General features: G+C 43.2%; 1 protein-coding gene across 3 annotated transcripts; it reads left to right on the top strand.

Annotated features, from left to right (window-relative positions):
* The first annotated feature begins 5,951 nt into the window (after positions 1–5,951).
* Positions 5,952–18,481, top strand: LOC146515838 (carbohydrate sulfotransferase 1). Of its 3 annotated transcripts, none has more exons than XM_085167057.1 (3): positions 5,952–6,553; positions 14,243–14,423; positions 15,239–18,481. In XM_085167057.1, the coding sequence occupies exons 1-3, from the start codon at positions 6,368–6,370 to the stop codon at positions 16,363–16,365; spliced, it is 1,494 nt and encodes a 497-aa protein (XP_085023183.1). In that variant the 5' UTR covers positions 5,952–6,367; the 3' UTR covers positions 16,366–18,481. The 3 variants fall into 3 exon arrangements, with proteins under 3 accessions (XP_085023183.1, XP_085023185.1, XP_085023184.1); XM_085167059.1 differs by lacking the exon at positions 5,952–6,553 and adding an exon at positions 8,789–11,423; XM_085167058.1 differs by lacking the exon at positions 5,952–6,553 and adding an exon at positions 8,789–13,731.
* Positions 18,482–55,133: the final 36,652 nt, after the last annotated feature.

The raw sequence follows: 55,133 nt of genomic DNA, 5'->3' as shown, positions 1-55,133 counted from the left end.
ACTTCCTCCGCCACAACTTGGTCCTTCAGGACAACTTGCAGAGCTGACTTCACTGCTCTGATTTCCCTCTCCCAGGCTCCTCCGAAATGAGGAGAGTGTGGGGGATTGAAGCAGAAGTTGATAGTCTGCTTGGCCAGTTGCTGCTTCAGGTCCGGCTCCATGTTTTCAAACGCCGTTTGGAGTTCTCTGTGCCCACCTCTGAAATTGGTCCCTCGATCAGACCACATCTCGTATGGCTTTCCTCGCCGTGCAATAAATCTGCGTAATGACATAAGGAAGGAATCGGTGTCAAGACTAGGGAGAAGATCAAGGTGCACGCATCTGGTTGTAAGACACTTGTAGATAATTCCCCAGCGTTTCTCTCTTCTACGACCTATCTTTATTGTGTATGGCCCAAAACAGTCTACGCCCGTTGACCAGAATGGCGGCTTATAGAGTCTCAGCCGTGATGAAGGTAAGTCAGCCATTTTGGGTGTAGCAGGTGAGGCACGCCATCTCCTACAGTCCACACACTGGTGCTGATGTTTCTTAATGGCTTGACGTCCTCTGAGAATCCAATAGGTGCGCCGTATTTCCGCAAACAGCCTCTCTGCACCTGGATGAAGGAGCTGGTCATCATAAGTTTTTATGATAAGCTTGGTCAGGGGATGTTCAGCTGCTAATACAATGGGATGAATACTGTCTGGATCTAAGTCGGCGGCTCGACGGAGGCGGCCTCCGACTCTGATGAGACCGGTAAGACTGTCATATTCAGGGGACAGCACGCTAAGACGGCTGTCTGAGCGAACTGGGTGACCAATCTGGAGGGCTCGGGCCTCCTCTGGGAAGCTGTCAGTCTGAGCCGAGCGAAGCAGCATAGTCTTGGTTTCTAGTTGCTCCGCTGCTGTAATAGGAGCGTCGGCCGCCCCGTGTTGGGTCTGGTATGTAGCAGCAATCAGCTCATCTAGCGTGGCATACTGTGTTGGATCCGGTAAGGTCGGGGATGCAGAAGCGTGCCCACAGAATGCCGTCTTCCTGAGCTCTGCCTCACTGCATGCCGAGAACTCTGTTGGCAACTTAGGCCAAGTGTCAGCAGTTTGTGACAGGAAGGGTGGACCATGTGACCAACGATTGGGGACAGTTAGGTCGGCGAGATGTTTCCCTCTGGTGATGTCATCAGCGGGATTGAGGTCAGAGGTCACATACCGCCACTGTTCAGGAGATGTCAGCTCCTGTATTTCACAGATTCTAGTCCCCACAAATACCTTATAGCGACAGGAACTAGACTGGCTCCACTGCAGCACCGTTGTAGAGTCTGTCCACAGATAGATCGACTGCAGGAGAATGGTGAGCTCCGTCTGGAGTAATTTGGCCAATTGAGCTCCTGTGAGTGCTGCGCAAAGCTCCAGCCGGGGCATTGACACCTGTTTGCGTGGGGCCACCCTGGAGCGAGCCATCAGGAAAGATGTGGCAATGGGCAGTTGTTGCTCGATTACTCGGAGATAAGCCACAGCCCCATATGCCTTTTCTGATGCGTCACAGAATATGTGAGCCTCGTGTGTCACATTGCTGGAGTTGTGAGGAGGAGCGTAGCAGCGGGGAATGGTGACATGCTGAAGGTGTGACAGTTCACCTTCCCACTCCAGCCAGGACTGAAGTAGATTCCCTTCGATGGGCTCATCCCATCCTCTCTCTGTGCTCCACAGGGCCTGTACAATCAGCTTGGCCCTTGTAGTATAGGGATTTATATAACCTAGGGGGTCATACTGGGTAGCTAGTACCTTGTACACGTTGCGCAGCGTGACCGTGGAGTAGGTTATAGGGCGGTGCTTATATCCCAGGACATCTGTCGGGCAGTGCCAGCTGAGTCCTAATGTTGACTCTTGTGGGTCGAGACTTTTGAAGTTCAGCCAAAGCTCGCAGCTCTCTGATCTAGCTGAATCGGGCAGGTGAGCAACTACTTCTGGCATGTTGCTCGCCCATTGACGTATCTCGAATCCTCCTTGAATGAGTAAATCTCTCATTCGGTCGATGAGCTGCTTTGCCTCTTCTGGGTTGGACAGGGACTGTAAACAGTTATCCACATAGAAGGCTGTGTGGACAGAGTCACAGATGTCCTTGTGGGTGTCTTCATACTCCCTTGCATGTCTCTGTAGGGCGAAAATAGCACAACAGGGGCTACATGTCGTTCCGAAGGGCAAAACTCTCCACTCATATACATCTGGGGGCCGGTCAGTTTCACAATCCCTCCACAGAAACCGTAGCAGAGGACAATCCTCTGGGAACAGCCGAATCTGGTGAAACATGGCTTTGATATCTCCACTCACGGCTACAGGGTGTTGGCGGAAGCGGAGTAATACCCCCAGCAGAGTGGGCCCCAAGGGAGGTCCTGGTAAGAGGTAGTGGTTCAGGACAGCCCCCTGAAACTCAAATGAACAGTTGAAGACCACCCTAGCCTTATTATTGTGATGTACCATGTGGTGGGGTACATACCATGACTCAGAAGAGCTATGTGTCTCATCTGGGCTCAGCTTAACAACATAACCAGAATCTAGTAACCTGTGGATCTCCTGGCTGTATGTGAGGGTCAGATCAGGATTCTTGGCCAGCTTACGTTCGGTAGATCTGAGAAGACCTTTTACTGCTTCAGGAGAGACACACATCCGTGGAAAGTCCCTTCTTCTCAGCAGCGGAGTGGCGTATCTCTCGACCCCGTCTACTGGGACTCTGATGGTCTTTGTTTCCAACATAGCTACCGCCTCTCTGTCCTCCTTTGACCGTGTGACCTCCTTCTCTGTCCTGTAGGGGGGAGCATCTAGTTGCCACAAACGCTTCACATCTTGATGCAGGGCCTCTGCAGGAGAAAGGCACATGTTCAGGCACTGCAGGTCCCCCTCAGATGTAGGCATACTACTGGCCGGCCCCTGGATGGCCCATCCGAGCTTGGTGCAGATGGCTACTGGCCCTTTGGACGACCCCCGAAGGACGGGACGGATAGGGGTGATGAGATGAGCATTATCTGAGCCAATCAGCACCAAAGGTTGGACCTGGTTAAATCCCTCTATCTGGACCTTTTGTAAGTGAAGATACTTCTTCTTTAGCTGTTCAGCTGGACATGACTGAGTAGCTAGGCTGAGTTGTTGGGCTGTGAAGGCATGTGTTACTTTGTATCTCACTTTGGGCTTAGCCCTTGGTGACACCTGAAATGAGACAAAGCCTCCCTTCATCTGGATTACATCTCGACGGATAGTTCTCAGTGAGAGTGTTGCTTCCTCCTGTTTCAAACCTAGAGATTTAACTGCCGCAGGAAGCACAACAGTCTTCTCTGAGCCGTCATCGAGCACAGCAAATGTATCCAGTGATTTGCCCCCATGATGTAGTTGGATTGGTACTACCTTAAGCATAACACGACCTGAGTGACTTGAATAGTCTAGGTAGACCATACTAGTACTCACAGTTAGTATGTTAGGGTCCCGCTTCTTGGCCTCAACCAGGTCATGGAGCACCGACAAATGCTGGTCACCACAGGTGCTGCACGGCTTCTTCAGTGTACACTGCTCTGGAGAATGTTTACGGCCACAGCGCCAGCATTTGGCCTTCTCGGTAATCCAGGTAGCCATAGCTTTGAGGTCTAGCCTTTTGAATCCCTCACAGCCATTCAGATAATGCTCTGTCCCTTCGCAGTATGGACAATAAGGTTTGAACTTCTGTCTCTTCTTAGGTTGGACTGTCAGATCTGGAGCTGTAGATTCTCCCTCCTGTTTTAGCTTGGCTTGGGCTGGATTTGGACCGTAGTAGATGGAAGCAGATTTGTTGTGTGGCTTGAGCCCTGCTGAGGCTTTGAGTAGGTTCTTCTCTGGACGTGGCTTGTCCGGGGGCATTTGAGAGGCTTGTCTGGATAGCTGAAGGACTTGGGATTTCCGTTCGAGCCATTCTGAGAAGTCATACATATTGTATGTTCGGCTGCTGCCACTGCGGATGATCCCCGGGTGATACAGTACTCGATGAAGTTGTCCCTGTAATTCAGAGGGAGCTTGGTAAGCAGTCTGTCCACATGTGAACCACAATGAAGCTCACTGGCTGCTACTTCATCCATGGTACTGAGAAGCCCGACCAGGCTGGACACCGACAGGGAGAGGTCTTCAATAGCTTGAGAGTCTCCGGCTCTAATAGGGGGGCAGTTTAAGATAGTGCTAAGCTCACTTTGGACTAACTGCCTTGGCTGTCCATACCTCTGCTCTAGCGCCCTCATTGCACTAGTGTAGGGAGTGCGGTCGTGAATGTAGCGCTTGGCTACCTGTAGGGCGCTGGGATGCTCTAGATGATCTAGAAGGACCTGATACTTGTAATCTTCTCCCAGATGAGAATGTGGCCCTAAGGTGCTGTCCAGCCCTTTCTTTAATAAGGCGAAGTCACTCTCTCTCCCTGACCGGAAGATCACCAGCTTAGGCTTTGGAATGCCATATGAAGACGCCACCATCATCTCCATCAGGTTTGGTAGAGGCGTTCCTGCTGGGTAAGTTGTGGCAACCTGTGGATTATGGTGTTCAGCAGACGAAGATGATGAATAGTTACCTCCTGAGGGATAAGGAACATAGTATTTGCCAGCTGGATCGGGCAAAGCTTCAGGATGCAGTATGGTGGGCACAGGGCGATGAGCTTCTGCCCACTGTGATGGCTGAGTCACAGGCGCTGGTGGACGTGAAGGTTGCTGCAAGTACACAGGATTAGCTGGATGTCTGAATTGGAAGACAGGAGCAGCGGGATGTGACATCTGCTGCAGACTCACTGGGTCCACAGCCTGTGATAGCTGGTGCACTGAAAGATGAGCATGTTGTAGTGGCTGATCAGCTGGGGCTGCAGGATGTAATAGCTGCACCTGGCCTGGCCTGTTTATCAGGAGCTGATGTTCCGATCACTGATATGAGAAGGGTTCAGCAGTGCATCGTCCAGGTCTCCTGAGTGGTGTCGATGCAGCTACATAAGTGACAGGGTGCAGCACTGGCTGAGTGTGAAGGCTCACTTTACGAGGAGGTGAAGGAGGAGATGTTTCTACTGGCGTCGGCATGTTTGCAGGTGTTGTGGTGCCCTGCTCTGAGGGTATTACTGGCACAGTTAGTGGCTCTGTGGTATCATGTAACACCTCACTGGTAGGTTGTAGTGGTGCAACTTCTGTTATGGAGGAAATATGTTGGGGTTGTTCTAACGCTCCTGTTTCTGGGGGAAGAGGACTGCCAGGTTTAGAAGCTTGCTCCAAACGCTCCACCCGCTTTAGTAATGTCCCACGAGTTTCCTCCATAGACACTTGCAGTTGAGTCATGTGTTGGAGGACACTGCTCCAAACTGATTCCATTTTCTGCCATCTCTCATCCTCTTCATAGTCGGAGCTGCTTGAACTACTTGGAGCTCTAGATGGCTTGGGTGTCTCAGTTAGGTTGTGCTCATAGTCCACCAGATGTCCTGGAAGCTTCTTCTCCCGCGTTGGACGGGGGCTACTCGATGCACTTCTATCCTGAGGGTTTGCCATCTCATTAACTCAGCCAAGGCGACTCCGGCTCGAAGGACCACTTGTAAGATATGTTTGCACTGATTGCCGATCACGCTTCAACTGAGTCGTCCTCGGTCAGAAGGAATGGGACTCCACAGTGATGTAGTTCAAATCACTTTAATAAGGAGGTGGCAGATGACATCAACAAGATGTATAGCGTTGGTAGGGAAGCGATTGCATTACAGGATTCACATGCAGGTGAAGGGGGTGTGAGTGTGTATATGGGTGTGTGTGTGTATATGGTAAGCACGCACACAGTATTAGCCCACGCAGGAACGCAAGTAAATACGTTACTCCTCCGACACACCTCTCGTCTGTGCAGAACTGCGCTGAACACGTTCCCAACCGGAAGTGCAGATACCGAGGTGCATCATGGGTAACGTAGTCTAAAACAGTTACAGTGAACAAGCGGACTTTTAACATTATTTTTAGTTAGCACATACCTTAAACACTTAGAGCTGTAAGCTAATGATAGTTATATAAGAGCAGATGCTGCTGGTGCAATAAGCTGTACGTTTTACGTCCAATGGATGATGATCTGATTAGTCGACTAATTGCAAAAATAATCGGTGACTAGTCGACTATCAAAATAATCGTTTGTGGCAGCCGTAGTTGAAAACGTGTTTTCCGACGATGTTTGCTCTGTAGTAAAATTAGCAATATTTGACTGTCCTGTTGATCTCATTGAAATGTATACAGCCTATTTAAAATCTAAAACTTAACATTGTCCGTAGCCTGCTGTTGTTACCACTGTCCTGTTTGAAATGTAATGAGAGAAACTGGTTATTTTGCCATATGTGCCGATATTGAACCCAAGGTACTAACTAGCTAACTGACTGGATGCCCATTAACCTTATAACTCCTGTTGTGTGTGTGTGTGTGTGTGTGTGTGTGTGTGTGTGTGTGTGTGTGTGTGTGTGTGTGTGTGTGTGTGTGTGTGTGTGTGTGTACACAGATTGTCAGTCCAAAGAGGGAGAGAGGAAAGAGGGGAACATGAGGACAAAGTACGAGATCAGGAAGTACCAGGTAAGAAAACAGACAGGGAGTACTAACAGGCAAAACAGGAACTGTTAAACTGGCAAAGAAAAAGAAAGACAAACAACTCATACAATCTGGAAGTTGTGTTCTCCCTATATTAAAGCTGCTATACAGAATCTGCAAAACAAACTGGGTTGTCAGCCCTGGCACTGCATTACCATATTGAGCTTCAGTCAGAGGAAGTCACGGTTGCCAAAGACTTTATAAAGCTCAAGAGTGAGGCTGGTGCCATTCCAGATATGTTAGCATTGTACAATCGTCTGGATAATCAGATCTTCCCCAAACTGAAAACTGTTATTCAGGTTGCCCTGACAAACCCAGTTAGCAGCTGTAGCTGTGAGAGGTCTTTTAGTGTCTTGAGTCAGCTCCATACCTGGCTGAGAAGGACCATGGGTCAAAGCAGACTCCAGCACCTGGCTGTGATGTCAGTTGAGAAAGAGATGCTTGAGAGACTTGACCACCAAAATGTGATAGACAGATTTACCAACCTCAAGGTGAGGCGACATAGGTTAAAAGAAAAGAAAAAATCTGCAGAGCCATAGTAGTATCTGCAGTAAAGATCTTTTCATACATTGTATACATTGTACCAAAGGCCAAGTGTCTCAGTTTTCTAACATTTCAAGGACTCGTCTATTTTTGGAGTGTATTTTTTATGTATCTGTATTGTATTATACATACACTTTAGAAGTGAATCTCTGTCCAAAAAATGCACACAGTTTACTTTTTACTCACTATGAGCATCATTCATCATTTTTCCCCAGTAATTAAGGTTAGGATATGTTTGTTTTTTTTATTCCAATCCATTCTTCTTTGGCAGCATTTTAATAACCTTGATCAGATTTGATGGTTTTGTTACAGACTTTTCAAAAAAGTGTTTTGCTTTTCTTTCAAAAATGTGGGGATTAAATTTTGTTAAAATGTACAAAACAGTGATGTCATGTTTTGTGACGAGGACCCAGGCACAGAGAGACTTGATGAATTTAAGAAACTTGTGATTTAATAAAGAAATTTGCAGACTTGCACAGAGAGGGTAAAATTATGATGACTGATAATGGAGATGAAGACAACAGGCGATGAGGACAGGGAGGAACAGGGGTTTAAATGCACCAAGGAGGCAGTCAGACAGAACTCGGGACAACTGGAGGCATTTAAGGATGCAGGGACTGACAGAGACGGGGAAGAAGTCTCATTGTGATGAGTAAAGTTTACCTTGCCTGGATGGGCAGCTCTCTGGGTGCTCAGCACCCCCAAAGCTCTGATCCTAGAATCGCCCCTGCATTAAATCATCAAACTGTAAATTATAAATTTTAAATTGTTATTGATCCCTTTACCCCGAGTCCTAAAGTGTATATTTATTTTCTTACTCTTCTTATATTTATTGTTTGTTTACTTTCACTGCTGTAACTGGAGCCTCGTCGTCTCGTCTCTTTATATACTGGACTGTATGTAGCAGAGATGACAATAAAGTTTACTTTGACTTCAGCAGCAAGCAGGCGCACCGAGGGCTCTCGCGCTCACTTTTCTTGTATAGAATTTCGAATTTCAAATTATAAGTCTGTATCATGATGTCTGGTGTTTTCGTGTTTGTTGTTTTGTTTTTATTTTGTTTTATTTTGTGAGTTGGTTATTAGATGCTGCTCCAGCCAGCCAGAGAATCCCCCGCCGCCCCGCCCTCTCCTCCCTGTGCCGCAAGCAGCAGGCGCACCTCGCAAACGGAGGGCGCCCTTACTCCCAGCAAATGGGCGATAGAAAACCGATCGGTGCCTATATGCCGTTCCCAGTATGTCGTAAGTCAAAAATAAAGACGAGGAAGAGCGTACAAAAAACAGAGGAAGGCCGCACTGTATTTGTGGAACTTGAAAATGAATATGAAGAGCAGAATTCCCATTTTCTTTCCTGGTGTGTGAGGTTAATCAAATTCCAAAAGTCCAAGACTTAATCTAAAGATGCATGTAGCCACTGCGATGTTGAATGAAAGCCAGTCTCAAGTGGCCATTTGAGGAACTGCAGCAACATAAAAAAAAAAAAGGTAAACGGACTGTATTTGTATAGCGCTTTACTTGGCCCTAAGGACCCCAAAGCGCTTTACACTATACACAGTCATCCACACATTCACGCACACATTCACATACTGGTGATGGCAGCTACATTGTAGCCACAGCCGCCCTGGGGCGCACTGACAGAGGCTGCCGGACACTGGCGCCACCAGGTGGAGGTCTGACCACCACCAGTAGGTAACGGGTGAAGTGTCTTGCCCAAGGACACGACGACCGAGACTGTCCAAGCCGGGGCTCGAACCGGCAACCTTCCGATTACAAGACGAACGCCCAACTCTTGAGCCACGATCGCCCCAAACATAAAGGGAAAAATGCTTTTTGGGCCAGTACACATCATGTTGTGATCAACATGGAGGTCGCAGTGATGCAGACTGATGCTGACTCAACATATGACAAACCCAGCTCTCATAAATACTTACATTTCATATTAAAGACATATTTTTAAATCTGGGTTTCGTTGAGAGGTTACACGAAGGCAAGGCTTCACAAACAGTGCCCGTCTGTTAAGGCAAGGAGCCACTACAGAATGGATTTGGATGACTGGAGTAAAATATGAAGTAAACTAAGTTGAAGGTCTATAATTTAGTAAGAGGACTAAACAGAAAATAGTGTTGAGGGTAACAGACTGAGTTTTAGTAAAGTCAAATTAATTTAGAATTTATTTTCGTGACTCTTGATTAATAAAAATTGCGAGCTGTGAGAAGTAGGGCATAAACTTTTTTCTGAATTAGTGTGCCAAAAAACAAATAATTATCTTGGGAGAAATGTCCAACTTAAATGAAATAACTGTGTCCTTGCATGGTGCTGTTATTGTATTACTTTCCAAGTGGCAATAACTTGTTGCAAAGTCCTTAGATGTGGCAAGGGTGATATTAGAGAAATTCTGCTGGTGTGCCCCGTGGTGGTTGTTTACTGAAATAAATTTAGCTGTCTCTGCTAGCACGGCAGTTGGTAAAATGAAATTTCTTTTCATCTGCTTATTGCAAATACAACAATGGAGACCTGAACTGAAGGAATGTTTTTTCAGGCTCTCAGCTGAGTTGGAGTGCACAGGAATACCAGCTCTTCTCCAGAGGCAGACTTTGTAAGACCTGGGTTTACTTGTGACAGTCTGACTGACAGTTAATCTGATTGATGGATTGTGCCTTGAACAGGAAGTACAGATGTTGCTAAGCAAACCCAGATATATAAAAACACTCAGTATTTTATCATAAAGTGTTTGGAAAGTTGAATTTTCTCCACTGTTAGGAGTAACCCTGTCTCCTTAGCTCACTGTTGTCACATTAAAGATCACATCTTGAGGTAAATCACAGAGATACAGAGAAGAACGAGTGCAGTTTGGTGAAACATTAGTTAAGAGCCTGACTGTTTTGGAAAAGAAATTGAAAAGCACAATGAATCTTTAATGCAAGTATGTGCATATCTGTTCTCTTTGCATGTAGTGAGGAACAAGTGTGGGCATAGCTAAACGGGGAGGCCTGTGGAGGATTCAGCCTTCAAACATGGAATATTCAACTTTTTCTTATTGCCTGTATCAAACCTCGCCAAGAACGTGCGGGGGCGTTAGGCTGTTTAGAGCCGGGGAATCAATGCTGTAGGCAGGCAGAGGGGAGGGATCGGTGCTTAGAGGAGCGGAGAATGGGCCACACTTGTATCACTCACAAGGTGTTCTTGGCAGTTTGCTGCCCTCTGTGCAGTAAAGCCTTCAACTTCTAATGTTCCTCAACCCTGTAACACCACAAAAAGATTGCTCCATATCTGTGTGGGCAGATTTCCATCCCCTCCAGTATCCATTTCTGAGATTATTTCTGCCTGCCTTTGCTTTGGTGTTGCACTGCCTCGAAAGATTTTTCTGGATGAAGGCAGAAAAAGCGGGAATAACTAAAAGGATGTTTAGGGCTTCTGATGAATTGACAGCTCGTTCGATTGCTCAGTTAATCTGTGTTTATCTCCATAAAGACACAATTCAACCAGCATAAGATAAACCACTGAGATAAATCAGACTGCAAACACAATCCACCATCATTCCCAAGAGTAATGAAGTTGTCACTGGCAAAATCTGACCCTAAAGCAACGCTCCAGGGACAATGATATGGTGCCTACATCTCCACACAAGGAGGCTGGCAGCCTGGAGAGGGGACACATGCGATGATAGCAGTCATCCTCACTGGAATGAGGGAAAATAGAGGTCATTGTGTCACTCATCCAATGGGAGGCGTGTGTGTGTGTTTGTGTGTGTAGTGCTCCAGTTGAGCATATAGTGAAAATCCCTGCAGAGATGGTGACAGCAAAGGAGGAATGACACTGGCGAGATGCTGAAGTGATTGTTGATGCATGGCTGGAGCCGATGAAGCCGCCTCCATAAAAAAATGGGAAATATCTGCTCCTCGTTTACCTGCAAACAAGTTGAATTACAGATGGAAGGTGGAGTTTTAGTTAGAGTGCATCTCATATTCAGATTAGGCTACTCCCTCTTAAGAGCGTATATATTTCCAAGACGTAATGAAGCGTACCCTACGGCTTCAAAGCGTAATGCACGGTGAGGCAATCGTGCATCCAATCTAGAGACCCGGTTCCTGTACTCCGTGTGGTCTCTTGAGGGGTGAGAAATACCTCTTCGCTCATCTCCTCGCCGCTCTCCATCCGTAGCGCATCTCCAGCTCTGAAGCCACTTTGGATGTGGACACCAGCGGCAGCGCTCGATCCCTCCGCTTCACACACTCACACAAACACACTTTTAGCGATGCCGCGTACCAAACAGGACCGGCCGGAGAATTCCTATCTGATCAGGCGCATTGATGGTAAGACATTTATTTCATTCTTCTTCTTCTTTTTTCATTTTGCGCTAAGAGAGCCGTGATCGAAGTGTGTCACTGTCGAGATAATCACTAAATATTTTAAAGATGTGTTCTTAAAACAACTGAAACTGTCTCTTGAGCATTTCTACGGTGAGTTTAAAGTGACACCGTCTTACTTTATCGGCTGCTGTTTTTACTATGCCGTAAATCTCCAAAGGAAATCTCGTTTTTGTAGCAAACGCCTAGAAAACTAACGGAAGTATTTATTTTAGGTGCTGTTTATGATAGTAATCATTTTCAGATGAAAAATTGCGCTTTTCGTCACTGCTACTCCTACTTAAACTGACTGTTACTACTCTTTACCGATATGTTTTAGTGTTTCGGTAAACTTAACATTTTAATTTTGCACTTTAACACATTCCCTCTGTTTGTTTCTGTCTGTTTCCACTGTTTGAAAAGGAATCAAACACTGAGAAAACCTTTAGTCGGAACCTTATAAGTAAATATTATATTCACTGTGGACAAGACCAGATGAAGCGCTGACCTTTTTCTTTTTTCCCTTTTGCGCCTCTCAGTACCTTTTGTTTTCCCTTTTCTTTTAATGTTTTTGTGCTGGAGGAATCATGTAGGACAAGCTTCATCTTCACTCCCCCATCACAGGAGCCCCTCTGTAGCCCGGGGTCAGATGTATCTCCTTTGAGCGCTGCAGTGTTCTGCTCTGCTCTCCTGCCTGTGGATGTGTGAGTGCGCGCGTGCGCGTTCGCGTGCGTATGTGGTGTTGGTTTAGACAGAAACAGAGAAAGGAAACATGCATAGATGCTCGGACTGGAGCTTTGAAACGCCTCCCGATGATGCTACTGTTGCTCAACTGTGTTTTCCAGGATTGATCGCCAGGCTTCTGCCAATAAATAGCCTTCTCCTGAGGATCTTTGAACACACAGAGGGGCCTTAATAGAAAAATCTTTGGCACCGTCACATCCCTCAATCACCTCCATCCCAAATCCCTCAGTCCCACCCTCATCGCTAACTCCTAACCTCGTTTGTTGTCTTTGTTTTCCACAGAGGCAATTACCTTTCTTGCACCAAACACTTTTGCTGCTATGTTTTCCTCAGCAGCAGCAACGCCTGCTTGCTGAATTTACAAGTCAAACCTGACAGAGTGTAATCTCTGGTCAGTCGTGTCCCTGTGGTTGTTATTCCTTGTAAGGAATGTTATTGTACAAGAGGTACAAAAGCTGAGACCATCTGAAGCCTGCAGTCCCCTTCCAGCTGTTGACTGAACATCGATTATTCCGGGTGTGAGTGCCGACGCAGAAGGTGTTATAAGCCGGGGAGAACGGAGGACTTGCAAATCAAATTGCTTTAATCCATTGAAGCATCTGTCTTCATTCTCCAGAGGGAAGCTCGGTGTGCAGCAGAGGAGCTCTGAGCCATGATCATGACTGGAAAGGAAAACAAAACCTGTCGCTGAGGAATTATATGATGCGCCTTGTTCAGCCAACTGTGCAGTAAGGGTATGGATGGCAGGGCTGTCAAATTGACAGATTTTTTTTTAAATGTCAGAGATAGAAACAAGCTTGGTCAAAGTTTCTCATTATCTGCAGTCATTCACACAATCGTTCGATGTCTCTATCTCTCCTTTCCTTCCGCAAACACAGAAGCGACTTTAAAGTAGCCCTAAAACAAAGAGCACGACGTCCTTGTTCCTGTTATCCTGTCTGCAACTATCAGTCTAAGAAACAAACTTTCTCCCCCGATGTGTTCATTCGGCATCGCTGTTTTTAGCTGTATTCAAACAGAATGGCTCATGATGTCAGCTCGATTTCTTTTCCCCTCACCCACAGAGTAAATGTCTTTGGTTTGGCGCTGTTTGTGATTAATGGAACATCAAAAGCTCAGTGTGATACATTCCTGAGGATATGAGTCTGCCAGGGACACATAAACATCATTAATGAACAAGAGGCAGACTGGAGAGAGATGGAGTGACAGAGAGAGGGGCGAGGAAGCAAACGGGAAGGTGATATTTATTTCTGTCAGTTCGGTGATATATATTTACCTGTGATTTTGATTATGATTGCCTTCGCGCAGCCACTTTGAGTGATGGAGAGACAGTTTGTACCCAGGGATCTCGAGCGATTACCTACCATCAGCTTGGTGTATAGGGACGGATGGATGGCAGCTTTTTTTTTTCATGAATACATTTGGAAAATCACATCTACCTTTGCTCTTTCATGCCCAGTGGCAAAGAAGTCGGAAGTGTACAAAGGAAACTTCTACGCTCATCTGTATGAAGACAGCTATATTTATCTGGGTATGTAGCTCTACTGGGCTTAGACGCTTAATTACCCAGAAGAGAGGAAAGCAAAAATGAAATGCAATTATGCAACTGTGTGCACAGTATCCTGAATTGTGGAGCTTTTGTATATAGCGACATTACCGCTACCATTTCTCCGTGACCTTAGCGCTCTTTCTCAGTGGCGCAAATCTGTGGATCCTTATGGAAACATTTGCTCGGTAGCTGGCTGCTGCCTCGCATTTCCTGCACAGAGATGAAAGTGTTATCAGATTTAGAAAGGTTAAGCAATTTCTTTATTGACTAATACTACTGCAGCAGGAACTACTGTTGAAGGACAAAGGTTTGTATTCTTAACTAGCAGGAGAAAAGTTAATGACATGCACCCTTGAGCGAGATTCCCTGCTGCTCCAGCATGAACAGCGCAGAAGGTCATCAGTGGAAACCCACAGGCACAAGTGTGTCAAAGCTGCACATGTATGTAGCTTTGAAATTAAATACTATTGTGTGTGTGTGTGTGGCTTTCCAGCATTGTCAGTGGAAAGGATGTAGAGTCAGAGGTGGAGGCAGGATGGAGTGCTCCTGGAAGACGGTGCTGCTTCTTGTATGTGCGTCTCTGGGGGTCCAGTACACGGCCATCAGGACCCTGAGGGACTCGCTGTCAGGACCTTGTCAGGGAGCTTACCGCTGCCAGAGCAGACATCTCAGAGGTACTGCCCGATGGCCAATTTGCACTGCCCCACATACCACACTAAAGTCTGCACATCTGTTGGCATACGTATAGATTTATTATTATATTTAATGCAAATCTAACATGAATAAACCAAAATGAGTATGAGACAAATGAGACAGTATTTGGCAGCACAGCAGCAGCAGGCATGCGGCGATGCACTCTCAGCGCTTGATTGGTGATATTATTTCTATTCCAGCATCGAGAATCGGGCTGCAACGCCACGGCTGTTAGTGACTTAAAAGAAAAAATACAGAGGATCATTAACTACGGGAAATCCCTGTAAGTGGAGAGGACAGAGAAATTAAATATGTGTGATTGGTTTTAGAATCCGTCTCCATTAATCCTCTCTCGTAGCTCACATGTGTGTCGGTGACGAGCTGCTGTGTATAAAAGTAGCATCCTCTTTGCAATCAACTCCTAATCAGGAGTAATTACACATTAGCTATTTGTGCTATATTTAGAGATCCACCATTTCTCATCCCCCTGGTAACCGCCAGCAAACAAGCAACGTACTCGTGCATGTTTACCCGCTAAATTATTTACACTTTATTGGCTTGATTCTGTATTTCTTCTCGACTAAAGACTGGCTCTGATTCATTTTTATGAGCTGAAATGATTCTTCTGAAATTAATGAAATAACTCTTTTTCACTAGAGCTTGAGCAGGTAATAACATATTATGCAATGAGTTATTTAAAGCTGTTCACCTTGTTGCAAGAAAACATAATGAAAGTGACGTCAGTATCGCATAATACACATTAAAGCAGTCAAGGTTGTTTTTTTTTCCGCTTAAGACTCCCGGTGGAGAACCTCCTGCGATGACAGCTGGCTGCCCATGGCTTCACCTCGGAAGCACATCCTGCTGTTCGCCACTACACGCAGTGGTTCCTCATTTACCGGACAGCTCCTCAACCAGCATCCTGGGGTCTTCTATGTGTTTGAACCTTTGTACCACGTCCAGCAAGCCTTCACCAACTCCAGCAGCAGGCTGCGTCGCACCTTGGACCGCCGTGCCTTGCTGGGAGCTTACAGGGACCTTCTCCTCAATCTGTACACTTGTGAGCTTCACTTCATGGAGAATTACATCCGTCCCGAGCCTCAAGATCACATCACAAGCTCCTTTTTCCGCAGGAGCTCCAGTCATGCCCTCTGTTCCCCTCCGGTGTGCTCTGATGGAGTAGTTGCAGCGGCCTCCGATCCGCCCGACGAAACCTGGTGCCCTAAGAAGTGCGGGGCCCTGAACCTCACTTTAGCCTCTATGTCGTGTCTGTCGAAAGGGCATGTAGCTGTAAAGACCGTGCGGGTACCTGAGGTGGGGGATCTGCGCACTCTGACTGAAGATCCACGTCTGGACCTTAAGATCGTACACCTGGTGCGAGACCCCAGAGCCATTCTCGCTTCACGCATGATGGCGTTTTCTGATCAGTTTCGCGCTTGGAAAATATGGAACGCTACGGGGCGGCAGCCTCGTTACGTGGACCTTTCGCAGATCACCGGCACCTGTAAGGACATGGCGGCCTCTGTAGAAACAGGCCTGCAGAGACCTGCGTGGCTGCGTGGACGCTACCTGCTGGTACGGTACGAGGACTTAGCATTCAACCCGAAGGACAAGGCCAGTGAAATCTACAAGTTTGCAGGGCTGGAGATGGAGGACAGGGTGAGGACGTGGATTGCAAAGAACACCAACAGTAACGCGTCGTCTCCATCTGAGTGGAACTACAGATACTCCACCACCAGAGACTCCAGAGTGACAGCTGAGAGCTGGCGGCTTCGACTCGGCTTTGACATTGTGAGAACGGTTCAGAATCTGTGTAACGACACTCTGGCCCTGCTGGGATACAAGCAGGTTCGCTCCGCGGCTGAACTCAAAAACTTGTCACAGAGTTTAGTGGAACACAGGACATTTCAACCAGTCACATAACAGATTCTGCTGCGGGTTTTAAGTTCAATCTTTATTTCTGCTCAGTTTAAATGAATGTAATTTATCTTAATTTTGAACAATGCCTAAAACAAATTATATTTATTGTAGTTTCACCTTTTGTTAAAGATATTAAAAGTGCCAAATCGCAAGTGTGTGTTGCTGAAAAATGTTAATTAGCCAAAATAAAGTCCGTACTGCTGTATGTGTTGAATGCTTTTCTTAACTGTACAGCAAAGCTCTGAGGTCTAATGAGATAAAGTTTATGCTTGACTAGGAGGAGGGGTTAATGTTTTTGTAATTTTAATAGTTATAGAGGAAGTGGCAAAAAGACATGCCAGAGTCCAGGTGCCATTTCACAGGAAGTCACTCAAAACATGGCCACAAATGAAAGACAAAAATAAAAGGAAAGAAATTACAGGGCTTAGCTTCCAAGTGTCTCTAATGCATTTTGGAAAAGGATTAAAATGTCACATATTGCAGGTAGAAAATCTTTTCTGGTGAAATCTCCTGCAGTGCACAGCAGCTCTGTTTTCACTATGTCAACACTAGGAGATTATTTCTTGTTTCTTCACTGTAAATACTTAAATACTGTAATAGCTGATTAAGTGGTGCAATGCAAGTATGAAAATACAATGTTCTGGATGTGTTGAGGCATTTTTGTCAGTGTTCCTTTACTGTTTGTATTTTTTTTAGACTTTTTCTAATAAATTATTCATATCATGAGTAATGCATATCTACCACATTGGCAAAATCTTCTTCCAGCCATATTTGTTTGATGTTATTTATTTATTTAATCCTGAGAGGAAAGACGATAAGTACCTGAGTTTTAGAGTTTCACACGGAGAATGGTGTAAATTTGTTGTGTTTTATCTTGTAATCCCTCTGTATCTGGCTTGTCTTTAAAACAAATTTGAATCGTGCCAATGTGTTTTCTAGTAACAGGTTTTTGAGTAAAATAAGTTTCATTTATCTTTGAACTTAATAAGACTAATACCAGCATCACTCAACTCTGTGTTCACTTAAAACTGTCCTTTGTGTCTAAACAGACAAAGGAATTGTACTTTCTTCAGACACCAGCCCATTTATTCCTATGTAGGACTGCTCTCTTGAGATAAGGCTGGAGGTAGTTTTTGAGAACGAACTCATTGGATGAATCACAGACAAACTACTGTTTTGCTGTGATTTTCTTGCCTTTTAAATGCAAACACTGCATCTGCCTAAGGAGGTTGCAATTGTGGCTCGCTGGGAGCTGGGAGCTTTGATGCTCATGCTGCCGAGGATGGCCACTCCTCAGTGAAGGAAAGTATGCAATTTGACTGGAGTAGTCATGCTGCTCTGTGAGTACTATTAAATCTGAAGTGAAATTGTCCCTTAAATAATGTATTTTTAGACACCCTGTCCTCCCCGTCCTTCCTGTAGCTGCCCCGTAGCTGCTGACAACAGGAATATCTTAGCACAGTCCAAAGAATTGATCTACAGATTTAGCTGAGGAGAAACAGGATTTAAGATGCACGGAGAAAAGAGCAGCCGCCTTTCTTTGAACTTAATCTGCAAGGCTACACAAACTGGCCATAAAGCAAAGCTTTATGACACCCGGGGAGATGTGCTTCATCGGTTTTTCCATCCCCACTCTGACACACAAAGCTGCAAGTGGCCTGAGTCAGCCATCGGCTAATTACCCATTTCTTCTGCACTCAATACCGACAACCCCTTTCTGTCTCCTTAACAGTGCTGACAAATTCAGGTTTTATCTATACTGAGGAAAATATGAGGTGTGCACCGTTACTGGGAAATGCAAAATAGCAGTTTACCTGTGTCACTGGTTTAAAATTACCCTGACATATCAATAACACTAAACCAAAACAGTTAGACAGTGGCACAAAAAGTAGAGAGCTATTCCAAGTTTTAAAAAGATCCTTGCCGCATAGAATTCAAAATCAAACATTTTAGTAGCAAGTGTTGTATAAAAGTTTGTTTGAAGACAGAGAAAGGTGTTAACATTTTTAAAGTGCATCCCAAATACATGGACCTTGACCAGGCCAGACTAAAACTTGTACAAAGGTATTTTCTTTGTGTTATATGTGTGAGAACAATAATATATATATATATATATATATATATATAGCCTAAATACTACATTACATTACAAAATCTTGCATTCAGTTAACTTCAGAAGTTTAAATAACTTTGTTTGATAAAGTCCGTAAGTGTTGCATCATGTAACATTACAATAATGTAGTTGAGGCTCAAGCAGACAGCGCTAAAAGGTCAGTGGTGCTCCACTCTGAAGACAATGTCCCAGTTAAAGAAATTAGTAAACCAACATATTTATATAATTTCTTCATTAGTTCAATATTCCACATCCATCAATGTGAACACCTCAAAATTTTCAAATACAATAAAATTTATTACGTTTAAATCAAACATCCACCTTTATCAGTTCCTCAGTTATACTATGTTGGAGTTAATATAGATTTTTAAGAGACAAAAATATATTTGTGGGATCAGCAAACTAGAGTAATTAACAAAATCATGGATACATAGAAGGAAGAGTGCAGTCTTAATTGATCTATGTGGGACCCCACATTTGATGTATATTTCTCCCTTTCTTACATATAACTTCTAAACCAACTGGATGCTGTGCCTCAAACACAGTAATGTGTTTTAAAATCAATGGTATCAAATACCTTCAGTTAGTCGAGGAAGATTTCTATGCCACGTTTAGGACTATCAGTAGCATCATTGCTTTTTTCACAGAGACGAAGAGCTGCCATTATAATATATTGTGATGAAAGAAGAATATTCAATGTAAGTATTACGCACGTTTTCCAGTACTTTGGAAATGCTTATATATGACACCTTCAGGAGGACTAATTGTTTTAGAAAGGTTTTCTCCTGAACTACATTAGGAAGTTAACAATAGTGCTAGTTTGGTTAGCATGTTGCATCTGTAATTTAGGACTAGATGACATAATATTATTTATTATATGTTATAAGTTATAAGTATTTGGGGGTTGTTCTTGATAAGTCTCAGTCCTTTGAGTCACATCTTGCTACTACAGTGAAAAAGGTTCAACAAAGACTTTTTAAGGAGGTTGAGAGGTTTTAATGTTTCATCTTTTTTATAAAAGTTTTATTGAATCTGTTTTAACCTTCTGTATCATTGCTTGGTACGGTAATATGTACCTGAATAATAAGACCAGACTTAACAACCTGGTTAAAGTGGCTGGTCAGATTTCAGGGAGGTCTCAGGTCCAGCTTCTGGACTTTTATAACAGGCAGGTGCTGAGGAAGGCGACCTCTCTCATGTTGTGTTCAGATCATCCTCTCTTTAATGATTTTCAACTGCTTCCATCAGGTCGTCGTTATAAAGTGTCTGCAGTGAAGACAAAGAGACATAGATTGTCTTTTGTACCTAGTGCTATTATCATAGTTAATAACACTAAACCATAAATTTTGTTGCCATTGTACATCGCACTTTTTTTGATGAAAAATCTAGGTTGTTTTCTCAGGCTCATATTATATTATATTATTTTGGTGAGTGTATGTGATGTGTTGGTGGTCTGTTTGTTTGTTTGTATGGACATACTGCAAATTAATTTCCCGTTAGGGACAATAAAGTTACCATTGACCATTGACCATACATGTCAGGTAATCCACATTAGAGTCTATGTGGATTACCAGCTTTTGTTTTTCATTCAAATAGTTGTTTTTTTTTTTGTGTGTGTGTGTGGGGGGTTTTTTTGTTTTTTTTTTTGGGGGGGGGGGATTAGTTAATTTTACAGTCTTTTCATGTTCCTCTCAGCCGGTGCAGAAGTGCCACAAGTTCACCTGGTTGGAAATTTCTGATCCACGCTGTCCCAGCTAGACATCCACAGCAGAGTTGCAGAGGTCAGAGTAGGTGCAAAGGATCAGAAACATTCATAGAATATATATATATATGTATATATTTTAAAAATACACTCCAGCTGAGGTGTTTAAAGTAAATCATATATTTTTATTCAGGAAATGGTTTGTGCTGACATGCAGAGGTGGTATGCTGACTTCTGTCACACCCACGTTCCTCGAAAAAACGCAGGGAAACTCCCCACCTTCTACTGTTTTTTTAGAAGCAGGCAAAAATATCCACACCGATGCTTGTAAGAGTACGCTGCTATTGCATCAGCTTGTGCGGAAAGGTTGGAAATGTTAAAGAAGATGAGCGGTGGTGGCCCGTGTGATCTGCATGGTTGCAGCTAGCAAATCTTTTATTCCAGAGTGATAAAAAGAGAATAGTATTATAAATGAAAAAATCCTTGATGATGGAGGCTTGGTGGGGGAGCAAGCTCAAGCTGAGAGGTTTAAAATCAAAGAAGAATCAGCCTTTGCCTGCTGTGCTCTCATCTACAATGTGAAGAGCAGCAAGGAAAAAAGGAGCTATCTGGCAGGGATTAATAAAAAAACAACAACCCTCAATTATATGATATATTAACAGTGTTGGGGAGTAACGGAATACATGTACCGCCGTTACGTATTTAAAATACGAAATATGAGTAACTGTATTCCGTTACAGTTACCGTTTAAAAAGGTGGTATTTAGAATACAGTTACTTTGTTGAAATAAATGGATTACACAGCGGTACTTTCCTGTTTCATATTGTGGCGGGTCAGGACTGTTTGGGTTTTGTTTGACAGCTACGTTCTGTTGTTCCAGGCGACAGCGTTACGGTTGCCATGGTTACAGGGTGTGTGCTAAGCTAATAGGCAGAATGCTACCGGTATAGCTCTAAAGAATGTAGCATCATGGGCAGTGTAGTCCGTGCTGCAGGGAGAATGGACTGCCATACCCGTTATGTATCTGTGAGCGAGGGAGGGAGAAAAAGGAAAAGTACGAGCTGTCATCGAGCAAAAACGGGAGCTGGAAGCATGTAAATATAATAATAACCACTGCAGCCAAGAAGAGAGCCTGACGAGCCCAGTTGTAAGTAAGCTATTAAGACTCGACTGTACACCGTGTTCGTGTTTTCCTCCAAAAACAATAAGTTCTGTTGGAGCAGCCTTTCAACGCCTCTCTCTGTCTCTCGCTAGCAAAGTTGACCCAGACAACAAAGTAAAGCTAGTTTTCGGCTACGAGCCCGACACAGAATCCACCGTATTAGCCAGAGGTCCCTTTACTACGGTTCGGAGCCGCGGACCTTCAGTAACAGTAATAAATCACAGCAATAGTACATTCATGTAGTTGTAAACAGCATGATAATATATTAAGTAATCCAAAGTATTCAGAATACGTTACAAAATACATTTTGGGGCATGTATTCTGTATTCTGTAATGGAATACATTTTAAAAGTAACCTTCCCAACACTGTATATTAATTAACTCGTAATAAACACAATTTTTCTCAATTATACACCTTGCTTTCAATCATAAAAATGTAAAAATCAACCGTTTTCCATGAACAAGATTTGTCTACCATTAAAATTCAAGGCTTTGTTGCCTGGGTCACAAACCAGAAGGTGCTCAGACACAGCGTGAACCAGTTTGCAGCGCTGTTTTGATAAGCACCTACTTGACCTTCCGGTTCCTCTGTTGCATTAGTGTCAGTCGAATCCACTCTATCACATAAATCTCACCTCTGCTCTGTTCCATGGCTGTCTGTAATCACCTGCCTTAACAATTCACTGGTCATAATGACGTGTAGGAGCAAAGGAGGCTGTAAGACGTCCTTGGAGTCGATCCTCCAGCTGCAGGTGTGTCATACAGTTTCATTATTACGCGGCTGACACTTTATGGTCTTTATCTGGGTTAGAAGCCAGCAGGTCTCCAAATTATGCGCTTTTATGCTATCAGACTGTCACGTGATGGCATGCTTTGATCAACATCTGTGCCATTATGCACTCATATGCATGCATAAACATAAATGTACATACGGTGATGTTCAAAGCCTAATGTGTGTGAGGTAGCAGAGAGGTTGTTCTGCTCCACAAATTGCGCTCTGATCGGCAAACATTGATTCAAGAAAGGTCAGAAGCTGGTGAAAGCAGACCACACAACATGGCTACTGAGGGCTGTAATTTCCTCACACTAATGCTGTCTATCATTTCTGAATATTATATATATATATATAAAAATTATACAATTACAAATTGAACACTTATTATATTTAAGCTCGGCATCTTTTTCTCTTTTGACACGACCATAAAATCCCAGTAGCACTGGCGTGAACAGTTTGCATTTTTCACTCTCCTTACTGGGAGCCAGAGATGTCGTTTACGGAGAGATTAAGGATCATTTAGGACAGAATGAAGCCACTTTGAGCCACAGTGTCTTTATTACTGGAGCCACACAGGCCCTGAGCAAACATCAACCTCTGTCACACCCATCATTCAAATGCCGTTATTTCCCCCCATGCGCGCGGAACAGTTACACACAAAGATACACAAGTCCAGTGCACCCCTCCTCTTCATCGGTCATCTTTAGCTCTCGGTGTCTTCTCTTCCGCTCTCTCTTTCCACTGTGTCTGCTTCTAGAGAAGGCTTCCATAAGTCTGGCTCTTATATCTTTTGTAGTGAAAGCTGCATTCTTGTGACATCTCTCCCGAGCATTTGTTTTCGAGCGCGGGTTCAATCACAGATTATTTATTGTGTTTTCCACTGATCCTAATAAGGAGCTTTCATGGCGAACATCAAACGGCCAGCTGGCTGATCTGTATCATGGGTAGAACTCCTCAAGGTAAATGCATGTAAGCCCCCATCAAACTTAGCATCGTCAGCAGTATCACACACACACACGCACGCACACGCACGGCAGTTTAAAGAGGCACTAGTGAGTCACAACAGCATGATTTCCACGTATCACTGTGTAAGCTTTACCATCAGCAGTCCATTTAAGACAATCAGTGCATTTATTATTAACTGTCAGCACGACATAAATCACACATTTACATCTTTAGAATAATTAAACGCTCAATTGATTTTGTCCTTATTTGCTCTATTGGTTAGAAAATACATCCATTATAAGGGCACATGCTGATTGCAAAAGTGCTGCGATACTGCCAAGGGTAATTAGGTATATCATATATGGAGGTAACGGGCATTAGAAATGTTTAATTTTAAGAAGTGTCTATGCTTATGAAATGCGGCGGCTATTTTGAGCCCATTTTTATGATGCCGGAGCGGCAGGAGCTCCGGCAAGAGAGAGAGAGCTCATCTAGAGAGAGAAAATGAGAAATAACACAGCATCAAGCAGGAGGCAAGTAACAGCAGGCTTCTACTGAGTGGGTAAATAACTGAATATTCACAGTCGGCCTGTTTGTAATGCTGTCTCTCTTTGCTTGATCCTAATGAAAGTGGAAGACATGTCTTTTGCAATAAGAAACGTGGCATTAATACAATGTTCAAATTCAAACTTTTTGCATTAAAATTCTCTCGCATCTAAGTTTAACCAGTCACTGGTGTATGAGGATGTACAACACAACAAATTAAATCAATCTGCAAGCAGCGTTTAAAAAGGGGAAAAAGGGTTTATAAACTATCCATGTGCAGGCTGGTTGCATGGTTTCACATTGATGTTGGCTGATAGTTATTTAAACATCGACTTGAAACACTGCTTCGTGGTTAAAAGGTAGATTTAAAATGAAAGTCATGCTGACATCTGGGATATTGCTTATCTGCTAGATTTCTACAACTTTACTATCAGAGGAAGCTCAAACAGACAACTTCTGTAACAGTGACGCAGTAATGCAGATTTAATTAATTAATTAATAATGTCAATCTAGGTTTTCATAAGCTGCATTAACGTGTGTTAATTTAGTAACAGTTGTTTTTTTCTGTAGTCATTTGCTAAGGATTATTGCATTAAATGAATTAAAAGTCCACTTCGACACGTGCGGTGGAAGAGAAACCATCAACTTTCTGATTAGTGACAATCTGCTTTCTCTCCCAAAAGACAACTGCCCAAATCGATACTGGTTATTCATTATTGGGCTATAAAGGAGGGCCTGACTGGACCTATTGGAAATAATGTCCCCAGCGTGTAACCAAATCACTCCTGGTCAGGGACACAATGTTGCAATTTCAAGTGCATTTGTGGGGTATTGATGGTGAAAAAGAAAAAGAAGCTAGAGTGTTTCTAGGAGTGACCCCGAGAAAACCACCGTGCTAACACTGAGAGTACACAACAATTTATAAACCTGTGGGCAGGGATTGTGATTCCAAACTACAGTTCAGGACCTAAGGATACCACAGTTGGGATTATTGGCTTCTGTTGTCGATTAAGTTAGTGGCGAGTGAATTTCTATGCTAGGTCCTAGGAGTGCAACTCAATCTTTTACTCTCCAACCCTTAGTTCCATCAGACTGACCATCTTCTAACCAAAGTGGTAGACTTTTCTTCCTTGACACTTCCTTAACACATAGGTTCCAAGCCAGGCTATTATCCACTAAGGTGCCTTTGCTCTGTACAATTGACTGTTCCAATCTAAACCGACTTGTTTGACTTCCTTTCTCTTGACTCCCTGAGTTTCCTTCTTTCTCTAAACTAAATAGCTGGCACATTGACTAGAGTGGAAATTTCCACCCCCACATAGGTGTGGTTTGGCTCTCACACACATCAAATTAAAACTGAAGATGTGGATGAACTGAAACAGAAAAGAAAATAATACCAGCCCAATGTCTGGCTGGGAGCTTCCCTTACTTATTCCACTGCGCCGCATTTCGTAACATTTTCAGTCTTTGGGCATCAGACGATGATCTAAACTGAACCATCATTTTGCTTTGACATTGCAAAAGTTGGACATCAATTCATGCAAGAAAAAAGCACCATTGTGAAAAGTAGCAATGTACTTCGAACTGTCATGTAGGTTGTTGAAAAGCTTGGATCTTGGAAAAACAAAAATAATACAAAAGTGAGAGGAAGCACTGGTTGCACTGTAGCTTTAATCAAAGCACTGGTTTTGTTTCTCCTGATCTCAACAGGGCGCTCTCAGTAGAATCCAGTAAACCAGTCTTTATACTGGCATTCAGTCATGCACACGGATGCCCCTCACCAGCCAGAGCCTGAGCTCCTCTCAAGGATCTTATCCCGGGGAGAATTTGTCTTCCGGAAGGTTTTTTTTAAAAAAAAGAAAAGAAAAAGAAAAAAAAAGCAGTGCAAATCTTTTTCAAGTGAGCATCACTGAGATGTTTTAGATGTGGGCGCTGGTCCACTGCCCTCCCTCACTCCCTCCCTCCTCTACGGCTTGGCATTTCCTTTTTCCCTTCACTCCTAGCTCCACTTTCAGAGGACAGTAGGCGTGAAAATGTCAGTGGGATTTATTTTTATTTAATTTCTCTGCTCCCCTACATGTAAGTCTTTTGCACAAGTAGGAATAAAGTGCGGAATAAGGCGTGGGCTGCAGTATCGCAGAGGCAGAAGGAGGAAGGTGTGATCACAACCCTGCAGGCTCAAATCACTTCACACGCCACACTCTTCAGACCTGGCCTATGAGTTTGGTTTGGCCTCCGTCCGTCTAGCCCACTCATCCCAGCTTGCAGCAGCGGACCATTCTGAGGCGAGTTTAAAACACAAAGACTCATGCAGTTTTTCCTTTTATGGCTTTTATCTAACATTCTTTGCATTGAACTGCCATCCCTCTATGTTTTTTCCCCACAGCTCCAACTGTCTAGATGAAGGTATACCAACACTGTCAGCACTTCCTCAGTGAATTCCCAACTAGCTTTAATTTTCAAACTCATCCATAATTCACCAACACTGGGCACCTAACAGAGCAACATCTAGCAGGATTAAAGGCCCAAGTACTGTATCTTTTCCTTTCAGTTTAATTTGAATAGATTTCATATTCATTGAAACACCATATGAGACATCCAATTTAAATATGTTGAAAAGGAAAAGGAGCAGACAGGAGGGAGTTGAGGCGATAGGGAAATGGACCCAGACCACAAAAATATCAGCATGGATGGCTTTCAGCTGTTGCGCTGGAGTACTGAGGCAGCTGCATGGCAGATACTGTCTGCTTTTGTTGAAAGCTCTGTCTTTAGGACAGATGTAAGAAGTTGAGAAATAGTATGAAAAGGTACAGCTGCAACTCAGTATTGGACCCCCACAGTGTTTTGGGACTTAGAGAAAGATTATCAAAAAGAATGGTAAGAATCAGTGCGTCAGAAGCAGATTACTTTTACTTCTTTGTATAGTGGATGCTGTATTTGTCACGGCTGGGGCGGCAGTCGTGTGGAGGGTGAGAAAGGAGGATCCAATGGCAGACAATGGTGGAGGTGCAAGTGGGTTTTATTTACAGTGCAAATAACAGAAGTGAGGGCAGGACAGAACATAAACCTAAACTGGGTGAAACTAACAAACAAACCTGGAACATAAGGTCAGCAGGAGAAACTCGGAGATAGCAGATGAGGACGGCAGAACAGAGAGACGTAGAGAAACCTAGGGAATGAACACAGACGACGCGACGAGAAGCACAGGCAGACACCAACTATAAATACACACACCAGGTAATCAGGAAATGGCACACAGGAGGGCAACACAGCTGGGAGGAATCAGGGCTGACGGGACAGGGGAAATGTAAACTGAACATACTCACATCAGACAGAGACCTTCACAATAAAACAGGAAACTCAGACACGAGGAACCAAACAAGACACAGAACTAAACAGACAGCTTTCCAAACAGGCGGGGTGACACGATAGACAGACAGAGACACAGACGCAGACTCAAAGGCAGACCGAATATAACACATAGAACTCAAACAATAATAATAATCATCATAATAAACTAGAAAATGATAATAAACTAAAAGCGCTGGGTCACCGACCCAGGACCATGACAGTAACCCCCCCCCTCAAGGGCTGGCTCCAGACAGCCCAGCAGAAACACAAAAACAGACCAAAACAAAACAGAAAACGACCCGACCAGGGCGGGCGGAGGGGGTCCAGGACGGAGGGACAGAGACCAAAAAGGCCCAGATGGCCAAGTTCAGGGGCCCGACAGCGCAGGAGGCCAAAACAGTTCAGTTCCGGAGGCCGACCATGCGAATGGCAGTGGCAGTGGGGCAGGTCCGGAGGCCGGCCACGCAGTAGGCAGTGGCGTGGAAACAGTTCTGGGGCCAACCGTGCGAACGGCAACGGCGAGGAAGCAGTTCTGGAGGCCGACCGTGCGGACGGCGACGGCGGCGAGGAAGCAGTTCTGGGGGCCGACCGTGCGGACGGCGACGGTGGCGGGAATGCAAGTCCGGAGGCCGGCCACGGTGACGAAGATGCCGACCGTGCGGACGGCGACGGCGGCGGGAATGCAAGTCCGGAGGCCAGCCACGGTGACGAAGATGCCGACCGTGCGGACGGCGGCGTGAAAGCAAGTCCGGAGGCCGGCCACGGTGACGAAGATGCCCAACATGCGGCCTGGCAGATGACCGACGGTGTTGAGGCGGCAGTTGGGGACCTGAAGGCTGCGTGGCCTTCGCAGCACCAGACGAGACGGAAGCTGAGGCAGAGGCTGGACCAGACGAGACGGAAGCTGGACCAGGCGACGGCGTGGGTGGAGACACGGAAGCTGGACCAGGCGACGGCGTGGGTGGAGACACGGAAGCTGGACCAGGCGACGGCGTGGGTGGAGACACGGAAGCTGGACCAGGCGACGGCGTGGGTGGAGACACGGGGGCTGCCGACGGCGGCGTGGACGAAACTGTGGATGCGGCCGCTGGTGGAGCAGCTGGTGGCTGGACGGGCTCCTCGGGCCCCCCGGCTGACGAGGACAGTTGCTGGACGGGCTCCTCGGGTCCTCCAGCTGACGAGTCAGAAGGCTGGACGGGCTCCTCGGGCCCCCCAGCTGACGAGGACAGTTGCTGGACGGGCTCCCCGGGCCCTCCAGCTGACGAGTCAGAAGGCTGGACGGGCTCCTCGGGCCCCCCAGCTGACGAGGACAGTTGCTGGACGGGCTCCTCGGGTCCTCCAGCTGACGAGTCAGAAGGCTGGACGGGCTCCTCGGGCCCCCCAGCTGACGAGGACAGTTGCTGGACGGGCTCCCCGGGCCCTCCAGCTGACGAGTCAGAAGGCTGGACGGGCTCCTCGGGCCCCCCAGCTGACGAGGACAGTTGCTGGACGGGCTCCTCGGGTCCTCCAGCTGACGAGTCAGAAGGCTGGACGGGCTCCTCGGGACCCCCAGCTGACGAGGACAGTTGCTGGACGGGCTCCCCGGGCCCTCCAGCTGACGAGGCAGAAGGCTGGACGGGCTCCTCGGGCCCTCCAGCTGACGAGTCTTGGGGCTGGACGGGCTCCTCGGGCCCCCCAGCGAAAACAGTCTCAGAACCAGTGGGCACTGGAGCCCCTGGCACACACAGGACAGAACCAGCAGGTGCGGGGACCCCTGGCAGAGACAGAACAGAACCAGCAGGCACACAGGCCTCTGGCGGGCACAGAACAGAACCAGCAGGTGCGGGGACCTCTGGCAGAGACAGAACAGAACCAGCAGGCACACAGGCCTCTAGCGAGCACAGAACAGAACCAGTAGGTGCGGGGACCTCTGGCGGGCACAGAACAGACTGCAGCTGCGCGGAGCACCGACCCTGCTCAGGCAGCGACAGCCGGGTGCAGTCCTCAGCTGGGTTCTTAGCCTCCAGGGGTCCAGAGTCTGCTGGGGGCCGAAACCCAGCCTCTGGGGAGGCCCTGGGGCGAATAACAGCCTCTAAATTAGCCAGTTTCTGAGAAACTAGAGTGGTTTTATTGGGTTTGTCTCTCCGCTTAAAATGGGTGCTAGGAACGGGATTCAAAATGGGTGGCACAGACACAGCCTCCAGTATGGAGGGAACGAGTGACCGGGCTAATGGAATAGATGCAGGCTGGGCTAATGAACTGGCTAAAGGCTGATGTACTGTTTGAGGTGAGACTGGAGTTGGTAGTGGAGTGGATGAAACCCAATCAGTTACTGTTTTGGATGTTTTGAAAATGCCAACTTGTGAGAGGTCAGTTACCACGAAGGTAGGTAAGCGCCGTGAACTGTCTCTACTCTCCCCATGAACAGCCCCAGAAAACACAGTCCCAGAAGCACCAGCGTCCTTAAAACTCACCACAGCTGGTCGCACAGGGGTCCCTGAATCCGGCTGTGGGGTGAAGCGCCGGTGGCGCGAATGTTTCCTCCCCACCGCTGACGGCTCCGACAGGCAGGGAAAAACCCCTGGGGGGTCGGGCCGTGAAACCTCCGGTGGGTGAATCTGAGACGGCTGCTTTGTGGCGGTCGTTGTCCGTTGTTGCGGGGCAGAATCTTCCGAAGCTTGCACCGCTTCCCGGGCTTTATGCAGATCGTGAATTAAGTCCGAAAATCCCCTGACCTGGTGGAGATAGGGATTTCCATCCAGAATAGCCTCAATGGCATTTATCCCCACAACCTTCGCTCGTGCGTTGGAGGTGTGGGTTACCCAGTCCACCAGGCGCAGGGCGCGTGTGAGGTCGCTCTCCCCGGACAAAGCTGCTGGATCCATCTTGTGGTCGCGTCGTACTGTCACGGCTGGGGCGGCAGTCGTGTGGAGGGTGAGAAAGGAGGATCCAATGGCAGACAATGGTGGAGGTGCAAGTGGGTTTTATTTACAGTGCAAATACAGTGGGGCAAAAAAGTATTTAGTCAGCCACCGATTGTGCAAGTTCCCCCACTTAAAATGATGACAGAGGTCAGTAATTTGCACCAGAGGTACACTTCAACTGTGAGAGACAGAATGTGAAAATAAAATCCATGAATTCACATGGTAGGATTTGTAAAGAATTTATTCGTAAATTAGGGTGGAAAATAAGTATTTGGTCACCTCAAACAAGGAAAATCCCTGGCTCTCACAGACCTGTAACGTCTTCTGTAAGAAGCTTTTCTGTCCCCCACTCGTTACCTGTATGAATGGCACCTGTTTGACCTCATCATCTGTATAAAAGACACCTGTCCACAGCCTCAACCAGTCAGACTCCAAACTCCGCCATGGCCAAGACCAAAGAGCTTTCGAAGGACACCAGGAAAAGAATTGTAGACCTGCACCAGACTGGGAAGAGTGAATCTACAATAGGCAAGCAGCTTGGTGTGAAAAAATCAACTGTGGGAGCAATCATCAGAAAATGGAAGACATACAAGACCACTGATAATCTCCCTCGATCTGGGGCTCCACGCAAGATCTCATCCCGTGGGGTCAAAATGATCATGAGAACGGTGAGCAAAGATCCCAGAACCACACGGGGGGACCTGGTGAATGACCTGCAGAGAGCTGGGACCAAAGTAACAAAGGTCACCATCAGTAACACACTACAACGGCAGGGAATCAAATCCCGCAGTGCCAGACGTGTTCCGCTGCTGAAGCCAGTGCATGTCCAGGCCCGTCTGAAGTTTGCCAGAGAGCACATGGATGATACAGCAGAGGATTGGGAGAATGTCATGTGGTCAGATGAAACCAAAGTAGAACTTTTTGGTATAAACTCAACTCGTCGTGTTTGGAGGAAGAAGAATACTGAGTTGCATCCCAAGAACACCATACCTACTGTGAAGCATGTGGGTGGAAACATCATGCTATGGGGCTGTTTTTCTGCCAAGGGGACAGGACGACTGATCCGTGTTAAGGACAGAATGAATGGGGCCAAGTATCGTGAGATTTTGAGCCAAAACCTCCTTCCATCAGTGAGAACTTTGAAGATGAAACGAGGCTGGGTCTTCCAACATGACAATGATCCAAAACACACCGCCCGGGCAACAAAGGAGTGGCTCCGTAAGAAGCATTTGAAAGTCCTGGAGTGGCCTAGCCAGTCTCCAGACCTCAACCCCATAGAAAATCTGTGGCGGGAGTTGAAAGTCCGTGTTGCTCGGCGACAGCCCCAAAACATCACTGCTCTTGAGAAGATCTGCATGGAGGAATGGGCCAAAATACCAGCTACTGTGTGTGTGCAAACCTGGTAAAGACCTATAGTAAACGTTTGACCTCTGTTATTGCCAACAAAGGTTATGTTACAAAGTATTGAGTTGTATTTTTGTTATTGACCAAATACTTATTTTCCACCCTGATTTACGAATAAATTCTTTACAAATCCTACCATGTGAAACCATGTGATTTTTTTTTCACATTCTGTCTCTCACAGTTGAAGTGTACCTCTGGTGCAAATTACTGACCTCTGTCATCATTTTAAGTGGGGGAACTTGCACAATCGGTGGCTGACTAAATACTTTTTTGCCCCACTGTAACAGAAGTGAGGGCAGGACAGAACATAAACCTAAACTGGGTGAAACTAACAAACAAACCTGGAACATAAGGTCAGCAGGAGAAACTCGGAGATAGCAGATGAGGACGGCAGAACAGAGAGACGTAGAGAAACCTAGGGAATGAACACAGACGACGCGACGAGAAGCACAGGCAGACACCAACTATAAATACACACACCAGGTAATCAGGAAATGGCACACAGGAGGGCAACACAGCTGGGAGGAATCAGGGCTGACGGGACAGGGGAAATGTAAACTGAACATACTCACATCAGACAGAGACCTTCACAATAAAACAGGAAACTCAGACACGAGGAACCAAACAAGACACAGAACTAAACAGACAGCTTTCCAAACAGGCGGGGTGACACGATAGACAGACAGAGACACAGACGCAGACTCAAAGGCAGACCGAATATAACACATAGAACTCAAACAATAATAATCATCATCATAATAAACTAGAAAATGATAATAAACTAAAAGCGCTGGGTCACCGACCCAGGACCATGACAGTATTTCCACGACGCACAACGACATCTGTTGATAGACGTCCCCTGCCTGCCTTACAGGATGATTAAGCAGCAAAGAAAAAGAAATTCAAGAGAACAATATTGCAAAAAACCCAAAAACAAAACGGTGGTCACATTTTCTTCATCTTTTTTTATTCTATGTTTTGTTTGTGAAGAGAAAAAAGACGACTTCCTCCTTTTTCAAATGACTTCTTCAGCTAAGGTCATGACAGCTACAGCTTGGTGCAGCCAACATAAGGTCATAGAAGTGGGGTGTAAATCTTCAACAGACAGTGTTGGGGAGTAACGGAATACATGTACCGCCGTTACGTATTTAAAATACAAAATATGAGTAACTGTATTCCGTTACAGTTACCGTTTAAAAAGGTGGTATTTAGAATACAGTTACTTTGTTGAAATAAATGGATTACACAGCGGTACTTCCCTGTTTCATATTGTGGCGGGTCAGGACTGTTTGGGTTTTGTTTGACAGCTACGTTCTGTTGTTCCAGGCGGCAGCGTTACGGTTGCCATGGTTACAGGGTGACGCTCTCTCTCTGCGTGTTTCCTGGGTGAGAGAGGCCTTTTTGTTGTTGTTGTGCTAAGCTAATAGGCAGAATGCTACAGGTATAGCTCTAAAGAATGTAGCATCATAGGCAGTGTAGTCCGTGCTGCAGGGAGAATGGACTGCCATACACGTTATGTGTCTGTGAGCGAGGGAGGGAGAAAAAGGAAAAGTACGAGCTGTCATCGAGCAAAAACGGGAGCTGGAAGCATGTAAATATAATAATAACCACTGCAGCCAAGAAGAGAGCCTGACGAGCCCAGTTGTAAGTAAGCTATTAAGACTCGACTGTACACCGTGTTCGTGTTTTCCTCCAAAAACAATAAGTTCCGTTGGAGCAGCCTTTCAACGGCTCTCTCTGTCTCTCGCAAGCAAAGTTGACCCAAACAACAAAGTAAAGCTATTTTTCGGCTACAAGCCCGACACAGAACCCGTCGTATTAGCCAGAGGTCCCTTTACTACGGTTCGGAGCCGCGGACCTTCAGTAACAGTAATAAATCACAGCAATAGTACATTCATGTAGTTGTAAACAGCATGATAATATATTAAGTAATCCAAAGTATTCAGAATACGTTACTCTCATTGAGTAACGTAACGGAATATGTTACAGAATACATTTTAGGGCATGTAATCTGTAATGGAATACATTTTAAAAGTAACCTTCCCAACACTGTCAACAGATCACCAGTCCATTGCAGGACTGTGGGCAGCCTGAGCAACTGGAGGAAACTCAGGCAAGCACAGAAACATGTAACCTCTGACCTTGCTCTTGTGAGGCAAACACCACAGCTCTGGCAAATAAATTACACTCAAAGCACAAACAAAAAGACAAATACATATTTATCTCTCTTGTGTATTATTAACACAAAATCAACATTTAATTTTTAAATGACAAGATAATAATTTATATTCTTATATTAAACTAGCGTGATTATGCTGACCTGCACCCAAAGCTCCCCAGTCAATGTGTTATATCTTTCCTGTTGATTCTGTGCAATAAATAAAATTAAAATGTGACACATTGTGGAAATATGTGGATTATATGTTGGACTGATTTTTTGGAATGTAGTAGAAACCGTGATGTCTTTCTGAAGTCTGTAAGTCATCCTCGAGCAATTTCTTTTGTTCTTCCTGTGCTAATATTGCACACCATGTAAACAATTTTTCCCCCAATTTAAAGACCCACACTAGCACTTTTCCCTGGTTTCCAGTTTAATGCTGGGCTAAACTGCACACATCCTCACTCTGGGTTTCTGACAATGACAAATTTCTTCTGATCTCTCCCTTGGATTGAATGTAAATGGACGTGTTTCCCTTTAAATGACTGCAGGCTCTTCGGGGCAACAGTATGATGGCCTGCTTGTAAACCTCAATTACCGCTTTTCTTCCTCTCCTCAATCTTTTTGTCCTTCTGATTCTTTCCCTTCCTTCTTTTGTTTCCAGACACACAGCTTCAGTTCCATCGGTTCCTCAGGGCTGACATGTCTGCTGATGCTAACAAATGACGAGCGTCCCCACTGACAGCAAGTCCATCTGTCTGTGTCAGAGTAATTGAATTTCATAAATATAATCAGAGGGGTCTGTTATGAAGAGACCTGCAGTGTGGTCTCCAGTGCGTCGTGGCTGTGTATTATTCCACACACAACAGACGCTGCCTGCAGTCCGATTAACAAGCGGGGAGCAAAAGCACAATAGCCGGTAAGCGCTGATGGAGGTTAGTTTGGTATCTAAAGACTAATGAAAACAGAATCTGTTGCACCATTTGTCTTGAAATGTAATAGGAAGAGGAAGTTGCCACTTGCTTTCTGGCTTGATTGATTGAGCAATGGAGGGGCACTCTGGCATCATGATGATTTTCTCTGGTTTCAAAAAGAATTGTGCTCAAAAGCTCCACTAGACAATTTGACATTAGTCATGTCAATGAATGTACTGCCGGCAGTCCGCTACTATTGATCAAAGCAAAAATAAAGCCGACGGTTCCCAACCTAGTGAGGACAAATAGACTTGAAACTGAGGAAGCTACTTGTTATTGGCCAAAGCAGGTTCACAGTATTCCCACTGACCAGCATGTGCAAATTCAGCATTAACTGTATGTTCTGCTGAAACAGATGCTGCACAAGAACCATATGCTCAATGCAAAGCATCTAATTAGCTGTTAAATTGGCCAAGCTTTGACCTGAGAAGCTCCCTCAGAGGGGTAGTTAATCCCTGTTGATGCAGTTTGAGGAATTATTGATTCAAAGGCCCATCAAGCTCTGTTCCACGAGGATCCTATCGACCAAAGCAGCCAGAGCCCTTCCACTTAAACGATAAACTCACTACAGAGAATTAAAAAATATACACTTCACATGCATATGATTGCAACGAGAGCGAACCGACGGGGCCTTCAGGGGTTCTCAGAGACAGCAAACTAATTAGTGGCAATAAAGACCTCAAAACTTTGACAATGATGCTCTCGGCAGAAATTATCTAACTCCCAAGCTGGAGAGAGCAAAGCTGCAAGCTGATTGTGATTCTCTTAATGCCGCTATGAGGAGATTCTGTGAGATGCAACGTTGTTTGAAAGCACTCCGTTTTGAAATTAAATGAAAAATTTCTAGTGAAACCGTGTGATGTTGCATTTGCTCAATCTGAAACCATCGAACGAAGCTCGGAATGCGAGCCGAAAGGAAAAACAACCTTTCAAATGCTAGTGACTTCATCATATTTTCTTTTTGAAAAATATTATTATACAGAGATCAAAGTGACAAATAACAGGACAGATAACCGCATGTTACTGCTTCCCTTTGGCAAGCGTTCAGATGGACCACTGTGATGTCTGCCAAAACGCAAAGGAAGTGGCTCGAAGCGGCGGATTCGCTCACCCTCTCATGTTCGAGTCCAGATAGATTTCATTTTCAAAACAATTGATAGTTTGTCACATCTGCTGTGCTTTGGGACACGCAGCCTGTGATGTGAAGAGAGTGCCAACATATGGCAGATTTAATTAATGTGAACCATCTCGTCGTGTGCCTCCCACAGACAGTTTAGGCCTGGTAAACCCCACAGACCTCCCATGTTGTTGGGATTCACAGGCGTTTCCATTCAGTCTGTTGGGTTCACTTTACAGAATTAATTAAATGTTCCCTCTGCCCAACTGAGCCTGGGTTTCACCTGCTCCAAATCTGCTAAAAATAATTATTTTTAAAGAAAAAGGAAATAAAATAAAACTTAGTTTGAGAGAACCCTACCTTTGTTCCATGACTCATGGAAAAACGGCAAAAAATTTGATATATCTGTCTGCGATGCAGTCACTGACATTCGGCCGAGATGCAAAAGCTTATTTCTCAGATGCCTCAGATCAATGAGTGTCTTCTGAAGCGCTCCTTGTACTCCGTCATTCTCTTTCTGTTCTGCTAAGGAGAGTGCTCCTTTAATGGATTTGAACGCTAAACTGATGAAGGGGCATTTATTGGCTTATCAGGACAAATCGCGTTTTTGAGCTGGCTCTTTGAATCAGAGCTCCTGCCTATAATAGGATAAACAAAATGGCCGAATCTGGGAGAGTGTGTGAACTCACAGATGTTAGATATTCCAAGAGAGATTTTAAGAAATGTTGGCTCCTGTGCAAAGCTTTTAAAATTTGATTAAAGTGACTGAGCCCTGTGCCTGCTGGCACGTTAAGCCCCTCTGAATATTAGCCTTAGGGATGGGAATTGATAAGAATTTAGCGATTCCGATTCCATAATCGATACCACTTATCGATTTGATTCCTTATCGATCCTCTCATCGATTGTCATTGGGTTCTCATTGGCTCCATTTTGAGAGTCAGCACCACTGCTAAGCATCAATAAAGAAATTACATCCATGCAATTAATGCACTGTGGGTCAAATGTTTGTTTATGTTTGTGGAGGTGTTTCCACTCTTTGTTCTGATCAGTGTTGGAGCCGTTGTTCAAAAAAGTCATTATTACACATATTACACAGAACATTTTTGTTAAAATTAGTTGAGTACGTTACTTAATTACTGCTGGGAAGAAGTCCTTTTTTTATACTAGTGGTTACATTACTTTCATGTTGCTCTTAATAGAATACAAAGCTGATCCACGCAAAGCAAAGATGAAAACCAGCACAAAAAAGCGATCGCCACGGCGATTCTGCTTCAGAAACACGAACAGGTAGAAAGGGAGGCTACAGCCTGACTGCTCATCTGCTTGTTACCAGTTGAAACTCAGGGACTGGCTGCTGGGATCGGCATTTAGTCAGCTGTCACTCTGAACGGTAAGTTCTTGGCTAGCTTACCGTTAGCATGTTGTCCTGTCAGATGCTTGCAAAGAACCAAAGTTGTGTTGGCACCATAATGCGGTTGTTTCTATCCTGCATGCAGTTGCTACTTCACCATTTATCTCGTCCTTTTGTGCAATAAAAACAAATGTCCATATGCATGCTCTAGACTGCGTAGGTATTTTCCTCCTCTGGCATGCTAACTGAAATCAGCTGATTGTAGTGCGATTGCAAGAACCGATAAGCATGATTGATAGGCAGGTAGACTACAGGGAACCAGTTTTCTACAAGAACCGGTTCTCGATTCCCATCCCTAGTTAACTCTTTCCTTGCACTTGCAAATGAATCATCTGCACTCTGTACAAAGTGCAGAAATATAATTTAATTTGGGTAAATGAGATGAAATTAGACCCCCCAAAAAATGCTTGTCCTGAAGCTTTAATATCGCTGTGCTTCTGGTGTGGTCTGTAAACTATGCAAACTAGAAAAGCAATGAAATATTGCAATTTCATGGGAAAAGATTAATCATTTCATTCTTCCGTTTGGTGTTTCAGCATTTCATTTGTGTACCAAATCAGTCAACCAAAAAGGAATGTTAATGTAGTGAGCACAAAACGAATATTTCACAGCTTAACATCGTACTGCAAGGCAAATATATTTAACAGCACAATTTAATATGCAACATCACCGAGTTATAAAAGCAGCTCCTGCTGAGGGAACCCAAGAAAGCAGTATTGATTGGAGGGCCAACGCAGTGCTTCGTTTTTATCGACTGACCCCCGCTGTCAGGAAGAAGCCTGACAAGCTATTCACTGTGGAAACACAAAGAACACAAATGGACAATTCAGCTATCAAATGCTGGCAGCGTGAGATCACTCACATGTGAATTTTGTGGAGATATAAGTATGTAAATATATTCAGCTTGTACTTTTAGATTCATATTTATTTGTAGTTCCACGTGGACATAAAGGAGAGGAAATAAGGAAACAGTGGTCATCTATTACTATTGTCTAACCAGTATGAAATCCAATCTCTTCCACCTTATAAACACACATCATTATGAATTCATATAAACCAGATGACCACAATCCAGAATAGTCAATCAGGTTTGGGACAAACACTGGTAAAGATACTGTCAGTCATGTAGTGCATAAAAAGCTTTTCCATTATCTTTATAAACAACAAAAAATCCACCATAAATTGTCTGAACATAAGTTTTTGTAGGTTGGTAAAAGCTAAACTGTAGGTTATGCAGCATTGGTGGGAAATCATATACAGTCATGTGACGAAGAAAGTTTTCAGAAGACTCTGTGTAGTCCTGTGAAAAGCTAAACACATTCTTACTGCTTCCACAAGAATTAAGAGGAAAAGTAGCAGCCATTACTCAAATGACTAACCTCTATAAACCCAGAAGTTTGGGCAGTTTGCTGGTCTGGAGCATTTAAGTCTAAACTAAATGACACAATCTCCCCAGGAGTGGATGTCCCAGCAAAATCACTCTCAAGGTCAGACCATCCAATGCATAAGGTCCACAAACCACATCTTAGGTCACAGTTAACAGTTAGAAAAAGAACAAGTATGGCTTTAATGGAAGGCTGTTCTCTCTGAAAATAAGACAACAGCGCAGCTTAGGTTTGCAAAATTTCATAATGCACTTTGGACAGACCAAAGAGGAGGCGACTGGCAATAATTTCAATTCAATTCAATTTTATTTATATAGCGCCAAATCACAACAAAAGTCGCCTCAAGGCGCTTCATAGATACAGAGAAAAACCCAACAATCATATGACCCCCTATGAGCAAGCACTTTGGCAACAGTGGGAAGGAAAAACTCCATTTTAACAGGAAGAAACCTCCGGCAGAACCAGGCTCAGGGAGGGGCGGGGCCATCTGCTGCGACCGGTTGGGGTGAGAGAAGGAAGACAGGATAAAAGACATGCTGTGGAAGAGAGACAGAGGTTAATAACAGATATGATTCAATGCAGAGAGGTCTGTTAATACATAGTAATAATGCACAGCACCACATTTGGTGAAAAAAACACAGAATATGAGCATGAAGACCTCATACCAACTATCAACCGCAGGGGTGGAGGGTTAATGATTTGGGCTTCTTCTGCAGCCACAGGACCTGGGCACCTTGCAGTCAATCATAATGAAATCCTCTACATATCAAAGTATTCTAGAGTCAAATGTAAATCCATCTGTCCGATAGCTAAAACTTGGCCGAAACTGAGTCGTGCAGCAGGAGAATGATCCCAAGCACAGCAGCAAATCTACAACAGAATGTCTGAGAAAGAAAAGAATCAACGTTTGGCAGTGGCCCAGTCAAAGTCAAGACTGAAATGCTGGGATGGGACCTTAAGAAAGCTGCCCATAAACAAACACTCAAAAACATCAATGAATTCAAACTTCGGAAATAAGAGCGGGCCAAAATTGGTCAAAGAGCAAATAATTAGTTGAAGTTACTGTAGTGAAAGGAGATTCTACAAGCTACTCGTCATGGGGTGTAGTTTTTTCAGGAGACTTCAAGGAGTCCTGTGAAAAGGAGACAATCTGTGGCAAATAAAGACTTGAAGAATTCAAATTTCAATCTGGCAGGTAGAAAGGAACTGAAATAAGAGACAGCTATAAACACACATACACACATTTTTACGCCCAAACCAGATTTTGCAATATAGCTATCCTTACTGGGCCTACTTATGAACATGTTGGCAAAAAAAAAAAATCAATAAATTCAGATCTAGCGAAAAAAAGAGAAATAGTTTCCACTCAACAGTAAGCAAATTTACTATTTCTCTGGTTCTACTTTTGGTCTCAGCTGACTCCTGAAGGAAATCTCCTGTTTTTAAACTGCTCACTGTTTACAGCACTTGTTTAAAAAGCTCAACACTAACTTGTTCTGTAGTGCTGTTGAACTAAAAAAGGGGGAAAAACTCATGACCATGAAACCCTGACATTAATCTAAACGTTAAACAGTGTCGGGTGATATTTTTTTGAGTTTGGCACCTGAGTCTCCACTATCCAACTCCCCTTACACCACTTTAACTCTCCTTAGAGAACATCTAATCTGAAAGCAAACGCATATACTGAACTTTTTTTGTCTTTATCTTTTCCCTAGGTCACCTCTCTCACATGCTTTTTGGACTTTTGTTATCACGTTTACGAGATAAATTCATTCCAGCTGGTCTAAAGGAAGTGTGGAAAAGAGGTTAAAACAATATTAAAGTACAACTGGGTCATAGCAGCTTGATACTGCTGTTCCTTCCCAAATCTTTCACTGAGTTGCTTTGTGGTTCTGTTATTTGTTCAGCCATGGCCAGGGTTTTGTCGGGGTAATGAATAGCATGCTAGTGTGCAGCCCACAACCAGGAGGCTGTGACTTTGCTGGAGGAAGAACCCTGCTGTTCTCTGCCAATTAGAGCCACCCGGCCACCCTGCTGATCTACAAAGAAACCTCATCATTGCAGTGGCTTCTGTAATAATACCAGACTGTACGTCCTGAAGCCAGCATGACAGTTATAGCAAATAAGAATGCTGATCTGCTTTATTCACCCCCAATGTTAAAGTTGCTGTTCATGGACTATTTATACTTTTTACTTGACGTCACATCATTAGAGAAATGCCCACTTAGAAAGTGAAACAAGACATTCTTCCACTGCCTGCCAGTTACTTTTTACTGAGTTCCTTTTGTTAAAATATGGAGAGCAAAGTGCTTCTAGAAGCAAGAATCACAACTCGACAGCCATCTTGGCATGAATCTGTTATGGTCCTGGGTCTTTGATCCAGCATTTCCTGATTTATGGACTTGATTATTAGCTGTCTTTCATTTGACTTTATGATTCAAGCCTTGTGCTTGTTTCACTTTCTGTTTTATATGTGGTATTCCCCTTTGTTCCCTATGTTTAGTTAACCCGGTTAGTGTTTCTGCTTATTTACTTCTTGTATTATTTTGATAGTCATCTGTCCTTGTGACTTGTTCTTAGTTTACTTCCCTCTGCTTCCTTATCAGCTTCACTTCAGCTGTGTGTAGTTCCCAATGTGTCTCCACTCTGCCCACATCACGTCTTATTTACACCGTCACTTTGTCCTTGTTCTTTGTTTTGTCCCCCCTGTACTGTACCGTTTGCTGTTTTCCGTGGTTCCTGTTGTTTCCGAGTACCTGGAATAACCCCTAGAGCTTCCTTTGTTTGTTCACTGACTTTGTTATTTCTTGCTGCTTGCTGGACTACTGTTTCACCTCCAATAAAAGGTTGTTTTCATTTGATCCAGGCCGATCTAAGAGTCTACATTTGGGGCCTTTATTCGTGATATTATTTGATAATATCATGGTTTTATTATTAGCTCATTACAGCACAAACCACTTGTCTGGTCACCACACAATAACACTGAATACTTTCATGCTAATTCATGCTATAGACAAATTAAGCATAAAAAATTCACCTAACTACATCTTTATGTAGGTTTGTGATAGAGTAGTGTTTTGAATGTGTTGGGAAATCACCACCGTCTTCAGCATAAGCGTTCGGGGTCATCACTCAAAAAAAGGTTGTTACTTTCTTAAAGAAATGGACACAAAGCAAAGCTGAGTTATTGCCACTCTGTTTCTACTGTAGAAATATGTACAGGCAGAAACTGAAGCTACAGCACTACAAGGCGGACTGCTCATTACTGCCTTTGTTACCTGTTGAAGTTCAGGCTTCACCTGCAGGGCCGGGTCAGAATACACTCAGCTTCAACATGAATCTGGGTTCTTTGCTGCTAGCTTTATGTTGACATGCTGTCTGTGCAGATGTTTCCAGAGAAAAAAAACGTTCTGTTAGGAGTATAATGAAGCGTTTTCTGTCATGAATGCAGTTTTCCATATACCATCTCCCGCTTGTTCTTTTGTGCAATAAAAATAAAGGGAATGTCCGTACGATTAAAAGCTCCCTGCTTAAAAATTCCACAGGAACTGAAACCTGTGCTGACTGTAGAACAAGTGTGAAGGGAGAAAAAGCACATTTGGTGTTTTGCAATGCTTTGTAATGTAGGGGGGGGGGGGGGGGGGGGGGGGGGAATGTCTATGTATATATAAAACTAATATCCATCCATCCATCTTCATCCGCTTTATCCAAGGCCGGGTCGTGGGGGCAGCAGCCTAAGCAGAGAGGCCCAGACCTCCCTCTCCCCAGCCACCTCCTCCAGCTTATCCGGGGGAACACCAAGGCGTTCCCAGGCCAGCCGAGAAATATAATCTCTCCAGCGTGTCCTGGGTCTGCGCCGGGGCCTCCTCCTGGTGGGACATACCCAGAAAACCTCACCTAGGAGGCGCCCAGGAGGCATCCTTGTCAGATGCCCGAACCACCTCAGCTGGCTCCTTTCGATGTGGAGCAGCAGCGGCTCTACTCTGAGCCCCTCCCGGATGGCCGAACTTCTCACCCTATCTCTAAGGGAGAGGCCAGCCACCCTTCGGAGGAAGCTCATTTCCGCCGCTTGTATCCGCGATCTCGTTCTTTCGGTCACTACCCACAGCTCGTGGCCATAGGTGAAGGTAGGGACGTAGATCGACTGGTAAATTGAGAGCTTCGCTTTTACACTCAGCTCCCTCTTCACCACGACGGACCGGTGCAGCATCCGCATCACTGCAGCTGCAGCACCAATCCGTCTGTCGATCTCTGGCTCCCTTCTCTCATCACTTGCGAACAAGACCCTGAGATACTTGAACTCCTCCACTTGGGGCACTCCACCCTTTTCCGGCTGAGAACCATGGCCTCAGATTTGGAGGTGCTGATCCTCATTCCCGCTGCTTCACACTCGGCTGCGAACCGTTCCAGTGCGAGCTGGAGGCCCCCACCCGATGAAGCCAACAGATAAAACTAATAATCAGTGAATAAATGGTCTAGTTCAGTGGTTCTTAACCTTGTTAGAGGTACCGAACCCCACCAGTTTCATATGCGCAGTCACCGAACCCCTCTTTAGTGAAAAATAAAATGTGATTTTTTTTTTCAAATTCAAGACATAGATATTTTTTTTACTGGTGCACAAAATGAGCCGTGCATGTCACGGCGGAGGCTCTGCCGAACCCCTGAGACCGACTCACCGAACCCCAAGGGTTCGATCGAACCCAGGTTAAGAACCACTGGTCTAGTTTAAATGGTTTAGTTTACTCATGTTGCTTTCCTAGTGATAGTTTTAATAGCATAGTTAACTTCCTGGCTAATGCTAACTGAATGTTAAGACAACTTCATTGGTCAGTTGTGATGTTGATCCCTGACCAACACTGTTATGATGATTTAGGAGCAAAACCAACATGGGGATATCAAACCCTGGCAATACAACTGCTGTATCAAGGCAATTTTTGATAGGGAAAATGTTACTCTTATGATATTGATAACTTTATGTGTTAATAATTAGTTAAATAGGTTGATGTTTTCACATTATGAGCTTCCATAAGCCTTTGTAATGTTTTAAAGCTCCTTTTTTGCTTGAACACATTGCAGTAAGCCTCTGCAATAAGTAAAGTGAAGTTCTGGCTTGATAAAAATAAGTTATCATTAAATTTGAATAAATCTAAACTTATGTTATTTGGAAATAGTAGTTTAAATACAAATGCAAAGATTCAAATAAATGGTGTTGATATTGAAAGAGTCAGTGAAAATAAATTTCTGGGGGTAATAATAGATGAAAAACTTAACTGGAGAGCTCACGTAAGATATATTCATTCCAAAGTATCACGTAGCATTGCAGTATTAAACAAGGCAACACAGGTATTCGACAGAACATCACTTCATATTCTATACTGTTCACTGGTTTCACCATACTTAAGCTATTGTGCAGAGGTCTGGGGCAATAACTATAAAACCACATTACATTCACTTTTTACTCTTCAAAAAAAAAAGCAATTCGAATCATCCACAATGCAGGTTATAGGGAACATACAAACTCACTCTTTTTGCAGTCTGAAATATTGAAAATTGACAATCTAGTGAAATTCCAAACAGCACAAATACTATTCAAAGCAAAAAATAAAGAACTGCCAGGTAATATTCAGAGTATGGTTTTTTTTGAAAGAAGGAAGTTATAATTTAAGGGGTTTTTGTAACTTCAAAACAATGAAGGTACGTACCACAAGAAAAGGCTTTTGTGTTTCTGTTCATGGAGTGAAACTGTGGAACAGTCTGAATATGGAATTAAAGCAACGTCCAAACATAAAACTGTTCAAAAAGAGTTATAAAAATATGATCTTCTCGAACTATAAAGAAAAGGAAAATATTTAAATTAAGTGAATGTCTCTATTTAAAAAAAACAAAAAAAACAAAACAACTCATGATGTGATATTATAGGATATCAGAAATTTGTTCACTGTTTTTATTACAAAGTATATCAGTAAGGAAGCTGACTAAATATTAACTGATAATTTATGGCAAAGGGGTGGGATTAAATAACTGTTTACTTCTTCCCTTTCAACATGTAAATTAATAATTTTTCTTGTATGTAATTTGTACAGTATTTTTTTTCTTTCTTATTTTCTTTTCTAAATGTACTTGTATATTGTTCACATGTTGAAATAAATTACCAATCAATCAATCAATCAATCAATCAATCAATCAATCAATCAATCAATCAATCAATCAGTTAACATGGAAAACTTTTTTTTTACTATTTTTAATCACTGTAGTCTCAGGGAGCTGCTGTATATGGATGCTACCTGCTCAAAACTGTAGGTTTGTAAACATATATTTATTTTTGTTCTTTTGAAAGGTGCTCTTAATATTTCTGGTTTGAGAAAAATTGACAGGCAAGAGCGCCTCACCATCACATGATGGAAAACTATTATTAAGAGTCATGAGGATACCTGAGAGCCTTGGATTGAACATTATGTCCAACCACAAATAAGAAACTCCAAAGAGGTTTCCCATTTCTGTATTGACATGTTGCTATGCTACCACATTGTACTGTCCCTCTTTTCTCAGAGCAGAGAACTCTTCACATTCATGGTTTTCAGGGTCTGACAACATAGCTAATGGGAAACCTGAGCACTCAAGAGCTGGATGCCATTCACTTCCAGGAAGCATTAGTAATGTTATTAACATTAGAGGAGAAGAGGCTTTTTCAGGAAAGAGACATGGTACAATTAAGAGGCATGTTTGGCTGGTGCTGTTTATTTCTGACAGGCTAGTGGGCTGAAGATTTTATAGATGATATGTGAATAATAATTATATTATACCACACTGCCAAACTGCTTCCTCAATATGTTAGGGCTATAAATTGTCACTAATGAACAATAAAATTTTATGTTAGAATCAAATGAAAGTAGATTTCTCAAAAAAAATGTTTGTGTGTGTGTGTGTTAAGATGTAGCTTGCCAATTACTCTTAAGATGAGAAGTTTGACATTTTATTTTTGATGGTAGTGGAAGAAAAACAACTTCCTGAAATACTCCAAACCTTAAAAGGGTATGTTTTGTGAAATGCACTTTTTTTTTTTTGCCAAAACCTACATGAAAAGATGGATACCACCAACAAATGTTCACTATAAGTGCTGTGTATGTTCTTTCTTCATTCAAAACAGGCAATTTCCCACCTCATAGAACACTTTTAATTTTTTGCAACAATTTGATATCTCAGGGTATCAAATACTGTTCTGTCAGATGTCCTTCATGTCTCCAAATTATGCACAAAGTGTTTGTGCACCCCTTGGGCCATACTGTATAACAGCGGTCCCCAACCCCCGGGCCTCGGACCGGTACCAGTCCGTGAGTCGTTTGGTACCGGGCCGCGAGAGTTGAGGCTCAGGTGTGAAATGTATAGTTTTCAGGGTTTTTATCGGTTTTCAGCGTTATTTTGTTATCATTTTTATTGTTTACTCGGTTTTCCTTGGTCTTTTCATGTGTTTTATGAATAAATCTTCTTTTTTTCAGTACCGGTACTAGTTTTATTTTGTTGTATTTATCCGCGACACCTTAAAGGCCGGTCCATGAAAATATTGTCGGGCATAAACCGGTCCGTGGCGCAAAAAAGGTTGGAGACCGCTGCTGTATAACACAAGTTAACAGCCCATTTTTCAAAGAGCTGAACAGTCCACGCTAGGAGGCTGGAACAGTGGTGGTGGTGAAGTCACATTTGTCAACCAGCTACATTTGCTCTTTGGAACTTTTAGTTTTGAACTTCTGTTTGTGCTTTTCTTCGCTCATTTTTTACTTTAAACTTTTACTTGCTAGTAAAACTTAGGCATCAAAAATCATTCTGTTTGGAAGGTTTGGAAATTAAATTACATTGGGTTGCAAAGCATTGAACACACTTACACTTAAATGTGAAGAGTTGTAAGTGACAGAACCATGTTTCTACACCAAGAGTATCTTATGTTTATTTTAGCCACACTAAGGACTTGACATCTGACAAAATGTAAGTATATATGCAAATCAATATATGTGCAAAGTGTTGTTACATCAGGGCTGAACTGGGACAAAAAATTGGCCCTAGATTTTGGTCCAAGCGACCCATATATATATATATATATATATATATATATATATATATATATATATATATATATATATATATATATATATATATATATATATATATGGGTGTACAATTTTCTGGGCTCATGGTCAAAGTACCCATTCATTTTACCTGAATCCTTCAATCTCTCCCTTCCTAATTATGTCACTGCATCTATTTTCTTACCACGTTGATTTCACCTTCCTCTGTCTCTTTCTCACAGCTAACCCTGATAACAGCAGCCTGTGACGGTGAAGACTGGTTACTAGTTATTGCTGGAACTACTCTTGGTGGTGCAGCTGCTAACATATGACACATTTTGCTGCATCTATTTTTAGTTTCTTTTTTCTCTCTCTCTCTTAGCTTTTCAGCTCCGCCTTTTCACCACAGTAAACTGTTCTACAGCAAAGGTAAGGGAGGGGCTGCTTGCATCAAGAGATTTGATTGGGCAATACAGTGTCAGTAATGAAAATGAACAAATGGGCTGCTGTGAGTGCTTGTAGGGCCGGCGCACAGCGGCTCTTCAAGTAACCCAGCCCTGTGTAACATCCATATGTACAAGCTTCATCTTTCCAGTTTTTGATAGTCCATTGCTGCCTGTCCTGGTACGCTATCGGATGCTGATAAGTAAATAGAATATTCTATTTGCAGCATGCAAAAATGTTGGCCTACACTCAGCTTAGAAAAGATTAAAAATGGGGTCTATTAATATATATAGGTTATTAATACTCACTCTAGTCTTTATTAATAATTAAATGCACATTAATTTAATTAATTGATTGATTTAGTGACTACCTCTTTAAGTAGTCCAGGAGAAGAGATGCTGACACTAGTGTGTGTGCATGCATGTGTGTGCATTTATGTGTTGGTGACTACTCATAACCCTAACCAACTAACCAAGGAAACCATTTAATAAGAAGAAAACTGTCCTCTGTGTTTGTGACATATGACACATGAAACTCTGTCCTTCTTTAATGACACAGTAACATCTCGATGGTGCTTATGGCTCAGCCTTTGAATTGTTGTTTTCCTAGGATGCACAGAATGCATCATTAAAGATCTTTTCTCTAAACCACACAGGCCAACAACAAGTGTGCAGCATAATTCTGGGTCTTCTTCAAGACTCTGGCTTTTCCAGAAGCTCAAACTTCAACCCTATTGAAAATTTGATTGATTGATTGATTGGTAATTTATTTCAACATGTGAACAATATACAAGTACATTTAGAAAAGAAAATAAGAAAGAAAAAAAATACTGTACAAATTACATACAAAATAAATTATTAATTTACATGTTGAAAGGGTGTGGGAAGAAGTAAACACTTATTTAATCCCACCCCTTTGCCACAAATTATCAGTTAATATTTAGTCAGCTTCCTTACTGATATAATTTGTAATAAAAACAGTGAACAGATTTCTGATATACTATATACTATAATATCACATCATGAGTTGTTGTTGTTTTTTTTTAAATAGAGACATTCACTTAATTTAAATATTTCCCTTTTCTTTATAGTTCGAGAAGATCATATTTTTATAACTCTTTTTGAACAGTTTTATGTTTGGACGTTGCTTTAATTCCATATTCAGACTGTTCCATAGTTTCACTCCATGAACAGAAACACAAAAGCCTTTTCTTGTCGTACGTACCTTCATTGTTTTGAAGTTACAAAAACCCCTTAAATTATAACTTTCTTCTTTCAAAAAAAACATACTCTGAATATTACCTGGCAGTTCTTTATTCTTTGCTTTGAATAGAATTTGTGCTGTTTGGAATTTCACTAGATCGTCAATTTTCAATATTTCAGACTGCAAAAATAGTGAGTTTGCATGTTCCCTATAACCTGCATTGTGGATGCAAAATTTGAAGGCTATGTTCAAAAGCTGTGTGCATACCACGAAACACACCAACTTAAGTGAACTCCATCAGTTCTGCCAAGAATATACAACCAAAATTATGCCATAACTAACTTATCAAGGTGCAGCTTGCAAAGGAATGTTTAACCAAATATTAGTGAGTTTATGAATATATTTGAGCATAAATATTTTTTACCCTAAAGAAATAATTCAAAGCCCTAAAATTACCATGCACATAATGAGTGTGCTGACCACAACTGTATGTTTTTGTAATGAATAAAGGTATAATGTATTATTTTTAATGGGCCTTAACTCACTTAAGTTACTGCTTCTGCATGAAAGCTGCAATAAACTCAGAGGAAAGACTTCTACAAATAGTTGTAAACAACAAATACTTGAGCTCCCGTTCATGCTCTGGTGAAGCGAAGTGAAATTGTGTAGCAAATTGAGGAGGGGCGGACCATGACATGATGTGGTATAGAACCTATCTGAGCTTCAGTTTTTCTCATTTTATTTTTGTCCTGCGTGGACAAAATCCAGCACATATTCACAAAAGGCAGCTGAGCCATGTTACAAGGCAACAGAAATATTCACACTGAACAAAAAAGGAATCACAAATAGCATAATGCTCCAAGGCTCACAACAGAGAAAGAACTCCTACCTTCCACATTCACCCTGACACCCTCAAACATTGATGAGTCTTCAACAGCTATACTGTCAAGCCTTGATGTGCCAACATCTGCCAGCACATCTGCCCTTGCATATTGCAGTGGAAAGCAAATTCACAAGGCCCACAGATTTTCACAGCTGATGAGCAGGAAGTGGCAGAGGAGGCTGTCTATTGAGGAAGAGGAGAGATCATCTTTCTCTGCATTTACTCAAAGGGACAGACACCACATCAACATCTGTGCTTTGGGATCAACTGTGAAACACATCAGTGCTTAAATATATATATTTCACATCCATAACATCTATTCATGTTCATTTTTGTCTGGCTATATTGGTCTCATTGACTTGGGTTTTTTAAAAGTGGCAGTACAATCTTGACCCCTCTTGGTGAGAGGTTATTGTGTAAAGCCCATGGATCTGATTTTCACAGGGCGTCTTGATTACATTTCAGATGCAAATAAAGTAAAAGCAAAAAGAAAAAGATATGCATATGGTGACCCAAAGTCCTCAAAAGAGCTACAACATGTGCGCAGAGCACTGGTGTTTGAGAGCTAGGGGACAGGAAAAGGGACATTTGCAGATTATGGATTCAGTTATGAAGAATGCATTTAAAAAGTTCATAAGGAAGAATTATATTCATTGTTTAAAAGCCATTTTCCACTTTTGTAGTGGTGCTAGTTTGTATACTCGTTTGCATTTCCTCTTACTGTGTACCTCAAATACTTGAAACTGTAGCCTACATAAATACAACTAATACAACTGCTAATAATTTTTCATTATAGAGAAACTTGAGTGATTCGTGTTTCTAGTCAATTCATAAATGGAGTACAGCAACAGCATATTCCTGTGTCCCGCTAATCAAACTTGTAAGTGTTTAGTAATAGTCCATGACTTATCATGTAATTTTGTAGCATTTGCTATTTAATTCTTCTAACTTTAAGTCAAGATTTTCAGTACATAAAAATAAAAAACAATTAACAAATGGCAATTTTTAAAGGAATTTATTTATTTATTAAATACATTAATGGGGGAAAAACATGTGTAATCTGTGCATCCTTTCTTTTAAAATACTCTGGAAGTAACCACTATTTACAAAATACTAACAGTGCTTATGTGGAAGTTCTAATTTTTAACTGATTTTAGTATATTACATGGTTATGTAGTGTGAAAAAAGTGGCACAATTTAACAGGCTTCTCTATTTACATGAAAGAAGTTCAAACTTTATTTCGTATGCTAATAAAAAAAGGGCAATTTATGACGTATGCAACATATTCCATAAAGGAGAGGCTTTGAGGCTTCTTACTAGTTGATGTGAGATTTGCATGGTCAATGTGAGAGCTGATAGAGTGTCAAACCATCAGTGCACACCTGCTTTAGAGGTACTGGGTGGATTTTCTTAGCTAGCTGTTCATATCCACTTCGAGTTTTCATGCTAGGCCAAGCTTACCACCAGCAGTTACCTCCTAAAAGAAGCAACACAGACATGAAAGTGATATCGCTTGACTTATTGGCAAGAAAGTGAAAAATTGAAAATATTCCTCTAAGCTTTAATATATTAAAGCTTATATATATATACGGCTTAACATATAGAGAGAGCCAATTTAAAGCATTTTGTGAATAGTATAACTGAGATCTTCTGATAGTCATGGACTTAAACAGAGAAAAAAGAACAAAGGTATGGCCCCATCAAACTCTTCCTTAAATAAGCCAGATGGAGTCCACAGACTTTCTACATGCTCAAGGACAAACATTTTATCTGCAACGTTTTATCAGTTTATATTATGTCTGATTATTTTCCTTCTTAAGCCTGGGGACTAAATATCCTTGGATACTTCACCTCTTAAATCCCAATCTGCCAACCTTGTTGTGAATATTTAAAATCTGTATTGTTATGAAATACGTGACCTATTTTTTTATTTCAGAAAGATAGAAGGTATTCAATGTCTGCAGCTGGACAATCAAGGACACATGCACATGCAACAAAAATAAGCGTGCACGCAAAAAGATCATCAGTTTACAAACAACATTAAATTGCCGTGTTAATGGCTGTAGACTTCAGTTTTAAAAAGCAAAAGAGGACTGCAGTAAAGCAGATTAAGTACTCTGAGTGTCACGAATGGCACATATTGCAACACAAAAAGGATGAACCATTATTGTATTATTGCGGGGGTGATCTGATATCGTCGTGTTGGTGTTGTTCCCAGATCATCATGAAAATGTTGTTCCAGGTTCAACATTGCAAGTGACCAATTACATTGTTGTGACGTTATTCTTTTGCGCACCATTTATGAAATTCCAATGTTGCAAGGACGATGTCAGTTCTGCTTACCGTTTATTAAAGGGTTAGGGTCCGTTGATTGGCGGACAGAGGCGGTTTCTCGCAGCTTAAGTACAGTTTTTTGTTTTTTAACGGTGTTTTTTCACGAAGTCGCAAAAGTATGACGTCACAACATTCTGATTGGTCACTTGCAATGTTGATCCTGGAACAACATTTAGTATGATGATCTGGGAACAACACCAACACGACGATATCAGATCGTGCATTATTGCGGCACATGTTGTTGTGTTTACCTCCATTATACTGAGGTGGTGGCAAAACTTAAAAAGAAAAATGTCCAGAAAAAAATCATTGAAGCACATTTAAATGATCGTTTTGATGTACAAATTTCTTTGCAGGTGTTCATAATTAAAAACAGCTCAAAACGATAATGATACTGTCAGGGTCCCTGTGCCTACCCGGTCAGCTCAGTATGGCTACATATGTTTTTATATTCTTTTTTTGTTCCTGCTCTCTCCCTTCCCCTCTTTCCCTCCTCCCTCTGCCTGGGCGGAGCTCACCTGTGGGCTCCTGCCCTTGGCCCACGCACCTGGTTGCAATCACGCACCTGTGGCTCATCACGAGTGTTCCAGCTCCTTTATAAGATGGCAGCTCTGTGTTTCTCGTCGCTGGACCGTTGCTGACCATCATTCCCTGGACCAACCGATGTGTTACCTGAGTGATTGGAGTGTGAAGAGGAGCGTGAGGAGTGGACGGAGTGTGTGTGTGACTTTCGGCGTCTTTCCCGTTCGTGTGTGGACCCCCGGAGCCCGGCCTTCCCCTCACCTTTGTAAATAATCACCTGGTGTATCGTAATAAAGACTCTTGTGCTTTCAAGACCTAGAGCCTGCGCGTGAGTCCGTTCAGTCCTGCTGTGACAGATACAAACTGTGTAGTAATGGTGGTTAAGGCAGAAGGACATACTTCTGCATTCAGGTCTAAATGCTGTGAGTGCAAAATCAATCAAATTCTACAATATCTAAAATATCTTATTATTTTATTATTATTTCATTATCTAAAAACATGAGGTTTTTAAAAGGCACAAAATCATTTCCTCTGTTTGCCTTTGTAGTCATTTTATTTAGAATGTGGCAAATATACACATCTATCTAGAAACTGGTTCACCCGAAAAATAAAACTCCAAAACACAGACTTAACAACGTGGTGTTTGCTGTACAGTGCAGCGAGGAATGCCCAGACCTCTACATCGGAGAGACCAAACAGCCACTTCACAAGCGCATGGCACAACATAGAAGAGCCACCTCCACGGGACAAGACTCTGCATCTAAAGGTCAAAGGTCACTCTTTGAGGATGGCAATGTTCACATTTTGGACAGAGAGGACAGATGGTTTAAAAGAGGAGTGAAAGAAGCATCTATGTCCACTGTGAGCGACCATCTTTGAACAGAGGCGGTGGTTTATGACACCAACTCTCTGCCATCTATAATCCAGTTTTGAGTTCCCTCCCCAGACGCCTTAACGCCCACTCACACCCTGGGCCATCTGACCTCAGGAATTCGCATGATAAGGTGGGGCCAGGTTTCACAATGAACTCACCCGAAACCCTGGCTGATTGGGACCCACACCCAGTTTCACACCTTGGCTCAGGCGATTAGAGGATCATCAGGGGGTCCTTTTGTCCCTCTTTGGGGGGATACTCCCACTAGGTTTAAATCTGGGACTCCCCACCATTTGACCTTAGAACTGAAGAAGCTTCTCGGATGAGAGGTGAAACGTCTTCAAGTAACTTAAATTGTGTAAAACTGATTGTGACCCACTGTCAGAGTTTCTGGGTGGTTGACCCAGTATTTTCAGTTCACGTTCACTGTTTATCTACTGCCTGTTCCACTTCCTGTTTTATTGTGTTAGCCTTAGTCTGTGTGCATTATGTTCAGTCCTCTTCCCATTTATCATTAGTTCATTATGTTCAGCTGTTCACTCTCCTGTCTCCAATCGTTGTCGTTGTTAGTCATGTATTTAAGCCCTCTCTTCCCTTCAGCCCTTGTCGTGTCATTGATGTTGTTCCTGTCGCGTGTTCAGTTCAGTCAGCCAGTTAGTCTACCAGTCCATTAAGTTCAGCCAGCCATCCTGTCATCTTTTGTCTCCATTTCCAATAAACCTCCTCATTCTGCACCAAGAGTCCTGCGTGTGGGCCGTCTCTTCCTCGCCTCCGCACACGACCCCTGACACCCACACCCATTTTCACACCTTGGCAACCTAAAGAAGTCCAGACGCTTTTCTTTCCAAGCTCTTTAGACTATATATATTTATCTATATATAGAGAGAAACAGATCATATAGATATAACAACATATTTACATATTTGTAATTGATAAGATTAAATTTTAGTATCTCAACAAAAGGATTAATAACAATGCTTTTGTGTTGCCTTTGTTGCTTTAAAACCCTATTATAGCCTTATTAGCAATAAAAAATGGTCTTTAGGACTCTAATCTATTTTTTGCTCTGGGAGAAATGCAGTGAGAACACGTTTAACCCATAAAACAGGTGCAGAGCGAGAGCATGCAGAAGATATTTCTGCATGTACAGCAATTTATGTATTCAGGTTGTATGTCTACATGTGTCTCAGTAGTGTTTAAGTGGTCTAATGGCCCCAGGTGCCAGGTAGCCTATTTGCTCTGTGTGAGTAATATATATAAACATGCATCACAATAGGTGATTACAGGGTGCTGTGTGCAAGGTGCCATTATTCCTCACCACACTAGAGGAGTTAATTGGGGAAATATTGACTAACTGGAATTATTAACTTGCCAAAAACAAATTAGCTTGCTACACACTTATAATCAATATTTCTATATTAGGAGTTAATCACATTACACTTGGTAAGCGAAAGCTAAAGCTCATGGTGGTAAACACACAGAGAATTATGACTCAGCTCTGCAGTTCTCCTCACAAAGCATTTACATTGCATCTTTTATGTTTGCTTTTAATGATTCATTTCACTATTATGCACTTTTAATGCCATTCCTCAGTCACACTGTTGTCATCCATACACTATATATAAAAGACTGGCATAGCTTCTGGGCATGGAAACAGAAGCTAAATGTGGAAGTACCTTGGAATACAATAGCAAGCAGCAGGTGACTCAGAAAGACATTGTAGACTATAAGTCCACTTAGATTATGACTTCAGCTAATAATTTCCTAAAGATGGTTATGGTTTCAATCCTTTGTTGCAAGATTTATTTAAGGCAAAACCAGCTTTATTTTGTAAGTTCATAAACAGGCAGAATAAAGACCAAGGAGCTGGTGGTGGACTTCAGAAGGAGTCAGCACAGAGACTACAAGCTCATTATCATCAATGGAGCTCCAGTGGAGAGGCTGCTGTCCTTCAAGTATCTCGGTGTCCACATCTCCTCAGACCTGACATGGTCTGCCCACATTCAGGTCCAGACCAAAAAGGCTAGGCAGCGCCTGTACGACAACTGAGGAAGTTCATCCTGGCAACAAACTGTTCCAACTTCTGCAATCTGGTAGAAGGTTCCACATCATCAGGGCAAGGACAGAGAGACTCAAGAGGAGCTTCTATCCCCAAGCCATCTGGGCCCTAATCCCCCCAACACACACACACACACTCACACACACAGCCGCCCTCTCACATCATCCATAAGTGACTGAGACAGGACTCTCTTCCAGACACTCTAAACCAACCGGCACAATGTGCATTTCAAATTCCATTAATTTTAAATATGTTCATATTGTCTGTTCTCTAAAATAGTCAGAAGTTCTGTAAAAATTCACCTGCTTGCTGCATACATGCTACTACTGCACATTCACCTAATGTATATACAGTGGGGCAAAAAAGTATTTAGTCAGCCACCGATTGTGCAAGTTCCCCCACTTAAAATGATGACAGAGGTCAGTAATTTGCACCAGAGGTACAC

The sequence above is a fragment of the Neolamprologus multifasciatus genome, chromosome 7 (genome assembly GCF_963576455.1).
Source record: "Neolamprologus multifasciatus chromosome 7, fNeoMul1.2, whole genome shotgun sequence".
NCBI classification, from domain to species: domain Eukaryota; kingdom Metazoa; phylum Chordata; class Actinopteri; order Cichliformes; family Cichlidae; genus Neolamprologus; species Neolamprologus multifasciatus.
Note: the sequence above shows the minus strand (reverse complement) of the source record. Positions and strands in the feature narration are given on the sequence as shown.

Coding starts and splice junctions, on each gene's coding strand:
- LOC146515838 (XM_085167057.1), top strand. CDS start 6,368: ATGCCCATTAACCTTATAACTCCTGTTGTGTGTGTGTGTGTGTGTGTG. Junction 6,554..14,242: donor ACGAGATCAGGAAGTACCAG/GTAAGAAAACAG, acceptor GTGGCTTTCCAG/CATTGTCAGTGGAAAGGATG. Junction 14,424..15,238: donor CCAGAGCAGACATCTCAGAG/GTACTGCCCGAT, acceptor TTTCCGCTTAAG/ACTCCCGGTGGAGAACCTCC.